Here is a 72,089-nt window from a genome sequence, read left to right as displayed (position 1 = left end):
GGTGGAAAGTAATAAACAGCGCAAGAATAGCAAAAACGCACAGCAGGAAGAGAAACCAGCACCAAAGGGCCCTAAGCCCAATCCAATACAAGGAACGGGTAGGGTTTGCTGCAACGGGTTAGGGTCCTGGGTTAAAGAACCCGACCGGTTTGTGAAGAGGGAGTATATAAGCCAAACCCCTTGTTTCTTTGTCATTCTTACCCCAACTCTCTCTCTCTAAACCTAAACCTGTCCTTCTCACTAGTTGCAGACCACGACGGAAGGAAAACGGAGAAGACGAACGGAGCCGCTCCGACGCGGTGGTCGGCCGGAGAGCCGCCGCGTCGGAGCTTTTTTTTATTATTTTTTCGAAAGTTTTACATCAAAACGCTCCTCTTCTCCTCCTCTTTCCAGATTTAAACTCGAAATTCTCAGATCAAACGAAATACGTCCTAGATCTAGCTATAACCGTATCAAAATTCGTAGGAACGCAGAGATTGAGGAATACCTCTCTTTCAATCAAAGAACGGTGAATATGAGGGAACAACTTCAGATAATCCTCTTCCTCTTTGCTTCTCTTCGATCTGGTCCTAATCCTCTTGCCTCTCTTCGATCTGGTCCTAATTTGCGTGATTCACGTGATTGTGCAGCGAATTCTGAACGAGATATTTGCTGCAATCGGTTGGAACTTGCAATCTGTGGCTGGAATCGAAAACGTAACTTGAATGATGGATTCGAGTTTTGTATGATTCAGTAGTATGAGTGATTTGGATGGTGGATTGTGATTCGGTGGTGAATCAGTGAGTTTGTGGTGGTTGTAGGCAGTTACAGTGGCCTTGGTGGCGGTTATGGTGGTTTCAGGTTGTTGAAGAAGGTAGTTATGGGTGATGGAGGTGGCGCGTGAGGAAAGGAGAGTGAGAGAAAGAGCTTTCTGATTTTCCTGATTTTTTTGGGAATGTGTGAAAAATGATTAATTGTTAATTCTTTGACTGTGATGACTGGGCTTTATAGCTGACAATTGTGACTGCTGGACCTGTTAAATGATGACATGTGTCATAACTAACTCTTGGACAAATGAAAAAAGGACACGTGGCACCTGGACTGTGACTTGGACAATTAAGGACTGAAATGCAATTTTTAGGAATTTTAGGACTAAAAATAAAAATAAAATGAATTAAAATTGGTAATTGGAAAATAACGTAAAGTGGAACGAATAAAATTGACAAAACGGACTAAAACGAACCAATGGCCTAAATGAGGTACTTTAAAGTAACCTCTCTCTGCCGAAATTTCGTGTGAAATGACCAAAATGCCCCTAGGGCTAAAAACGACTAAAAATGACTCAGATGCAAATTAAAATGGATTTTTAACAAGGAAAATGAAACAAAGACTTATACAAGCAAGATTAAAAGACTCAGAGACAACTTCTAGGATTTAAACAGTGACTTGACATTTGAAAAGACTAAAATGCCCTTTAGGGGCAAAATTGACTCAAAGATGACTTCAAATGCAAATTTTGAAATGGATTTTGACATAGAATGAAACAAAGACTTATTCACACTACTTGAAAGGACTTCAAACAAAATTTTGAAAGACTGAGAGACACTTGACATAGGAAATGACCAAAATACCCTTACATGTGAATTTTGCAAATAACAATTGAAATAAAATGCAGAGAAAGATGCAACTGATCAGAGATAGTTCAAATAGCTTGTAATGCAAGAAGAGAAAAATTGAGTTAGTATTTTTAGGTCCAAAATTAGGGTATAACAGCTGCCCCTATTTAAGTTTCTTTGTCCGGAGAGTCAAGAGACGAAGTCTTAGAGTTGACGGGACGAAGATACTTAAATATTAACATTTGCACTGTTTTTGGACGTAAAAATACGCTTTCAGATTTTCAAAAACATGAATGTTATGCAATATTTGATTATGAATGCAAGACAAACAACTGGAGTCCATGGAACCTATCATGTCACTGGGGATTCAGATAGACACTGACAGGGTAGACAAGCCAGGAAGTAGAAAATAGGGTACAAGTTGTTCTTTGGGTCGAACTAGTCACTTGACCAAGGAATACAAAAACAAGGGATAGGTGCAAGCTGTTCTAGGGATTGAACTTGGCACTTGACCGGAAACATAGACATATAGGCAGATACAAGCGGTTCTTTGGATCGAACTTGACACTTGGTTGAAGATACAAACAGATAGGCAGACACAAACTGTTCTTTTGGATTGAACTGGCCGTTTGGCTGGAGACATAGACAAAAGGGTTGATACAAGCTGTTTCTTTGGATCGAACTTGCTTGTTGGGTTATCACCACATCATGTGGGAGAGTACAGACTGTTCTCTTAGAACGAACTTGTCGTTTGACCGATAACAAAGCATAAGCTGGGTACAAACTGTTCTTCAGATTGAACTTGCCGTCTGACTGATAATAGAGCATGAGCTGGATACAAACTGTTCTATCGAACTTGCCGTTTGACCAATAACAAAGCATAAGCTGGGTACAAACTGTTCTATCGAACTTGCCGTTTGTCCGGAAGCACAGGCATACAAGCAGGTACAAGTGGTTCTTTTTTGGATTGAACCCGGCACTTGACCAGCAATGAGATACCAATTGAAAGTCTGGCTTAACAAGATACCAATTGAGGGTAAATTGTTATTGACTTGATTTGAAAAATAGACATGACCATTTTTGTTGGCCCAAGAGTAAATTGAGAGTAAATTGACATTGATTTGAGTTGAAAAATTGACATGACCATTTTTGTTGGCCCAAGAGTAAATTGACATTGATTTGAATTGAAAATTGACATTGGCAGAGACATAGGCATAGACATTGAAATTGGAATTGAAATTGACATTGACATGGAAATTGGAATTGAATTTGACATTGGATATTGGAAAGTTGCAATTGACATTGAGATTGGATTGAAATTAGAATTTGACATTGAAATTGGATTGAAAATTGACATTGACGTTGTCATTGGATGTCAACATTGGAATTGAAAGATTGACATTGACATTGTCATTGGATGTCAATACTGGAATTGAAAGATTGACATTGACATTGTCATTGGATGTCAATACTGGAATATGAGATTGACATTGACATAGTCATTGGAATTGAAATTGGAAATTGACATTGGAATTGGATTGAAATTGGAATTGAAGATTGACATTGACATTGTCATTGGATGTCAACATTGGAATTGGAGATTGACATTGACATTGTCATTGTATGTCAACACTGGAATTGTTATTGAAGTTGAGATTGCTTCGAATTTGACAATTGGAATTGAGTTGAATTTGACAGTTTGACATTGAAATTGAGATTGGAATTGACATTGGAGATTGGAAATTGCTTCGAATCCGACAGTTGACATGATTGGAATTGAAGCTGGAGAGTTGAAACTTGCATTGAATTTGGCAGTTGAAAGTTGGATATGCAACATGTATGTATGATATAGCAAGGTTATTGGATGTATGAGCACATAAAATGCATGATTATGCATGTATAAATGCATGATTGATTGGCAGTCTGACAGAGGAGTTTCACAAAGATAGACAAAACATTGGAAGATTGGGCACGTAGTGGCTCGTGCTGCAAGATATTCACAGGGGAAAAAACCTCTTTGGAGAGACCGTCGTTGAGAGACGTATCAAAAACCATGGCTGAGGGCAATAAAACTTGTAAAGGAGGGACCCTTGGAAAGTCCTTGGATACAGGTCGCCGTTGCTAGGCGTGTCAGTGCTGGGTAAACATTGGATGTTCGCATCTGTGGTCAATGCTTTTATATTCTTTTCATTTTTCCATTTTTCATTTTCAAACCCCACTTTTGCCTGAACCGCCCTTTCGGGTTTTCGGTTCACCGGGGAATAAATTCTTTTCATCGCCCCATTTTTGCCTGAATTGCCTTCATAGGTTGTCAATCAGCGGGGTGCTCATTTTTTGCCTAAGCCGCCCTTTCGGGTTTTCAACTTAGCGAGCTCTTTATTTGTGTTCTTTTCATTTTTCATTTTCATTCTGTTTTTTCATTCTTGCCATTGACCACAGATCACCCTGGGGAGTAACCTGCTTGTAACATGTATTGAAATAGACATTGACATTCATTCATTCATGCATGTTTCATTAAAATGTACCCTGTTGCTCAGGTTTGCTTTTCAAAATAGACATAAAAAGATTTTTCAATTTTCAAAAATGTTTGTTTCAGACATTAACATTATCAAAATAGAAAGAAAATGTTTTGTATATAGCATTGAAAGTGGAAAGAAAAATAGAGTTTCAAACAATAGAAAGGCTCAAATTGATGTAGAAGAGTGAAAGTCAGCCAAAGGCATGACTTCACGGATTTACAAAGCTTGGAAAATGGTAATTTTATTGGTTGGTGATACATTGAACACGATGACCGCTACATTTCATAGAAATTTTGAATTCATAAGTACAGAAGCCTCTGATGAAGACGATCATTGACAGTTGCAGATGTCCCAAGGGGTGATGGTGATTTGCCAGATGTAGTTACTTGTCTTTATTGTCAACCTCATTTTTGCATGAACCGCCCTTTCGGGTTTTCGGCTCATCGAGGCGCTCATTCTTGCCTGAGTTGCGTACAATCTCAGCGAGCTCTTTCATATTATTTTTTTTGTCCCTAACTTTTGCCTGGATCGCCCTTTCGGGTTTTCGATCCACCGGGAAGCGCATTTTTGCCTAGGCCGCCCTTTCGGGTTTTCGACCTACCACGCTGTTCTTTTCTTTCTAGACAAAGTATTTCTTGACTATATCGGCATTAACAGGATTTGGGAGTTCAACACCATCCATGTGTGTAAGAATCAAAGCACCACCAGAGAAAGCCTTCTTGACAACATAAGGACCTTCGTAGTTAGGTGTCCACTTGCCCCTTGGATCGGGTTGCTGACTTATCCTTCTTTTCAATACAAGTTCGCCTTCCTTGAATTCTCGAGGTCGGACTTTCTTGTCAAAAGCATTCTTCATTCGAACTTGATACAACTGTCCATGAGTCATAGCATCCATACGTTTCTCTTCAATCAGATTCAAATGATCATACCGACTTTGACACCATTCAGCCTCAGTTAATTTGGCTTCCATGATTACTCGAAGAGATGGAATCTCCACTTCCAGAGGGAGAACTGCTTCCATGCCATATACCAGAGAGAAGGGAGTTGCCCCGGTTGAACTGCGCACTGTAGTACGGTAACCATGCAAGGCAAAAGGTAGCATTTCATGCCAGTCTTTGTAAGTAGTGACCATCTTCTGAACAATCTTCTTGATGTTCTTGTTAGCGGCCTCAACTGCACCATTCATCTGAGGTCTGTAAGGAGAAGAGTTGTGATGTTCAATTTTGAATTCTTCACATAAAGCTTGCATCATGCTGTTGTTCAGATTGGAACCATTGTCAGTGATGATTTTGTTGGGAACACCATATCGACAGATGATGTTATTCTTGATAAACTTGACAACCACTTGCTTGGTCACATTAGCATAGGAAGCAGCTTCAACCCACTTGGTGAAGTAGTCAATTGCCACTAGAATGAAACGATGTCCATTGGAAGCCTTTGGTTCGATTCTTCCGATCATGTCAATGCCCCACATAGAGAAAGGCCATGGGGAAGAGATAACATTGAGAGCATGTGGAGGCACATGAATCTTATCAGCATAAACTTGACATTTGTGGCATCTTTTGGCATGTCTGTTGCAGTCACGTTCCATAGTGATCCAGTAATAGCCGGCTCTTAACAGCTTTCTTGACATGGTGTGACCCGAAGCATGGGTCCCAAAGGTACCATCATGTACATCATGCATCAATTTCTCGGCTTCTTGCTTATCAACACATCTCAGCAAGACCATGTCATAGTTCCTCTTGTATAGGATTTCTCCGTCCAGAAGGAATTTGCTAGCCCATCGTCTCAAAGTCTTTTTATCCCTGTTGGAAGCACCAAGTGGATATTCACGATTCTGCAAGAATTGTTTGATGTTGTGATACCAAGGCTTTTTGTCATTCACATCTTTATTAGCTTGATCTGGCATATTTTCAATGGTAAACACATGAGCGGGTCTATCAAGACGCTGCACTTTGATTACGGGCACATCATTCCAGTGATTGACACGAAACATGGAAGACAAGGTAGCAAGAGCGTCAGCCATTTGATTTTCATCCCGAGGGATATGGTGCAGCTCAACCTTGGTAAAGTATGTCAACAGACGTCTTGCATAGTCACGGTATGGGATCAGCTTCTCATGATGAGTCTCCCATTCACCCTTTATCTGATTAATAACAAGTGCAGAATCTCCATAGATGTCAAGGTGTTTAATTCTTAGATCAAGGGCTTCTTCAATGCCCAAGATGCATGCCTCATACTCAGCTATGTTGTTTGTGCAGTCAAAGGTTATTCGAGCGGTGAAAGGAATGTGGTGCCCCTGTGGAGTTACAATGATGGCCCCAATTCCTTTACCATAAGCATTAACAGCACCATCAAACACCAATCCCCACTTGCTATTGGGATCTGGCCCTTCATTGATCAGTGGCTCTTCACAGTCTTTTGCTTTCAGATACATAATCTCTTCATCAGGGAAATCAAACTTAATTGGCTGGTAATCATCAAGAGGCTGACAAGCAAGATGCTCAGCAAGAATACTTCCTTTGATTGCTTTCTGAGCTTTGTATACAATGTCATATTCAGACAACAACATCTGCCAACGTGCGATCTTTCCAGTAACAGCAGGCTTTTCAAAGATGTACTTGATTGGATCCATTCGGGATATCAACCAAGTTGTATGATTCACCATATAATGACGCAGGCGTTTGGCAGCCCAGGCTAAAGCACAACAAGTCTTTTCAAGCATCGTATACCGAGTCTCGCAGTCGGTGAACTTCTTGCTCAGATAGTAGATAGCATGCTCTTTCTTACCAGTCTCATCTTGCTGACCGAGAACACAGCCCACTGAATCATCTAACACTGACAGATACATAATCAAAGGCCTTCCTTCCACTGGCGGGACAAGGATAGGTGGCTCTAACAGGTATTCTTTGATGCTATCAAAAGCTGCTTGACATTCATCATTCCATACAACAGGCTGATTCTTTCTGAGCAATTTGAAAATTGGACCACAAGTAGTAGTCATGTGAGATATGAATCTTGAAATATAGTTTAGACGTCCGAGGAAACCTCTGACTTGCTTCTCAGTTTGAGGGGCCGGCATCTCTCTGATGGCTCGGACTTTGTCAGGATCAACTTCAATGCCTTTTTGACTGACAATGAAGCCTAGCAACTTTCCCGATCTTACACCAAATGTGCACTTATTAGGATTCAACCGCAGCTTGTACTTTCTCAATCTTTCAAACATCTTTTTCAGATACACAACATGCTGCTCTTCATCACTTGACTTCACAATCATATCATCAACATACACTTCAATCTCTTTGTGAATCATATCATGAAACAGAGTTGTCATACCTCTTTGATAGGTAGCACCAGCATTTATCAAGCCAAACGGCATTACTTTATAACAGAACGTTCCCCACGGAGTGATGAAGGACGTCTTTTCTCTATCCTCAGGAGACATTCGTATCTGATTATAACCAGAGAAACCATCCATGAAGGAGAACACTTTGGATTGAGCAGTACTGTCAACAAGCACATCAATATGAGGCAATGGGAAGTTATCCTTCGGACTGGCTTTATTCAGATCTCTGTAATCAACACACATTCGAACTTTCCCATCTTTCTTTGGTACTGGTACGATGTTGGCAATCCACTCAGGATACTCAGCTGTCATGAGGAATCCCGCATCAATTTGCTTCTGCACCTCAGCCTTGATCTTAAGAGCCATGTCTGGACGAGACCTTCTCAATTTCTGTTTGACAGGAGGACATTCAGGTCTGGTCGGTATCCGATGTTCCACAATCTTGGGATCTAGACCCGGCATATCTTCATAGGACCATGCAAAGACATCTGGATAATCATGGAGGAGTTGAATGATCTTCTTTTTCACTTCTGGCTCAAGTGCAGCACCGATCTTGATCTCTCGCTTGTTCTCTTCAGTACCCAGGTTGATAAGCTCAATCTCTTCCTGGTGAGGCTGAATGGCTCTTCTTTCTTGCTCAAGCAGTCGAGTGATCTCATACGGTATCTCTTCATAATCATTATCCTCATCTTCAGCTTCATATACAGGGAATTCAAAATTTGGAGGAACCATAGGGTCACTGTGTTCAACGGGTTTATTGTGGTTCAATATGCATAATATGATTGGGATGATTTTTTTAGAAAAAGTTTTTCATGCAGATTTTTAAAATTAATAAGAAAATAACAGATGTTTTGGTTTTTTCTGGCATTACCATTATTTCCAAGAAAAAGGCACTAAAAAGTAAAAAAACAAAGAGTCGTGAGAAAGACGACAACTTTTTATTGATTAACGGCAATGCCGAAACAAACGCGCCCTTACAAAGATATCACTTTCGCCTTGGGCAGAGCGAAAGGATTGTTATTTTGAAAACAAAAACATGAGCAACAAAACACATTACATGGAAGCATGCATGACTAAAGGAACATCAATGGCTTCCCAATTTCTCGCAGTGCCTCCTGGTATAACAAAGGTAGGCACGTAACCACCTCCAGCAGCATCTTCAGTAATAGCATTGATGAACCCAGCACTGTAGAAAGTTCCCTTTGAAACAGCAGATGTCGGGGAGAATCCAAGGCCTTCTTTACGCTTGTTTTCCAAGATCTGAATCACCTTGCCCCAGCCAGCAGCTTGCCCTGCTTGGACAGCCTTCTGGGCATCTTTCAGTGAGGCCATGCTAGCACCAGCCCTCCGGGGCTCTGCACCCTCAACAGTCAATCCTTGAAACGACGTCCCTTCAGCGGACCCTGCTTCAACACAAGAGAACGATGATATTTGGCTAACCAGAAATGCCTCCTCACCATATACAGTGACAACCTTACCATTCTTCATGAACTTGAGCTTCTGATGCAAAGTGGAAGTTACTGCTCCAGCGTCATGGATCCATGGTCTTCCGAGGAGACAGCTGTAAGAGACGTTGATATCCATGACTTGGAAAGTAATTTGAAAGGTCTCAGGACCAATGGTAATGGGCAAGTCCACTTCCCCGAGAACATCTTTGCGGGATCCATCAAAAGCTTTAACCAGATAGCTGCTACCCCTCAGAGAAATTCCATGATGGCTCAATTGCCTTAGCGTTGATTCGGGCATTACATTCAGAGATGATCCAGTGTCTACCAATACATTGGATATCGGGTCAGATCCACAATGTACTGAAATATGTAGAGCCAAGTTGTGGCGTTTCCCTGCTTCGGGGAGCTCATCGTCACCGAACCCCAAGTTGTTGCAGGCAGTAATATTACTCACTATCCCATCAAACTGATCCACAGAGACCTCGTGGTCAACATAAGCTTGCTCAAGTATCTTCATTAACACTTTCCTATGAGCCTCAGAGCTCATGAGCAGAGACAGGATGGATATCTTTGAAGGAGTTTGTAGCAGCTGGTCAACAATCTTATAGTCACTTTTCTTGATAAGCCTCAGGATTTCGTCCAGATTGGACTCTTCAATAGATTGGCCTGCTGGGCCGGTGTTCTTGTCAACAGGAGGAGCAACTGGTGGAGTTATCGTAGCAATAGGTGTGACCATCTGCCTTTGAAACAAGGGTGGACGGACTTTCCCACTTCTGAGAGCTGTAACTTCACTAGCAACATTATCAACTGTAGCTGGGGATACCAGAGGTACTTCCACCCCATTTTCAACCATGGTTGCATTGTATTTGTAGGGAATTGCTTTGGTAGAAGTATAAGATACCGGACCAGGTAGCCTGATCACCAAAGGCTCAACATTCTTTACCTGAGATACACTTCCAACAGGAGAGTCATGGAACACTGGCACAATCACACATACATCACTGGCAATCAAGTACTTGTCATCCATCAGACTCTGGATATCATTTTGCACCACACAACAGCCCATAGGATTCTGCAGACATTCTGAACAAGCAGCATGATCATGATTGAACAGAGAAGCCTGGCAAAGTTTGACATGTAATGGCACCAAGGGAGTAACAACATTGCGGACATCCAACACGGGATCCTCTTGAGGAACGAGAATCCTTTCAAAGGCCTCAATCATATTGACAGCAGCATGGTTTGGAAGCGGGTTGTCAAGAACATGAGGAACACTGTTCTCAAAAGTCAAGCGTCCCTTTTCTATCAGATCTTTCACAATATATTTCAGAGCAAAACAACCTTCAATATCATGGCCTTGAGCACCCTGATGGAATTCACATGTTAGGTCTTGACGGAACCTGGGAGGTAATGGATTAGGCGGAGGCTTGCCTGGTCTGGTGACACAGTGTCCCTTAGCAAGTAGAGTTGGGAGCAGCTCACCATAAAGCATTGGTATTGTTGGAAAAGAAGGTTTGGGTCGGGGACCCTGTTGTTGCTGCCGTTGCTGTTGAGCAGGAGGCTGTTGTTGTACTTGCTGGGGGATGGCATTGACGGGCATTGGTGGTTGACCCGGGGGTAGAGGATATTGCGGATAGAATGGTGGGAAGAAAGGATGTTGAGAGTATTGCATGTATTGATAGGGCAGAGGTAGTTGCATGGCCGCAGATGGGTTACCAGACACCATCCCTACGTCAGATTCTTTCCTTTTGTGATGTCCGTTACCGTACTTCTTTGGTGCACTGTTTGAAGATTCACCTTTCTCTAGGACAATAATACCATCGCGGACAGCCTCTTCTAGACGGGTTCCCATTGTAACCATATCAGAGAAGTTGTTCGGAGCAGAGACTATCATTCTCTCCTTGTATTCCTTCTTCAGAGTCTTCAGGAATGTCTGTGTCAACTCTTCCTCATCAAGTCGGGGAGAAACACGGGCAGCTGCCCCTCTCCACCTCTGAGCATATTCTCGGAAGGTTTCATCTGATTTCTGAGATAGGGCTTTAAGAGAGTCCCTGTTTGGCCTTAGACGGGTATTGAATTCATATTGACCTTCGAAAGCGGCAGCGAGTTCCTCAAAGGTATGGATGTTATCTTTGCTCAGACTAGTGTACCAATCTGCTGCATCATCTGTCAAGCTACTCTGGAAGCAGTGGATCATCAGTGCGTCATTGTCGGCATAGTTAGCCATCTTTCGGACATACCGGATAACATGGTTATGTGGGCAAGAAGTCCCATTGTACTTGTCAAATTCTGGCTCTTTGAATTTCTTCGGAACCTCAAATCGGGATACCAAGCACAGATCACGAGCTTTAGCAGGAGCACCATTGTTTCCTCGGCTAGCCTTGACCTCACGGAGTTCTCCAGCCAACTCCCTTAACTGTCTCTTCATAGCTTCCATTGCGGGATCCTGTCCACGCGGAGTATCAACATCAATCACCTGTTGCACAGTGTGCACAATAGGGTCGGTAACAACAGTGGTTACTTGAGGCATAGCAGTAGACACAGGAATCTGTCCTTGACCAGCAAAACCAGAGATACCAGCAGCAGTATTAGGAGAGTAGTAAGCTGAGAGGCCATAAGGACGGCCGTTGGGCATAACAAAACGAGCATCAGTAGCCACAGTAGATAGTGGGATAGAGGGAATCACCTCAGCAGTGACTGGAATAGAAGTGGCTGGCTGTTCTTGTGAAGCCATCATAGCGGACATAGCGTCATGGGCCTTGGCCAAGTCTTCTTTCATAGCGGCCAATTCGGCACGGAGCTGAGCATTTTCTTCTTCAAAGTTAGCCATTATCCTTCTCTTGTGAAATCTTGTCTGATGAATTCTATCTGGTTGGTAGACCTTGCGAACACGAGCCACCTTTCAGACTGCGGCGGACAAAACCAGGAGGCAATGAGCACGAGAGAAGTTCTTTGTAGCCAATGAATGCATATGATGCATGAGATGTGTTAATGCATATGCAAAAAAGACTCTTTTTTGTCAGAGGACTTTGTCAAAGTGGTTGTGAACATCACGGAGAAACACGGTTTTATTTGAAAATCTTGAGCAAAACTAAAAGTTTAGTTGAGATGGTATCACTTGGCGTTCACATCCGTGATGTTCAAAAGACGACTTGTCTAAGTCCTCCGATAAATGCATGGGAAAAAGTTTATGCATGTATGCATGTATGCATGATTATGTTCAAGTTCGGAGAAAACATGGTGGGTTTGAAGTTCAAAGTCGAGGAGTCATGGGTGGACACGGTGTCCGGTGAATCTATGGTTTTAGGAAATAGTAACCGGGTTCTAAAAAGGTTCCCAAGTTGCAACCTCTCCGACGTATCTCACGGTGTCACGAGACAACTCTCGCTCCATGATTATACGTGGAAGGTCTAACTTGAGTGTAGTATCGCGTGACGACTAAAACTCGAGACGACACTCGGTTTAGCCTCCGCACTACGTCCTAGAGAATGGCCATGGATGGGTTTGGTTATCTACGGTTCATAGCGTCATAGAACAATTAGAAGCAAAGTGCCTAAACGCGACAACCCGCGCCGACAACATCACCTCCAAAATGCCTCAGCTATGTGGGATTGATCGCATAATCCAAAACACGAGGCAACCCCCGGAATGAATTGTCGATTATATCCCCCCTAAATCCTAAGTTCACTCAGCCCGGGTGCAGGACTTTTGATATTCTCACCCCACACGTTTGCAAGAATTTAAACATTTATTCACATAGGAAAGCAAGTAAAGGAAGCAAGTAAAAATACAAGCGCAAGCGTGGAAATAAAGACTAGGCGTAACTCTCGAATCTCCCCAGTGAAGTCGCCAGCTGTTTTATCTTGGTTTTCGGGTGTCAAACATTGATTACGTTTGAACCTTTTAAACCGGTGATATCTTATTTTTTCTTGGGAAGGGAAAAAGTAAGCAAAACCCTTGAGAATCGAGGTCCGGGAGTTGTTTTCGCTACGGGAAGGTGTTAGGCACCCATAACGACTATAGTAACCTATAGGAACCGTCTTTAATTTCTACGCGCGCGCTTCATTTTTAAATGCTATTTTGAAAGTGTTTATTAAACCTAAAGGTAATCTAAGTGAAGAATTGGAGGGAGAAGAATGTTTTTGAATTTTTATTTTAGTTGAATTGAAGGAATTTTGTTCCTTGCCTACGTACCCGTTTAAGGGATCAAATCCACCGTAGTTCTCTCTCAAAAAATGTTTTTTTGTTTTTGTTGGTTGATTTTAAGTTTGAAAATGGATTTTGGAAGAATAGAAAGAGGCCTCAAGGGCATGAGATTAGGAAATAGTGAGGTTGGATTAGTGAATTGCAAAATATGGTCAAAGTTTGATTATTTTCATTGAAATTTGATTAAGAAAACAAAAGGAAAATTCAATGGGACATTGGATCCCAAGGTTTATTTGGAAAAGATTTGAGTGAAGTTGTTCACATTTGTTTGAAAAATTGGTTTTTTTCTAAGTATAAATCCTAGGCATACATCTAAACATACAATCCTAAACATACATCTAAACATGCATATTCTAGCTACTTAGTGATGTGTGTGCATGTGTCGGTGCTTGTGTCGGTGTACATCATTAGAGTCCATTGTCCTTTACATCATACCCTAAATACATTCTATGGCCTCTTTGCCAAGAAAATTAAAAGCATGAAAGAATATTACAAAAATTTCCTAAGTGTTTACATTCTAATTTTGGGTACAAATTAAGTTGCAAGAAAGAGAATAGAGATGAATATGAGAGGAAATGAAGATGCTTATGATGAATATGAAACAATGAACAAATGGTTAATAGCACAAGATATAAAGCAAGTCAAAGCTATCATAACAAAAGTAAGAAAATTAACATAAAAAACAAACAAAAACAATGCAAAATAGGCCTAAAGATTCATCAATGATGCAAGGCTTGAACAAGACCTATAATCCTCATATTTTAACAAGTTCTCAAAGAGTTTTATTTCAGTCCCAACACAAAGATTAATAGGACTTATCAAGCCATGCCTCCTAGCATATTTTTAGGCATATTTTCCACTTTATTTCCACAAACAATTATTTACATGACTTGTAAAACAAGAAACTAACAAACCAAACTCCAAAACAGTAAAGAACAGCACCAAATCATAGGCATACACATTGTAAATTCTCATATCAAGGGGCAATATACCATAGCAAGATTTTGGGATCAAGAACATGCAAGAATTTCACAAAAAAAATTATCAAAAAGCAACCTAAAATCACAAGAAAATTCCACATATGTTTTTATCAACTTCAACATGCAACAATTATTACCAAAATACCACAAAACTATCAAGAAACATGCATGAAAATCTTTAGGATTTTTAGAGAATTTTTAAACACAAAAACACATGAAATTTCACAATTTTTAAAAAATAGCAAACAATTTGTCAAGAAAATTAGCACTTCATTTTTTTAACCAATTTTAACATGTGAAAATTATTACAAAATGCTACAAAAATATCAAGAAGCCTACATGAATTTTTTGGAATTTTTTTAAAGGTTTTTTAAGCTAAAAATTACAAGAAAATTGCTAGTTTCAATCAAGAATGAAAAAAACCACACATATATTTTTTTTTTATCAATTCTCAAGTGCAAAGATATTACAAAAGAAATCACAAAGTCATCAAGAAGCATATATGAACCTTTTTTGGATTTTTTCATAAGGTTCTAAGCATAATGGGGGGTGGAAAGTAATAAACAGCGCAAGAATAGCAAAAACGCACAGCAGGAAGAGAAACCAGCACCAAAGGGCCCTAAGCCCAATCCAATACAAGGAACGGGTAGGGTTTGCTGCAACGGGTTAGGGTCCTGGGTTAAAGAACCCGACCGGTTTGTGAAGAGGGAGTATATAAGCCAAACCCCTTGTTTCTTTGTCATTCTTACCCCAACTCTCTCTCTCTAAACCTAAACCTGTCCTTCTCACTAGTTGCAGACCACGACGGAAGGAAAACGGAGAAGACGAACGGAGCCGCTCCGACGCGGTGGTCGGCCGGAGAGCCGCCGCGTCGGAGCTTTTTTTTATTATTTTTTCGAAAGTTTTACATCAAAACGCTCCTCTTCTCCTCCTCTTTCCAGATTTAAACTCGAAATTCTCAGATCAAACGAAATACGTCCTAGATCTAGCTATAACCGTATCAAAATTCGTAGGAACGCAGAGATTGAGGAATACCTCTCTTTCAATCAAAGAACGGTGAATATGAGGGAACAACTTCAGATAATCCTCTTCCTCTTTGCTTCTCTTCGATCTGGTCCTAATCCTCTTGCCTCTCTTCGATCTGGTCCTAATTTGCGTGATTCACGTGATTGTGCAGCGAATTCTGAACGAGATATTTGCTGCAATCGGTTGGAACTTGCAATCTGTGGCTGGAATCGAAAACGTAACTTGAATGATGGATTCGAGTTTTGTATGATTCAGTAGTATGAGTGATTTGGATGGTGGATTGTGATTCGGTGGTGAATCAGTGAGTTTGTGGTGGTTGTAGGCAGTTACAGTGGCCTTGGTGGCGGTTATGGTGGTTTCAGGTTGTTGAAGAAGGTAGTTATGGGTGATGGAGGTGGCGCGTGAGGAAAGGAGAGTGAGAGAAAGAGCTTTCTGATTTTCCTGATTTTTTTGGGAATGTGTGAAAAATGATTAATTGTTAATTCTTTGACTGTGATGACTGGGCTTTATAGCTGACAATTGTGACTGCTGGACCTGTTAAATGATGACATGTGTCATAACTAACTCTTGGACAAATGAAAAAAGGACACGTGGCACCTGGACTGTGACTTGGACAATTAAGGACTGAAATGCAATTTTTAGGAATTTTAGGACTAAAAATAAAAATAAAATGAATTAAAATTGGTAATTGGAAAATAACGTAAAGTGGAACGAATAAAATTGACAAAACGGACTAAAACGAACCAATGGCCTAAATGAGGTACTTTAAAGTAACCTCTCTCTGCCGAAATTTCGTGTGAAATGACCAAAATGCCCCTAGGGCTAAAAACGACTAAAAATGACTCAGATGCAAATTAAAATGGATTTTTAACAAGGAAAATGAAACAAAGACTTATACAAGCAAGATTAAAAGACTCAGAGACAACTTCTAGGATTTAAACAGTGACTTGACATTTGAAAAGACTAAAATGCCCTTTAGGGGCAAAATTGACTCAAAGATGACTTCAAATGCAAATTTTGAAATGGATTTTGACATAGAATGAAACAAAGACTTATTCACACTACTTGAAAGGACTTCAAACAAAATTTTGAAAGACTGAGAGACACTTGACATAGGAAATGACCAAAATACCCTTACATGTGAATTTTGCAAATAACAATTGAAATAAAATGCAGAGAAAGATGCAACTGATCAGAGATAGTTCAAATAGCTTGTAATGCAAGAAGAGAAAAATTGAGTTAGTATTTTTAGGTCCAAAATTAGGGTATAACAATAGTACTAGGTGCTTTCAGAACCGCTTCTGAAGCTTTAACAGCCACTTCCTTGACTTCTTCAGACTTCTTCTTGAAAAATTCATCACAATTCTCCAGACCTGAAGCCTTGAGCTTTTGATCCCTCTCCAAATTGTATTGAGCTTCTTTCCTTTTTAACTCAGCTAGCATCTGAACAGCTTGCCCATCAGCTTCTTTCTCCATATCAGAAGTTACTTCAACCATTGGAGTGAAGGTTAGTTCAGATGCCTTCTTCTTGTGCACATTTGCCTTTATCCCATCAAGAGCTTTATTCAGATGCTCTTCTGTGATGACTGACTCTGATCTGTCCTTGCTTCTTTTTATGGGAATAGAAGCAGCCCTAATTTTCTTCTTCTCCATTCTATCTGCTAACTTATCAGCAGCGTATTCCTTAGCCATCCTTTCCATGGCTGGAGTTACTTCAAACATAGAGTTTTTCAACTCAAGAGGAGCTTTCTTCTTCTTCAACTTGGGATCAGCTTCTTCTTTCTCTAACTCGTCCAGAGCTTCATCCAACTTCTCTTTATGGTAGACAGTTTCAGTCTTTCCTCTCTTTCTCTTAACACCTTTAAGTTGCTTGCCCTTGTCAGCAGCAGCTCCAGATGCAGTAGCACTCTTAACTTTCTTCACTTTAACAGGAGCAGCTTCATCCTGAGTGCTTGCATCTTCCTCCAAGATGTACTCAGCTACTAAATTGGCTAAGATTTCAGGGTTGCTTTCCTTAAAGATGGGAGGAAAGTCCCTGATTATCTCAGTCTCAGCAGTTGTCATCTCTAACCACTTTTCATCTTTAGGGGCTTCTTTGAAGAACTTCATAGAGTGTAAGCTCCTGCTACTGATAGTCCTTTCAGCAGTAGAGACTTCGAAACATTTATCAGAAGCACTCCTTGTCCTTTTTAAGAACTCCAGCACCCTTCCTTGATGAAAGATTTCAGACAGCAATCTTCCATAGGGTACTTGTTTTCTTCCTCTTGTAATGCTTTCGTTTATGGCCCAGCAGAGATGATCCATTACATATCTTGGGAAGTTTATCTTTTCCAGAATAGCCATGAAGTAAATTGCTAGCTTCTGTTGATTGTTGGGTTGGTCAGATCCTCCTGCTCTTTGAAAGAAGCAATCATTACTGAATTTCACCAACATCCTGTTGTGAATCTCCATTTCAGAAGGCTTTGCATCTTTCTTCCCACCCAAAAGAGTGTTGTAGTAACCTTGTAGCAGGACATCTTCCTTCCTGACTATTTCTTGGAATCTTCCCTCTGCATGCCTTCTACAAGCTTTAGCTATAACTTCCTCAGTGATGGTTATAGGAATGCCCATCACTTCAGACCTTATTTCTAAGCTGTCAAATGATGTAGGATTCATATCCATGACCATTTTCCCTTTCTTTGACCCAGCTTGTTTGCTTACGACTTTTGCAGGCTTTTCATTGTATACTTCAGCTTTTAACCAAAAGTCCTTGACCAAGTTCACATATGTTGGCCCATTTAGCATTCTGAAATACTCAGACAGCTCCTGTGTCTCTATTAAACCTTCCATGTTTACTTCGTACTTCTTGAGTGAAGTAAAATCCACTGGTGACTCTATTTGGACTATCAAGGATTCCCATGGAATATCCATAGTCTTTTCTTTGTAGATGGACCCAGATTCTGATACGCTTTGCTTGTTTGATGTAGATTCTGAAACTTTTGAGCTTGATGATGCCATTTGATGATTGACGAAGATTTGAAGAAGATGAAGATTTTAGGGTTCTAAGGTTGAGAGAATGCGCTTACTTCGCAAGAGGTTTGAGAGCAAATGTGTTTGTTGTGAGTGAGTAGTGTGTGAATTGACAAAGTGTTAAAAGTAAAACGATTGCAATTCAAAAGAGACAAACAAACATAACATTAATGACAAAATTGGGGGCGCGTGAAAAGTACTTTCAAAGCTTTTAAATCATCATTGCCCTTTTTAGTTATACACCAACACATACAGGCCACGTAGGAAGTTCACAGAGTAACTACCAAGTTAGTGGGCCAGAAGTTACTTTAAAAAGTAACTCCCAACGCTTCCACTAATTCAACTATTCAGAAGCAACAAATCCAGCTTCTGGACTTCAGATGCTGATGTCATCATTAGAAGCGAGTTTTCCTCAGAACCTCAATAAAGAGCTTCTGATGGACTACCGCTTCTGAACTAACTTCAGAACCTAAAACCCTATTCAGGAGCAAGCAAACATTTAATCAGACACGAAGTGCATGTTTAAATTTTTCTTTATAAAATCAAATCTTTCAACAGTTAAAGGCTTAGTAAATATATCAGCCCATTGATTTTCAGTATCAATGAATTGTATATCTAAAATTCCTTTTTGAACATAATCTCTGATAAAATGGTGTTTGATTTCAATGTGCTTAGCTCTTGAATGCAAAATTGGATTTTTAGACAAACAAATAGCAGCAGTATTATCACAATAAATGGGAATACTGTTAGCAGTTATCTGATAATCTTCCAACTGATGTTTCATCCAAAGTAGTTGTGTACAACAACTTGCAGCTGAAATGTATTCTGCTTCTGCTGTAGACATAGCAATAGTTGTTTGTCTTTTGCTAGCCCAGGATATAAGATTATCACCCAGAAGTTGACAATTGCCACTGGTTGATTTTCTTTCAATCCTATCACCAGCATAATCAGCATCACAGAATCCAATCAGCTTATAATCTAAGGATTTCCTATAAAGGAGTCCAAGATTAGTTGTTCCCTTCAAATACCTGAAGATTCTCTTGACAGCTGTCATATGAGATTCTCTAGGATCTGATTGGAATCTTGCACACAAGCATACACTGAATAAAATATCTGGCCTAGATGCAGTGAGGTATAACAAAGAACCAATCATACCTCTATACAGCTTCTGATCTACTTTAGCTCCTTCATCTTCTTTGCTTAAGGTGCACGTAGGGTGCATTGGAGTGTTCATCACTTTACAATCTTCAAGTTTGAACTTCTTCAGAAGCTCCTTTGTGTACTTTGATTGATGAACATAGACTCCATCTTTGCATTGATTGATTTGAATGCCCAGGAAGAACTTCAGCTCTCCCATCATGCTCATTTCAAATTCATCCTGCATTAACTTAGAAAATTCCTTGCAAAGAGATGCATTAGTAGAACCAAATATTATATCATCAACATATATTTGCACAACAAGAATATCTTTCCCAAGGGTCCTTCTGAAGAGTGTAGTGTCAACCTGTCCTCTCTTAAAATCATTTTTGATTAAGAAATTACTTAGTCTATCATACCAAGCTCTGGGAGCTTGTTTCAAGCCATATAGTGATTTCTTCAGTTTAAAAACATGGTCAGGATATTTAATATCCTCAAATCCAGGAGGTTGCTTAACATACACTTCTTCTTCTATGACACCATTGAGAAATGCACTCTTGACATCCATCTGATATAATATTATGCCATGATTAACTGCATAGGAAAGAAGTAACCTGATTGCTTCCAATCTTGCAACTGGAGCAAACGTTTCAGTGTAATCAATGCCTTCTTGTTGACTATACCCTTGTGCGACAAGTCTGGCTTTGTTTCTAGTTACTTCACCTTGCTCATTCAGCTTGTTTCTGAATACCCATTTTGTTCCAATAATGTTCTTGTGCTGAGGTTTGGGTACCAGATCCCACACATCATTTCTTTGAAATTGATTCAACTCTTCTTGCATAGCTAGGATCCATCCATCATCTGAAAGTGCTTCATCAACTGTTGTAGGTTCAATCATTGAGATTAGTCCAATCATTGACTCTTCTTGTCTGAAATGTGATCTTGTTCTTCTTGGACTATCTTTGTTTCCAATGATTAGCTCCTCAGGATGTGAAGACTTGTGTTTGAATGTGTTTCTGGGAGGATCTTCTTGATGTGAGCCATCTTGTGCTTCATCAGAAGCAGTTTCATCTTGCGCTTCTGATGTGGGTTCACCTTCTGGACTATCTTCAGATTCAGCTATCTGATCAGGTTCTGGAGTAGCTTCAGGAACCTGTATCTCTGCAAAACTTTCACCTTGCTTTGAAGTTTTATCTTCAAGCTCCTTGTCATCGAATTTAACGTGCATAGATTCTTCAACACAGAGTGTTTCTGAATTATACACTCTGTATGCCTTTGACCTTTCAGAATAACCTAAAAAGATTCCTCTTTGGGCCTTGGCATCAAATTTCTTTAGGTAGAGCTTGTTGTTCAGAATGTAACATGTACATCCAAATTGATGAAAGTAAGAGATATTGGGTTTTCTTCCTTTAAAGAGTTCATATGCTGTTTTCTCCAAAATAGGTCTAATATAGATCCTGTTTTGAACATAGCATGCTGTATTCACTGCTTCTGCCCAAAAATGTTTTGGTAAATTGTTTTCATGAATCATGGTTCTGGCCATTTCTTGTAAAGTTCTATTCTTTCTCTCTACAACTCCATTTTGTTGTGGTGTTCTAGGAGAAGAGAATTCATGGAAAATTCCATGTTTTTCACAAAAAGCTTCAAATGGCTCATTTTCAAATTCTCCACCATGATCACTTCTGACTTTCAAAATTTTTGATTCTTTTTCAGATTGAATTTGAGTGCAGAAGCTACTGAATACATCACACGCAACATCTTTACTCTTTATGAATTTCACCCAAGTCCATCTGCTGTAATCATCAACAATGACTAATCCATATCTACTTCCATATAAGGATGCAGTACTCACTGGTCCAAATAAATCAATATGGAGTAATTCTAAAGGTCTTGAGGTTGAAACAATGTCTTTGGTTTTAAAAGATGATTTCACAATTTTCCCTCTCTGACATGCACCACAGAGTGCATCTGAATGATAGTCAATGTCTGGTAGCCCTTTTACAAGTTGTAACTTACTAAGCTTAGAGATTAATCTCTAGTTAGCATGTCCCAACCTTCTGTGCCACATCCATTTCTTATCATTCACTGATAGTAGGCAAATCACCTTCTGATCAGCCAGTTCAGAAAAATTGATTTTATAGACATTGTCAACTCTCTTTCCCTTGAACACAATGGATTTGTCTTCCTTGTTGATTACTGTACAGTTGGGTTTTTCAAAAAGCACATCATAACCATTATCACAAAATTGACTAATGCTCAAAAGGTTATGTTCAAGACCATCTACCAACCATACATTATTAATTGAGGTAGAGGAATTACCAATAGTTCCTGTACCTATGATCTTGCCTGACTGGTTGCCTCCAAATTTCACATTTCCTCCCTCTTTCATTGTTAGGCTGAGGAACATGGACTTGTCTCCTGTCATGTGTCTTGAGCAACCACTGTCTAGGTACCATGATCTTTGCTTTGGCACTGCTCTTAGACATACCTGCATCATTGACATTTTTAGATTTAGGTACCCATTGTTCTATGGGTCCTGGAAGGTTAGTACTTAAGGCTTTACTCTTCACTTCTTGTACCTTGTGCTGTGAGTTGGGTTGCTTCTGATTAACCATCACCTTAGGTTTTGGTACTTCAGAAGCAGTAACTGTCTTCTTCTGAAACTTAGACTTCAGAACCCCAGATTTTGGTTTCACCAGACTCTGAGGAATAGGTTCTGATCTTTTCAGGATCCTAACCTTTGAAGTCTTGGAATCAGATTTGATCATAGCCTTTGACTTAGAGTTCTTTGGCTTTGAAGTAATCTTAGCCTTAGAACTAGAAGCTTCAGGTTCTGATTGAACAACAGTTTCCAACTCAGCCCCTTCTGGTACAAAGAATGTTTTCAGACCTTCCTTGATACATTCACAACAAGACTTTAGATTGGTTTTCTCCAGTTTTACCTCTGGACAACCAATTCCTCTGCCATTGTTCTTGTAAATGCTATAAATCATAGAAGCTACTCTGCTTCTGTCAATGCCAGATATAATGAAATCTTCAAGAGCAATTTCATGATTACTTAAAGGTTTTTCATTACACTTTTCTTGTAGCTTCTGACATAAGAACCTGAGCTGGTCTTCATATGTTTTACACATGAAGTCAAAGCCCCTAAGTCCTTGTTCAGAAGCTTTCAGATCCAATAGAGTTGATTTTTGCTGTTGTACCAAATCAGCATATTTTTCTTTTAAATCCTTCAACTCATTGGTTCTTACTTCAAAATGTGTAAGAAGTTCTTTAAGTGACTCAACAAGTTCATCTCTGGGAATTTTGGAATATACCTCATTTTCATCTTCTGAGTCTGAATCTGATCCAGCTTCTGAAGTTGCTGTTGCTACCAACCCAACAGCTACCTTTGCATCTTCATCAGCTTCCTCTTTATCAGATCCAGATTCACTACCCAAATCATCCCAGGTTGCCATTAAACTCTGCTTAATCTGCTTCTTGAATTTGCTTGGTTTGATTGTAGACCTCTTTGACTTGTCCTTTGACTTTTCTCTTTGAAGATCAGGGCACTCAGCAATGAAGTGTCCAGGCTTCTTACAGTTGAAGCATCCCTTCTGATCTTCTTTCTTTGAGCTTCTGGAGTTACTCCTTCTGGAGAGAAACTTTCTGTTCTTCTTGGCCAGATATTGAAGTCTGTTTGAGAGCATGGCCATTTCAGCAGCATCTGGTTCAGAGTCTGAACTTGACTGTTCTTCCTCTTCAGATTCAACCACTTTGAGAGCTTTTGATGACTTGCCTTTGGATGGAAGAGCTATTGATTTACTCTTCTTAGTAGACTCATGTTCATTAAGACTTAACTCATGAACTTTGAGAGAACTAACAAGATCTTCGACACTTAAAGTGTTTAAATCTTTAGCTTCCTCAATGGCAGTCACTTTTGGTCTCCATCTGGCAGGTAAGCTTCTGAGAATCTTGCTTACATGATCAGAAGCAACATAGCTCTTCTTTAGAATCTGTAGCCCAGAAACTAAGGTTTGAAACCTTGAGTACATCTCCTCAATAGTTTCATCATCCTTCATCTTGAATAACTCATACTGATGTACAAGCAGGAGAGCCTTTGCTTCTTTGACCTTCTTGCTCCCTTCATAATTTGAACAGAGAGAAGCAAACATAGCTTTAGCAGTGGATTTGTCACTCATCTTCATGTATTCTGCTTTGGGTATGGCAGTGACAAGAGCTCCTCTGATAATATGATGCTTCTTGTAAAGTTTCCTCAGTTCTGGAGTATGTTTCTTTCTATCCACAGCAGCTCCTTCTTCATCAAGGACCAAATCACCAACACCATCTTCCAGAATATCCCATAATTCTTCATCAAGGCTCATGATGTAACTGTAAAAGTTGGTCTTCCACCAAGAGAACTCTTCAGCATCTCCATTGAACTTTGGAACTTTTCCAACACTGGTTTTCTTACTATCACTATAATCATGTGAGACATTTTTATAGCTAGTATCACTAGAACCAGAACCATTAGGAGGAGGAGTAGTCATGTTTTTCTCAGATCTTTGACTGTTGCACGGTTAAGTGTTACACAACAGACCAAGGCTCTAGATACCAATTGAAGGTGAGAAAAACACAAGAAGGGGGGTTGAATTGTGTTTTGAAAAATTCTTCGTTTCTCTAAACAACTGAATACACTGATCAGAAGCTAAGTGAGACAGCTTCTGAAGTGATGATCAGAATCTAAATGCAGCGGAATAAAACAGAGAGAGAGAAGAAGAACGACACAAAGCAATTATACTGGTTCCTTCCACAATCCGGAAGTAGTCCAGTCCCCCTTGCACTTCCAAGGAGATTTCACTATGAGTAATATCTGATTACAAATGCTCAAGCACACAAGCAAGAGACTTCCAATGCTCAAGCACACAAGCAAGAGACTTCCTTTGCTCAAGAACACAATCAAGAGACTTCCTGCTCAAGCACAACTGCAAGAGACTTCCTAACTAAACAAAATTACACAGAAAATTGTTTAAGGTTGAACACTTGATATACAATCAGAGGTGCTCACAATACAAATCAGATACAGACTCAATGGACTTAAGAATTTCTAAGATATGACTTTGAGACACAGAAATTCTAAGTGAATGCAGAACAATTTCAGCAGAGGTTTGGTACTTGTGAAAATCTTGTGAGTCTTTCGTTCAGCGTTCTTGCATTACCAATTCTCTAGGTCTTCACTCCTTTATATAGAGGTGTGAAAGAGACGTTGTGAAATTGCCAGCACACCAAAGAGTCGTTGTTGAAGCTTGATCTTTCACCAATGATCTTTTGCCTGATTTGGTTGTTGTCCTATGAAGAACAAATTTGAAATCCATTCCTTATCCAAAGGAACATCTATGCAGGCGAGACCGTATTCTGGAGCTGTTTTCTTGTCTTGAAGCGCAGACACAAAACAGAGTAGTGGAGAACGTGGTTGTACAATTCGTACAAAGTACAATGTCAACGCTTTCGTCCAAATTGCAAACACACACCTTCAAACACCTTTGAAATGACCGTTGCAAACTCCACTAATCCTTTGTTTGTGTTTTCGAATCCAATAGACAGCTTTTGCATTGATAATTCTTCAATTCTTGATTCTTTGCAAATCCAGTTGATATTCAGCTTCTGGTGAAATGGCTTCTGATGAGGCAGCTTCTGATGATGCAGCTTCTGATGATGCAGCTTCTGATGATGCAGCTTCTGATGAGATGACTTCTGCAGCTTCTGATGATGCAGCTTCTGATGATGTGACTTCTGGACCTCTTGTCTTCAGGAGCACTATTCTTCAGGAGCAGCTTACTTCAGGAGCGCTATTTCTTCAGGAGCAGCCTGACTTCAGGAGCGCTTTTTCTTCAGGAGCAAGTTGCCTTCAGGAGCGTCCAAGCTTCAAATTTTTGTTGTTTCCATAGCTCTTTATTTGCTCATTCAGAACCAATGATGATGTAACTTTATAATTATGGTCCTGTACACTTGAACAAATATTAGCTAGTCCAATTTACAATTTTTAATACCTTGTTATCATCAAAACTCTTTAAGGTTTATTGTTAAACACATTTTGTTCCAACATACTATGCCTTTTATCACTAACCACTTTACTTCATGTTTCATGCATTCCATAAGGCATCCCATCCTCCATCTTATATTTTTAGTCTTTATCTTTCTTACACTTTAAAGTTCATGCAAAAATTAGAATGTAACACTTAGGAATTTTTTGTACTTTACCTTTATGCAATTTTAAATTCTTGCAAGACCATAGCATGTAATTAGGGCATGATGTAAAGGACAATGGACTCTAATGATGTACACCGACACGAGCACCGACACTAGCACACACCTCACATGGTTACTTTAGATATATGCTTAGGATATGCATGTTTAGATGTATGTTTAGGATTGCATGTTTAGAAGAATGTTTAGGATTTACACTTAGAAAAATCAATTTTCCAAAAAAACTTGAACAACATCACTTGAAAACCTTTTCCAAAAAATATGGGAGTCAAAACTCCTTTGCATTTCCCCTTTTATTTTCTTAATCAAACTTCAAATGAAAATTAATCATACTTGACTTTTTTTCCAAAATCACTAATCAAACCTCACAATTTTACAATCTTATGCCCTTGAGGCCTCTCCCTCTCATTCTTCAAAATTCCAATTTTCAAACTTAAAATCAACCAACAAAAACAAAAACATTTTTTGGAAGAGAACTACGGTGGATTTGATCCCTTAAAAGGGTACGTAGGCAAGGAATCAAAATTCCTTCAATTCAAATAAAACAAAAATTCAAACACTTTCTTCTCCCTCCAATTCTTCACTTAGTAAACTCTTAGGTGTAAATATCACTTTCAAATAGCATTTAAAAATAAAGCGCGCGCGTAGAAAATAAAGACGGTTCCTATAGGATACTATAGTCGTTATGGGTGTCTAACACCTTCCCGTAGCGAAAACAACTCCCGGACCTCGATTCTCAAGGGTTTTGCTTATTTTTTCCCTTCCCAAGAAAAAATATCAAAGGTTAAAAAGGTTCAAACGTAATCAATGTTTGACACCCGAAAACCAAGATAAAACAGTTGGCGACTTCACTGGGGAGATTCGAGAGTTACGCCTAGTCTTTATTTCCGCGCTTGCACTTTCGTTTTTACTTGCTTCTTTTTTGCTTTCTTATGTGAATAAATGTTTAAATTCTTGAAAACGTGTGGGGTGAGAATATCAAAAGTCATACACCCGGGCTGAGTGAACTTAGGATTTAGGGGGGATATAATCGACAATTCATTTCGAGGGTTGCCTCGTGTTTTGGATTATGCGATCAATCCCACATAGCTGAGGCATTTTGGGGGTGATGTTGTCGGCGCGTGTTGTCGCGTTTAGGCACTTTACTTCTAATTGTTCTATGACGCTATGAACCGTAGATAACCGAACCCATCCATGGCCATTTTCTAGGATGTAGTGCGGAGGCTAAATCGAGTGTTATCTCGAATTTTAGTCGTCACGCGGTACTACACTCAAGTTAGACCTTCTTACGGATAATCATGGAGCGAGTGTTTGTCTCGTGACACCATGATATACGTCGGAGAGGTTGCAACTTGGGAACTTTTTAGAACCCGGTTACTATTATCCAAAGCCCTAGTTTCACCAGACACCGTGTCCACCCATGACTCCTTGACCTTGAATCTCAACCCACCATGTTTCTCCGTACTTGAACATAATCATGCATACATGCATACATGCATACACGCATAAACTTTTTCCATGCATTTATCGAAGGGCTTTGACAAATCGAATTTGTAAACATTGTAGGAATGGGAAGGACTAAGTCATACAAGTTCATGAAGGTTGATTTGGCACTCAAGATCAAGGATCCGATTGGTTTCCAACACCGTTATGGGAACTTACTTACCATTCTCCGGACTAATGTGGATGAGAAGCTTGTGCACACTCTAGTGCAATTCTATGATCGGGAGTATCGGTGTTTCACCTTTCCTGACTTTCAGTTGATGCCTACCCTAGAGGCTTATTCTTCCTTGACCGGCTTACCCATAGCCAAAGAGACACCTTTTGCGGGACTTGAGTATGCTCCTACCCCATTGACTATTGCTAAGGATCTCCATCTCAAGACTACCGATGTCTCCAAGAATCTTGTCACTAAGGCTCACGTCCGAGGGTTCACTTCGAAGTATCTACTTGAGAAAGCCAACCTCAAAACCACTTGTCAAGACACCCTTGAGGTTATTCTTGCACTTCTCATCTATGGGATTATTCTCTTTCCAAATCTTGATGACTTCGTGGACATGAATGCTATTATCATCTTCCACTCCAAGAATCCGGTTCCTACTTTACTAGCTGACACATATCATGCTATTCATGATTGATCCGGAAAGGGTCGTGGATATATTCTCTGCTGTGTACCTCTCCTCTATAGGTGGTTTATTTCGCACCTTCCAAAGTTTTTCCATGATAATCCAGGGAATTGGACTATTTCACAGCAGATCATGGCTCTCACTCCTAATGACGTGGTTTGGCTCACTCCTACTGCTAGAGTCAAAGAGATTATCTTCGGTGGTGGGAAGTTTCTTAATGTACCTCTTCTTGGTACCTGGGGTGGAATCAACTACAATCCGGAACTTTTTTATTCCTAATAATGTTTACAAAAGCTCTAATTTGTCTAAAACCCTTCGATAACACAAAAAGAGTCTTTTGCATATGCATCTGTACATATCATGCATCATTTTACATTCATAGTTTCTCGTCCGTGTCTCACGTGTTCTCTTTCCTACAAAAGGGTCGTCTCTGCCGCCTAAAGTCAAGCTACAACTGCAAAACGCTCGGGCTAAACAAGAAATCAGAATGAGTCCATTTGAACAAGAAATCCAGGAGCTTCGCGAAGAAGTAACAACACTCCGTAGGGAGGTGGAGAGGTTAAGCGCCTTGGTGACAATATTGGTAGCCGCACAGGGTCAGCCGACACTCTCATCACCAGCCAGCTTTCAAGCTCAAATACCTGATATTACTGTTCTGATTCTGACGAAGGTTGCCAATACTCCCCAACATATGTCTGTGCTCTATGGTCTTGATGAAGTACCTCTTCCCCATGTCTCTGAGGTTCCAATGCCTAAGCACCTGGTCAGAAGAAGTGATCCCACTGATGGTCCTGAAGAGAAAGAACAGAGAGCGAGTATGGTGAACTTCAATGCTGCTACTGTTATACCTATTATCAAGGCTGCCCAAAACCTGGGTCATCAATCTACTGCAACTGTGATACCTGTCTTCCATGCTGCTCAGAAACATGTTGCTATTGTTACACCTGTAATCAAAGTTGCTCAAAGTCCCAGTTATCAGACTCAGTTTCAACTTTACCTGCGTCGAGGACAACAGAATCTCCAACAATCTCAACAGCCTCAACGGCAACATCAGGGTCCCCAACCTAAGCAAATCTTTCCCCTTGTACCAATGCAATATGCTACACTGCTCCCATTTCTTATTGCTAAAGGGCATTGTCAGACTAGGAAGGGCAAGCCTCCACCCAATCCTATGCATCCCGAATTCCGTACCGATCTCAGGTGTGTTTTTCACCAAGGTGATAGGGGCCATGATGTTGAGGGATGCTATGCTCTGAGGTATATTGTGAAGAAGCTGATAGACAAGGGAGAGTTAACTTTTGAAAATAATACTTCTAATGTCCGAGACAATTCTCTTTCAAATCATGCACCTGTTGTTGGCAAGACACGACCATTACTACACCTTGCACCAAGGGGCACGAAGCCTTGAGCTCGAGCATTGTTTTTTCTATGAAAATGGAAGTCCAGAAATTGATTGAGGATAACATCTTTCTGTCCATATGTGGAAGTCAATTTGGAACCAGGGGCATGGCGCCTACTGCTGATACATGGGATATTCAGCCGCAACTGAGATGTTTTGTTGATGTTTTCTACTGGTTGTTTGTTTGATAATTGTGTTTGTTTGCTGTTTTTCAAAAATAAAAAAACCTTTCGTCTCGCCCGAAGACGAAAGTGAACTTATTTAAGGCACTTACTTCATGTGTTTGCATCACTAATAAAAAGTCGTTTCTATCGCGGCTTTGTTTTTTTTTACTTTGTGCTTTCTTTGGAAAGAATGGTAATACCAAAAAACCGTAAAAAAATTTTTTACTTCACTTTGATCATTTCTAAATACCTGCATAATCATAATTTCTATTCAAAATCAAAGCATGCATTGATAAACCCGTTGAACACTGTAACACTGTGCTCTCTCTCGACTTTGAGTTCCTATGTTCGAAGCTGAAGGAGCTGGAGATGAGAAGTTTTCCAATAAGATCTCTCGTCCACTAGAACATTCTAGTCATCTGAGCTGCAAATATGAGCATCAAGAAGATTGTCCCGCAGGGACATTTGCTTACAAAAAACTGATTCAGGGAGCTATCACTAGTCTGGCATGGATATCGTACTTCAATACACATCAACAAGGGCAAAGGGATGCCTAGTTCCAAATGATAATGACAGGTTCGCATGTCTATGAACCCCAATGCAGTCAATGAATGCTTTGTCAAAAAAAAAAGAGAAAGAAAAATAAAAAAAAATTCAAAAAGCTCGACAAGTCACACACCTAAAAGGTAGCTTAGGCAAAAAAGAGCGTCTCGATGGACTAAAGCAGTCCATGCAAAAGTTAGAGACACAAAAAGTGTATCCTGATAGATCGAAGACCCGCAAGGGCGATCTATGCAAAAATTAAGGATTTATGACAAAGCAACTGCATCGGGTCCGACAAGACTCACCTGGGGCAATCCTTTTATCTCTGGTATATGGAATGGAATCAGTACTTCCGGTGGAAGTCATGATCATGTCCGTGAAAATTCTCATGGAAATCGAGTTTGTCTGTGTTTAAATGATGCTCAAACAAATGTGATCTGCTGGATTTGAATGTTAATGCTTTGTGCCATGGTCAACTATATCAAGAGGAGGATGGATCAAACTTTCGACAAGAAAGTCCATCCCGGTGCTTTTCAAGAAAGAGATCTCATGTTCAAGTATGGTCTTATATTTTCAAGCCCACTCCAGGGGCAAGTGGATGCTGAGCTATGAAGGCCCATGTATTGTCAAGATGTTTTTCTCCAGTGGTGCAATGATTCTTACAATCATGAATGATGTTGAACTTCCTCATCCTGTGAACACTGATGCAGTTAAGAAATACTTTGTCTAGATATATGAAAAGAACAACATGGTAGGTCGAAAACCCGAAAGGGCGGCCTAGGCAAAAATGCGCTTCCCGGTGGATCGAAAACCCGCAAGGGCGATCCAGGCAAAAACTAGGGACAAAAAATGAATATGAAAAATCTCGCTGAGTTTGTACGCAACTCAGGCAAGAATGAGCGTCTCGATGAGCCGAAAACCCGAAAGGGCGGTTCATGCAAAAATGAGATTGAAACGAAAAGACAAGTAACTGTATCAGTCAGTCACGACTCACTTGGGGCATCTCAGCTATCAAAGGACCCCAATTCAAAACGTCATCTATCAGAGGACTCCAGTTCGGAATACCTCTAATATAAAGTCTCTGCTATGCAAGGCATATCAAATTCAAGACATCTCCAATGCAAAGTCTCTGTGGTTCAATGTATCTGTAAATTCAAAGCATCTCCAGTTCAACGTACTTACAACTCCAAAACATCTGTGTTTCAAAGCATCTGCAATCCGGAAGTGTCTACCATTCAAGCGTTCGAACAAAGGAATTCAAAGTTGCCAGTGAGAATAATGTTATTGTGTTCAATGTATCCTTTCAAATATGATTACCATCTTCCAAACTTTTTAGATCTGTGGAGCTGCGCCCTCGGTCGGTTACCACTCTCCTACATCCATTTGAGCATGTGCCCATTTATTTGGAACTCTCATTTCTTCTACTCGCAAAATTTCTTCTATTTGTGATGCTAATACTTAAAGCAAAATTTCAAAAATCTTTTTTTCAAAAAAAAAAATCTTTTTATGCAAACAACAAACATGCACTATCTTTGAACTTTTGAACAGGTGAAACATGCATCAACATCCATCTCAACATGCAATATGTACATACAATCTCTCCAGGACAAACTGTGGTCAATGGCAAGAATGAAAAATGGAAAAATGAAAATGGAAAATTGCAAATGAAAAGCTCGCTAAGTCGAAAATCCGAAAGGGCGGCTTAGGCAAAAATGAGCACCCCGCTGATTGACAATCTATGAAGGCAATTCAGGCAAAAATGGGGCAATGAAAAGAATTTATTCCTGGTGAATCGAAAACCCGAAAGGGCGGTTCAGGCAAAAATGGGATTGAAAAATGAAAGAATAAAAAATGAAAATGAAAGCATTGACCACAGGTGCGACATTCAAAGTCTATCCAATGCTGGTTCTGGAGGACTGGCGACCTCTGCCAAAGCCTTATCTAAAGGACTTCCATGTGAAACATCCAATGTATATCCATTACTAATTCCTGAGAAATGGCGACTTCTGCCCGAGTTTGTTCGAAGAATTTTCAGGGGCAATTTTCAAAGTTTATCCAGCTTGCGACTTCCACCAAGGTTTTGATCAAATGGCTTCCCCCAAGAAGCATGTACTAGTGCAAGTATGATATGATCAGGTTCTCTTGGTTATGGTTTTGATACGTCTTTCAACGACGTCATCCCCTTTGAAGATAGCCGAGTGCGTATGTTGTAGCTCAAGTCACTACGTGCCCAATCTTCCAATGTTTTGTCTATCTCTGTGAAACTTTCTTGCCAAATTGTAAAACAATCATGCATTTCCAAGCATTCATACATGCATAAGCATGCATTTTATGTGCTCATACATTCAACGATGTTGTTATACCATACATACATGTTGCATTTCCAATCTCAACTTTCAATTTAACCCAATTTCAACTGTCAATTCAACTCAATCTCAAACGTTCAAATTCAACTCAATCCCCAGGTTCAATTCAATTCAATTTCAACTCCCAATTCAATTCAATTCCAACTCTCAAATCAAATATCAATGTCAATGTCTATGTCTATGTCTATGTCTATGGCTGTGTCTCTGTTAAACTCTCTATTCAATACCATGCCAATGCATTTGTTTCTGATTACTTTCGACTTTCAATACCTCTTTCAATGTCAACTTTCAATTCAATTCAAATCAATGTCAATTCACTCTCAATTTGATTTTGGGCCAACAATAATGGTCATGTCTATTTTCAAATCAGGTCAATGTCAATTTACCCTCAATTTGTATCTTGTTAAATCAAACTTCCAATTTGTATCTTGTTATCGGTCAAACGGCAAGTTCGATCCAAAGAACAGTTTGTACCCTGCTTATGTTTGGTTATCGGTCAAACGGCAAGTTCGATCCAAAGAACAGTTTGTCCCTACCTACATGTTGTGATACTGATCAAGCGGCAAGTTCGATCCAAAGAACAGCTTGTATCAGTCTTTTGTCTATATTTCTAGGTCAAACAGCAAGTTAGATCCAAAGAACAGTTTGTCCCTACCTACATGTTGTGATACTGATCAAGCGACAAGTTCGATCCAAAGAACAGCTTGTATCAGTCTTTTGTCTATATTTCTAGGTCAAACAGCAAGTTCGATCCAAAGAACAGTTTGCACCAACCTACATGTTGTGATACTGATCAAGCCGCAAGTTCGATCCAAAGAACAGCTTGTATCGGTCTTTTGTCTATATTTCTAGGTCAAACAGCAAGTTCGATCCAAAGAACAGCTGGTACCTACCTATCTGTTTGTGTTTTCAATCAAGTAGCAAGTTCGATCCAAAGAACAGCTTGTATCTACCTGTCTTTTGTTTGTATTCCCGGTCAAGTAGCAAGTTCGATCCAAAGAACAGCTTGTACCTGTCTATTTGTTGCCCGTTCTTTCTACCTTGATGTCTATAAATCCCTTGGTGGTGTGACACAGCCCGTAGATTTCGGTTCGATTGTCTTGCATTCATAAATGAAATGTTGCATGGCATTCATAGTGTTTGAAAATGTGAAAGCATATTTTTAGGTCCAAAATAGCGTCATGTCTGATATTTAAGTATCTTCGTCTCGTCAAACAAAGACTTCGTCTTGTGATTCTCCGGACAAAGAAACTTAAATAGGGGCAGCTGTTATACCCTAATTTTGGACCTAAAAATATTTTCTCAAGATGTTTTCTATCTCTGATATGTGTCTTTGGACCTTTGAAAGATTGCCTATTTGTTACTGTTTACTCTGATATTTTACTCTGCTGTATTTGCATATTTCTACTGTCTATGTATGAAAATCTTTTCAACTGTGTATTTGTCTATGTTTTCTTGCATTTCAAGTCATCCAAAAATATCTTTCTTGCATTCCAAGTCATTTGAATTTGTCCGTGATCAATTGCATGTTTCTTTGCATTTTATTTCAATATTATTTGCGAAATTCATGAAAAAGGGTATTTTAGTCATTTCCTGCATTCAAACTCATTTTAATCCTTGTAAAGTGTGTGAGTCTTTTCAATTGGTTTGTATAAGTCTTTGTTTCAATTCCATGTTAAAATCCATTTGAAAAAATTACATTTGAAGTCATTTTGAGTCAGTTTAGCCCCTAGGGGCATTTTAGTCATTTCCTATGTTAAAATTTCTTTCAATCTTTGAAAAATTGTCCCTGAGTCCTTTCAATTGGTTTGAATGAATTTTTGTTTAATTTCATGTTAAAATCCATTTCAAAAATCACATTTGAAGTCTTTGAGTCAGTTTAGCCCCTAGGGGCATTTTAGTCATTTCCTGTGTTAAAATTCCTTTTAATCCCTAAAAAAATTGTCTCTGAGTCTTTTAATTTGCTTATATAAACTCTTGCTTTATTTCCCTGTTAAAAAACCGTTTTAAAAATTGCATTTGGAGTCATTTTGAGTCGTTTTAGTCCCTAGGGGCATTTTGGTCATTTCACGCGAAATTTTGACAGAGAGAGGTTACTTTGAAGTACCTCATTTAAGTAGTTGGTTCATTTTAGTCCGTTTTGTCATTTTTAATCGTTTCACTTTACGTTATTTTCCGTTTACCAATTTTAATTCAATTTTATTTTTAATTTTTATTTTAGTCCTAAAGTTTCTAAAAATTGCACTTTTTAGTCCAGTTTGTTAAAATTGCAGTCCAGTCCTTGTATTTTTCCTTTTTTTGCAGAAAAGTCCCAAAAGTCAAAACAGTTAGAGATCAGTCAAAGTTTGTTACACTTGTAGTCCACATGGCACTTTCTCATTGGTTCAGAATCACTGCATGGCACCTATAAAAATAGGCCAACTCATCATTTACACTATTCATTCTGCCACATCACACACAAACACATTTTCACTTTTCTCTCTCTTCTCTTTTGGATCAAACACCCAAAATTCATCAACAATCCCCATGAACATCATGAACATCTCATGAATGTTCATCCACAAAAAAGTTCCAATAACTCTTCTCAAGAACACTAACCACAAAAATCATCATCAATCAACAATATTATCACAAAAAAATCATCCTAAGACCCATATATAGCAATTTTCGGTACTGTTCATCACCACCACAAGCCATTTTCGGACTCATCCTCTACAACAAGGACAAGGCCGATTTCGGCCAACACAAAGAGGGAGGAACTCGCGGCAATCACAAAGGAGGAGGGGAAAAACTCGCGGCCGGATTCGACTTGAGGTAAAGATTTAGAAGCTTTATTTCATCTTTTTTTGTTACTTTCTCTTTCAAAAAATTTCAAACTTCAAACTTAGATCTACGCTTCACCGTTGATTTTCTTGAAAAACTAAGCCCGGATTCGTGATTAGAACGAAAAAGGATTGTTAAAAAGCCAAAAAAAATTGAGTCGGGCAAAAAAAAAATTCCGACGCGGTGGTGCCGCCACCGCGCCGGACCGGTGAAGGTTAACCGGAGAAGAAGGCTGCACTTGCAGACCTTCTCTCACTAGAAGTTGTAGAGAGAGGAAGAAGAAGGAATTATGAAAGAAATAAACCGAAAATGGCTCTTATAGGTGTAAACGAACCGGTTCGGTTCGCTTGGACCGGACCGGTTCACCTTGGTTTCTTCTTCTTGTTCCTCAACCGTTAGATCTAGCTGGATCAATCCAACGCTCCTAATGCGTTTGGATGATCCATGATCCATTTCACCTTGGGCCTGAGCTTCTTTTCTACACAGACTTTATTTTCTTATGTTTTTCTTGCTGCTTACTACGCTACTTCCTGCTGAATACACCTTTGCATGCCTAAAATCTCTTTGAAAAATTCCAAGAAAATTCCTATAATTTTTCTAGTATATTTTGATCAATTTTGATATATTGCATGTCAAGATTGATCAAGAAATACTAGAAAATTATTTTGCCTTGGTTTAATGCTTTTTCTTTTACTTTTTGTTGAAAAATCTTGATGAAAAGCTTGTAAAATTTGGTGAGTTCTTTTTGCATTTGTGTTGATTGATTTAGGTTTATTTCTTGTTAATTTTGTATGCTGAAAATTGTTAGAGAAAATACATGGAGAAATTGTTTGAATTTTGTGTTGTTTTGTCCAATTTTGTGAAGTTTTTTTTGCATGTTTTAATTCTAATTGTTTGGTTCATAATAATTGTGGTTTGTTGAATAATTTTGGAGTATTGTTTGGTGATTGATTTGGTGTTTTGGTGCTGGTTTGTGATATGTGATAATTGATTCCTTATATGGCAAGTTACTTGATTCTTTAACGTGTGAATTAGTGCAAAATAGGCTTAATAAAATGCCATAGTCCTTGACTTGTGTTACTCATAACTCTCACATTGGGGCTGAACATAAAACCCTTTGAAAAATGTCAAAATGTGAGAGTTATGGGTCTCTTGCTTGCTTTGGAATTTTGGTATTCTATTAAGTGCATTTTTGCCACTTTTTCTTGCCATTTTACTATGTTATTATGCCTTATTTCTTTGCCAATTTTTTTTTACCATACTATGCCTTTTATCACTAACCACTTTACTTCATGTTTCATGCATTCCATAAGGCATCCCATCCTCCATCTTATATTCTTAGTCTTTATCTTTCTTACACTTTAAAGTTCATGCAAAAATTAGAATGTAACACTTAGGAATTTTTTGTACTTTACCTTTATGCAATTTTAAATTCTTGCAAGACCATAGCATGTAATTAAGGCATGATGTAAAGGACAATGGATTCTAATGATGTACACCGACACGAGCACCGACACTAGCACACACCTCACATGGTTACTTTAGATATATGCTTAGGATATGCATGTTTAGATGTATGTTTAGGATTGCATGTTTAGAAGAATGTTTAGGATTTACACTTAGAAAAATCAATTTTCCAAAAAAACTTGAACAACATCACTTGAAAACCTTTTCCAAAAAATATGGGAGTCAAAACTCCTTTGCATTTCCCCTTTTATTTTCTTAATCAAACTTCAAATGAAAATTAATCATACTTGAGTTTTTTTCCAAAATCACTAATCAAACCTCACAATTTTACAATCTTATGCCCTTGAGGCCTCTCCCTCTCATTCTTCAAAATTCCAATTTTCAAACTTAAAATCAACCAACAAAAACAAAAACATTTTTTGGAAGAGAACTATGGTGGATTTGATCCCTTAAAAGGGTACGTAGGCAAGGAATCAAAATTACTTCAATTCAAATAAAACAAAAATTCAAACACTTTCTTCTCCCTCCAATTCTTCACTTAGTAAACTCTTAGGTGTAAATATCACTTTCAAATAGCATTTAAAAATAAAGCGCGCGCGTAGAAAATAAAGACGGTTCCTATAGGATACTATAGTCGTTATGGGTGCCTAGCACCTTCCCGTAGCGAAAACAACTCCCGGACCTCGATTCTCAAGGGTTTTGCTTATTTTTTCCCTTCCCAAGAAAAAATATCAAAGGTTAAAAAGGTTCAAACGTAATCAATGTTTGACACCCGAAAACCAAGATAAAACAAACTTATCAGCGTAATCACCCCATAAAGAACAATGAACTCAACGATTTCTGTGGAATGTAAACAACATATCAGTAAATGAAGATGATTATGCTATATGGAATGAAACAGTTGTAAGGTAACTCACTCCAGATCCTCGAGAGTAAGATCAATGACCCTACTCTTCCTGCCATTTTTTCTGTCTCCCTCAGCGCCTCCTTTTCAACAATGTGACCAATCACATCTACACCAAAACAAATAGGTCATAAAATTGAAAACACAAAACAAAAATACAGTGGAAATTATTGCATTTACTGTAAAGTGCATTGCCAACTATCTTTTCCTCAACTGTTGAAGCCAGGATTGATTCAAAAGATTCAAAATCAAAACTGTTCAGTGGTATATTAGGCTCATTCTGGATTTTTGTCCACCTAAAGTTCTGCATCATGGTAATTTATATTTATGCCTTGTTAGCTTGAAAGGACCTTCATTGAAACCAATCATGATTTGTTCTAGCTCGTACAGTGATCCCTCACTTATCTTGGCCTGAAAACTTTTCACCAGAGACTTCCTTATGGTAGCATGAAACTTGTCAGGCTTTATGAAAATATAGAAATCTGCAATTTTTTTGAACGCAAATCTAAAAGAGTGAAATGGCTGAAAGCCTTATTTTAAGGCTATTAGCAAGGAAACACTATAATATAGAAATCTGCATTTTTTTTTAAACGCACAATCTAAAGGAGTAAAATGGCTGAAAGCCTAATTTTAAGGTTATTAGCAAGGGAATGTTAATAATGCATAAGGTTATAGTTAAGCTGTATATGGAGGGCCATGACATTTCAACGCCAGCTATCTTAATGCAGTACTGCAAGCAACGGAAATACATGGGTATAGATTGATCTGAGTTAGTTTATATCGTTTATTATTTATAAAAAAAAATAGGTTTTCATACCACTGATCATGTGTCATTTTGTTGGGAAGGTATGATGGGAGTTTCAAATTCCTTTTTTGGAACAAATTTGATCATTAACGGGGATTATCCTGAATTTTCTGATTATGAATCTAAGTAAGAACTTAAAACCTTGTCTTTAGATTTTCATATTTTTATAACAAATGAATCACATGTATTTTCCGATGGATGTTTTTCTATATTCTATTAGGATGGGAAATACAGAAATTTGTGTGACACAGGGTGTTAGTAGTATATCTGGACATAATTTTGTTCCTTTGAGCGATGATCTTCTCAACACTAGGAGGATGTCGATTGAGGACCTTATTGAAGCTAACGAGGTTTGTGTTGGAGGTTTTAGTCTTTTTGACAGTTTAGGTTTCGTCTGATTGCATATTGATAATAAAATTAAATTTGAAAGCATGACTAAGTCCAACTTTGTGTTTACAAGCCATCTGGTTTAACAATTGAGTTATGCTTCATGTTTGATTCAAAATTTCCAATTGGTTTTATTCCTTACCAATGTAGGTGTGAATCGGAGTAATGAAGCACAATATTAAGGTGAATAGTTTCCGCTAATGTTCAATGGCTTGGAGCAAGATAATAACACAATGAAGATGGTAGCTTAATGTTGGAGATGAAAAGAAGACTGAGTTTTGATGAAGTAAAAGCCTTACAAAAGAGCTTTAAGTTGAACAAGCTAGATCAAACGTGATATTAGAGATTTTGATGTTTTTAAGTTTGAGTATAGTAATATCAATCACTTTGATTGCACAAATAAATAACCCACTTGAAATCCTTTTTATTTTCTTTGAGGAAACCCACTTGAAATCCATTAGTAATGTGATAATCTGTAACTACATTTACTACATCAATATGGTATATACACAGCAGTATCATGATAACTAAAGTAATGAATTAATGATCACATTGAAGCTAGAATTCTGACATAGTTTTGTTATGTGATAATCTGTAACTACATTTACTACATCAATATGGTATATACACAGCGGTATCATGATAACTAAAGTAATGAATTAATGATCACATTGAAGCTAGAATTCTGACATAGTTTTTTTTGCATTTCATTATAATTAGATAGCAATGTAAAAAAAAAAATATAGATAGCTAAACAGTAAACACATTAATCCAATAGAACTAAATGCTAATGTGATTTAGCCCATGTTTTGTCCCTCTGCCTCTAATTATAAGCTTTTTTTATGATAAATTGCATTCTTAAATATAAGTCCCTATTTTTTTAAACGTAATATGTGTTTTGATTTTTTTCTCTTCAAACATACCCCTTGATAGTAATACAAATTTATCTTTGATGAAGGGAACAATTTGCAAGTTGGTCATGGTACCCATGTAAATGCTAGAATAAGGGTAATTGAAGCAATTATCCATATATTAATGCACTTACAGCAAATATGATCGATCAAGTCTCACAAGTTTTTTTTTTTTTTTTGTATTTGATTATTTCACACATTAAAAAAGAATGGTAAATTTTGTCAAAAAATTGAAAAATTAAAGAAAGTGAATGGTGATTTAACAAAATTGCTCTTAATTATTGATGTACTCACTCCGAATTTATATACAAGTAAAAAGTTAAATGTATTTGGTCCATATTTGGATCAAATAAATTTGACCTTTTGCTTATATATAAGTCCAAATAGAGTGTTTGTATTATCATCTATGGATTTGGTCAAATCTATATATTTGGTCAAAGTTATGTCTTTGAAGTAAAAGTTATGTCAATATGTAATATTGGTGACAATGTCTTTTATACTATTTGATGCCAGATTATATTTTAATTTATTGGTCTCTATTATAGCCGATGAGACCCGTTCGTCCTTGATTATTGAAATATTAATTGGGTTTTAAATATTTTTAAATCTACATTATAACTATCCTTCAAAATAAAAATCTACATTATAACTACACCACCAAAACAAAATACATTTTGAAATGATTTTAGCTCATAAGACCCGTGCGGCGCACGGGTCATCAATCTAGTGTTTTCTAAACATTGTAACTTTTTTTTCTTCTGATATATTTGAAGGTGAGAAAAACACAAGAAGGGGGGGTTGAATTGTGTTTTGAAAAATTCTTCGTTTCTCCAAAACAACTGAATACACTGATCAGAAGCTACGTGAGAAAGCTTCTGAAGTGATGATCAGAATCTAAATGCAGCGGAAAAAACAGAGAGAGAGAAGAAGAACGACACAAAGCAATTATACTGGTTCCTTCCACAATCCGGAAGTAGTCCAGTCCCCCTTGCACTTCCAAGGAGATTTCACTAAGAGTAATATCTGATTACAATTGCTCAAGCACACAAGCAAGAGACTTCCTTTGCTCAAGCACACAAGCAAGAGACTTCCTTTGCTCAAGAACACAATCAAGAGACTTCCTAACTAAACAAAATTACACAGAAAATTGTTTAAGGTTGAACACTTGATATACAATCAGAGGTGCTCACAATACAAATCAGATACAGACTCAATGGACTTAAGAATTTCTAAGATATGACTATAAGACACAGAAATTCTAAGTGAATGCAGAACAATTTCAGCAGAGGTTTGGCACTTGTGAAAATCTTATGAGTCTTTCGTTCAGCGTTCATGCATTACCAAAACTCTAAGTCTTCACTCCTTTATATAGAGGTGTGAAAGAGACGTTGTGAAATTACCAGCACACCAAAGAGTCGTTGTTGAAGCTTGATCTTTCACCAATGATATATTGCCTGATTTGGTTGTTGTCCTATGAAGAACAAATTTGAAATCCATTCCTTATCCAAAGGAACATATATGCAGGCGAAACCGTATTCTGGAGCTGTTTTCTTGTCTTGTAGCGTGGACACAAAACAGAGTAGTGGAGAACGTGGTTGTACAATTCGTACAAAGTACAATGTCAACGCTTTCGTCCAAATTGCAAGCACAAGCCTTCAAACACCTTTGAAATGACCGTTGCAAAATTCCACTAATCCTTTGTTTGTGTTTTCGAATTCAATAGACAGCTTTTGCATTGATAATTCTTCAATTCTTGAATCTTTTGCAAATCCAGTTGAGATTCAGCTTCTGGTGAAATAGCTTCTGATGAGGCTGCTTCTGATGATGCAGCTTCTGATGATATGACTTCTGCAGCTTCTGATGATGCAGCTTCTGATGATATGACTTCTGGACTTCTTGTCTTCAGGAGCACTATTCTTACTTCAGAAGCGTCTTAACTTCAGGAGCACTATCCTTACTTCAGAAGCGACTTAACTTCAGGAGCGCTTTTTCTCTTCAGTAACAAGTTGCCTTCAGGAGCGTCCAAGCTTCAAATTTTTGTTGTTTCCTTTGCTCTTTATTTGCTCATTCAGAACCAATGATGATGTAACTTTATAATTATGGTCCTGTACACTTGAACAAATATTAGCTAGTCCAATTTACAATTTTTAATACCTTGTTATCATCAAAACTCTTTAAGGTTCATTGTTAAACACATTTTGTTCCAACAATCTCCCCCTTTTTGATGATGACAAACAAAAGTATTTAAAATTGATCAATTGTTGTTAATCTAATTAACAAGTTGACTTTGGGGTTCTGAGGTTTGTAAGCTCAGAGTCTGAGGTTTGTAAGCTCAAACTCCCCCTGAGTCTGATAGTCTTTAAGGTGAGGTTTGTAAGCTCCCCCTAAGTTCTATCCAGGTTAATTAAATTCATTTTTCGCACAATAACATTATCAGAGCCTTTTAAAAAAAAATGAATCATTGAAAGAATTAACTTATAGATAAGAAGAATGGTTCAATTAATTTTACTTGAATTTTGATACTTCTTCGTTCGTTCATAGCTTATACCAATAAGGTAAAAAAAAAATGATAGAAGTTTTTCAAAAATTTCAAATGCCATTAATGGGGCTCAGAGCCTTTAAATACTTGTCACATATACTCCCCCTTTTGTCATTATCAAAAAAAATGAGATAAAAATAAGCACAAAAGACAAAAAGATTTGAGAAAAACTCAAACAAGAGAGAATATACTAAGAAATTAACTAAATAAATCAGACCAAAGTATATGAACATGAATATCCAATTATCAGAAGCAGCTAAGCAGTCAGAACCAGTAAGCATTCAGAAGCATAGAGAAATAAAACAAGATGGTTTTAGAAGCAAGGACTAAGAATTTAAAACAAACAACAAACAAAAATAACACAAAGGTGTGCAACTAAGGGTTGGTTTGTTGTTGTTTCTTCATCTTCTCCATTTCTTCAATTTTCTTCTGCAACAGTTCTTCAAGCTGTTGTTGCCTCTGGAGAAGAGCCTGTTCCCTTTCTCTAGCTTCTTGCTGCTGCTGTGCCATCTGTTTCTTTAGAAGTTTACACAACCTTGCTTCTCTGGTCAAGTAATCCTTTTCTGAAAAGAAAGGCTGGTTTGCCAGGAGCAGTGTAGAACTTCTTACTCTGAGACTCTGATTCAAATTTTTCATTAGCCTTCTGACTGAAGCTTGCTTGACTCTGATGCATTTAGCCTTGATATCTTCAATAAGCCCAGCTGCCCGGTTCTGAAGTGATGCCCATGAATCTTCATATGCACTTGTGAGATCAATTGTCCTTCTTTGATCCACCAGATTATGCATTTGACTCAGGATTGTGAGAAGCTCAACATTGATATATCCAGATTCCAGGATGTTTGTGGGTGGTTGTTCAAGGGTTTCAAGATCAGAATCACTGATTTCCAGATCTTGAACAGGGTTAGGAACTGGAATGGTAAAGTGTGTTTGTGTGTTTGAAGATGAAGGCTGGTCAGAAGCAATGTGTGTGGTAGAGGTTGAGACTTGAACATTGACTTGAGAGTTGTCAACATCCATAGGAGTTGGTTCTGGGGAGTGTTCAATTTCAGTTGGTGGTTGTTGTGGTGAAGTTGATGTTTGAGTGTTGAGTTGGGGGTCAATGGTAGCTATTGGTGATTGTGGGGGTGTTGTGGGTTTATGTGGTTCAGGTGTGTGTTGATGGGGGTTTTCTGAAACAACATTTTCAGAAGCAGCTGCTTCTGGAGTTGTTTCAGAAGCCTTTTCTGAGGTAAATTTGTCTTTGGGTAAGTCACCTGAATAGTGTAGAATAAGATTGTCTAAGACAGAAGTGTCTTCTATTGGTTCAGGTACTGATGGTGAAGAGGGTGAAATGGGGATAGAGGTGACTGGAATCTGGATTACCTGAACTGCAGGGCCAGCTTCAGAAGTGATCTTCTGTGGACCAGCAGCTTGAGGAACTACTTCTGAAGTTCCATCTTCTGGAGCATCCTCCATAATAATCATCATTTCTTCTTCCTCGTTGTCTTCAGTAGACTTACCAGCAATGGCTCTTACTTCGGCCAATTTATCTTTGAAGTACCTATCACAGTCTTCCATACCCAAGGCCTTGAGCTTTTCATCTCTTTGATGAATGTATTGTGCTTTTAGATCCTTTTTGTCTGATATAAGATCAGAAGCACGTTCATCTGCCATCCTTTTCCTTATTGGAGTCATCTCAACCATAGGACTCACAAGTTGAAGGGGAGCCTTCTTCTTCTTTAGCTTAGGATCAGCCTCTTCTTTCTCTATTTCTTGAAGAGCTTCCTGCAGCTGCTCTTCGGTGATTACCAAATCTGCCTTACCTTTTCTTCTTTTCTGAGGAATAGAAGCAGCACCAACCTTCTGCATCTTTCCTTTATCCTTGATAGAAACAGGTTTAGCTTCAGACTTAGCAACTTTTTACTTTTCAGATTTAGCAATAGCAGCTTCTGACTCAGTACTAGTTCTGGCCCTCTTTCCTTTAGTAGGAGCAGCATCAGATTCTGAACTAGTTCTGGCTCTCTTTCCTTTAGTAAGAGCAGCTTCCTCCTGAGAATTTGCAACTTCTTTCAAGACATACTCAGCTACTAATTTGGCTAAGATTTCAGGGTTGCTTTCCTTAAAAATGGAAGGAAAGTCCCTGATAATCTCAGTCTCTTCCGTGGTCATCTCCAACCACTTTTCATCTTTAGAGACTTCCTTGATGAACTTCATAGAGCACAAGCTCCTGCTACTGATAGTCCTTTCAGCAGTAGAGACTTCGAAACATTTATCAGAAGCACTCCTTGTCCTCTTTAAGAACTCCAGCACCCTTCCTTGATGAAAGATTTCAGACAGCAATCTTCCATAGGGTACTTGTTTTCTTCCTCTTGTAGTGCTTTCGTTTATGGCCCAGCAGAGATGATCCATTACATATCTGGGGAAGTTTATCTTTTCCAGAATAGCCATGAAGTAAATTGCTAGCTTCTGTTGGTTGTTGGGTTGGTCAGACCCTCTTGCTCTTTGAAAGAAGCAATCATTACTGAATTTCACCAACATTCTGTTGTGAATCTCCATTTCTGAAGGCTTGGCATCTTTCTTCCCACCCAGAAGAGAGTTGTAGTAACCTTTTAGCAGGACATCTTCCTTCCTGACTATTTCTTGGAATCTTCCCTCTGCATGCATTCTACAAGCTTTAGCTATAACTTCCTCAGTGATGGTTATAGAAATGCCCATCACTTCAGACCTTATTTCTAAGCTGTCAAAAGATGTAGGATTCATATCCATGGCCATTTTCCCTTTCTTTGACCCAGCTTGTTTGCTTACAACTTTTGCAGGCTTTTCATTGTACACTTCAGCTTTTAACCAAAAGTCCTTGACCAAGTTCACATATGTTGGCCCATTTAGCATCCTGAAATACTCAGACAGCTTCTGTGTCTCTATCAATCCTTCCATGTTTACTTCGTACTTCTTGAGTGAAGCAAAATCCACCGGTGACTCTACTTGAACTATTAAGGATTCCCATGGAATATCCATAGTCTTCTCTTTGTAGACGGACCCGGATTCTGGTACGCTTTGCATGTTTGATGTAGATTCTGAAACTTTTGAGCTTGATGATGCCATTTGATGATTGACGAAGATTTGAAGAAGATGAAGATTTTAGGGTTCTAAGGTTGAGAGAATGCGCTTACTTCGCAAGAGGTTTGAGAGCAAATGTGTTTGTTGTGAGTGAGTAGTGTGTGAATTGTCAAAGTGTTAAAAGTAAAACGATTGTAATTCAAAAGAGACAAACAAACATAACATTAATGACAAAATTGGGGGCGCGTGAAAAGTACTTTCAAAGCTATTAAATCATCATTGCCCTTTTAGTTATACACCAACACATACAGGCCACGTAAGAAGTTCACAGAGTAACTACCAAGTTAGTGGGCCAGAAGTTACTTTTTAAAAGGTAACTTCCAATGTTTCCACTAATTCAACTATTCAGAAGCAACAAATCCAGCTTCTGGACTTCAGATGCTGACGTCATCATCAGAAGCGAGTTTTCCTCAGAACCTCAATAAAGAGCTTCTGATGGACTACCGCTTCTGAACTAACTTCAGAACCTAAAACCCTATTCAGGAGCAAGCAAGCATTTAATCAGATACAAAGTGCATGTTCAAATTTTTCTTTATAAAATCAAATCTTTCAACAGTTAAAGGCTTAGTAAATATATCAGCCCATTGATTTTCAGTATCAATGAATTGTATATCTAATATTCCTTTTTGAACATAATCTCTGATAAAATGGTGTTTGATTTCAATGTGCTTAGCTCTTGAATGCAAAATTGGATTTTTAGACAAACAAATAGCAGCAGTATTATCACAAAAAAATGGGAATACTGTTAGCAGTTATCTGATAATTTTCCAACTGATGTTTCATCCAAAGTAGTTGTGTACAACAACTTGCAGCTGAAATGTATTCTGCTTCTGCTGTAGACATAGCAATAGTTGTTTGTCTTTTGCTAGCCCAGGATATAAGATTATCACCCAGAAATTGACAATTGCCACTGGTTGATTTTCTTTCAATCCTATCACCAGCACAGAATCCAATTAGCTTATAATCTAAGGATTTCCTATAAAGGAGTCCAAGATTAGTTGTTCCTTTCAAATACCTGAAGATTCTCTTGACATCAGTCATATGAGATTCTCTATGATCTGATTGGAATCTTGCACACAAGCATACACTGAATAAAATATCTGGCCTAGATGCAGTGAGGTATAACAAAGAACCAATCATACCTCTATACAACTTCTGATCTACTTTAGCTCCTTCATCTTCTTTGCTTAAGTTGCACGTAGGGTGCATTGGAGTGTTCATCACTTTACAATCTTCAAGTTTGAACTTCTTCAGAAGCTCCTTTGTGTACTTTGATTGATGAACATAGACTCCATCTTTGCATTGATTGATTTGAATGCCAAGAAAGAACTTCAGCTCTCCCATCATGCTCATTTCAAATTCATCCTGCATTAACTCAGAAAATTCCTTGCAAAGAGATGCATTAGTAGAACCAAATATTATATCATCAACATATATTTGCACAACAAGAATATCTTTCTCAAGGGTCCTTCTGAAGAGTGTAGTATCAACCTGTCCTCTTTTAAAATCATTTTTGATTAAGAAATTACTTAGTCTATCATACCAAGCTCTGGGAGCTTGTTTCAAGCCATATAGTGATTTCTTCAGTTTAAAAACATGGTCAGGATATTTAATATCCTCAAATCCAGGAGGTTGCTTGACATACACTTCTTCTTCTATGACACCATTTAGAAATGCACTCTTGACATCCATTTGATATAATATTATGCCATGATTAACTGCATAGGAAAGAAGTAACCTGATTGCTTCCAATCTTGCAACTGGAGCAAACATTTCAGTGTAATCAATGCCTTCTTGTTGACTATACCCTTGTGCAACAAGCCTGGCTTTGTTTCTTGTTACTTCACCTTGCTCATTCAGCTTGTTTCTGAATACCCATTTTGTTCCAATAATGTTCTTGTGCTGAGGTTTGGGTACCAGATCCCACACATCATTTCTTTGAAATTGATTCAACTCTTCTTGCATAGCTAGGATCCATCCATCATCTGAAAGTGCTTCATCAACTGTTGTAGGTTCAATCATTGAGATTAGTCCAATCATTGACTCTTCTTGTCTGAAATGTGATCTTGTTGTTCTTGGACTATCTTTGTTTCCAATGATTAGCTCCTCAGGATGTGAAGACTTGTGTTTGAATGTGTTTCTGGGAGGATCTTCTTGATGTGAGCCATCTTGTGCTTCATCAGAAGCAGTTTCATCTTGCGCTTCTGATGTGGGTTCAGCTTCTGGACTATCTTCAGATTCAGCTATCTGATCAGGTTCTGGAGTAGCTTCAGGAACCTGTATCTCTGCAGAACTTTCACCTTGCTTTGAAGTTTTATCTTCAAGCTCCTTGTCATCAAATTTAACGTGCATAGATTCTTCAACACAAAGTGTTTCTGAATTATACACTCTGTATGCCTTTGACCTTTCAGAGTAACCTAAAAAGATTCCTCTTTGGGCCTTGGCATCAAATTTCTTTAGGTAGAGCTTGTTGTTCAGAATGTAACATGTACATCCAAATTGATGAAAGTAAGAGATATTGGGTTTTCTTCCTTTAAAGAGTTCATATGCTGTTTTCTCCAAAATAGGTCTAATATAGATCCTGTTTTGAACATAGCATGCTGTATTCACTGCTTCTGCCCAAAAATGTTTTGGTAAATTGTTTTCATGAATCATGGTTCTGGCCATTTCTTGTAAAGTTCTATTCTTTCTCTCTACAACCCCATTTTGTTGTGGTGTTCTAGGAGAAGAGAATTCATGGAAAATTCCATGTTTTTCACAAAAAGCTTCAAATGGCTCATTTTCAAATTCTCCACCATGATCACTTCTGATTTTCAAAATTTTTGATTCTTTTTCAGATTGAATTTGAGTGCAGAAGCTACTGAATACATCACACGCAACATCTTTACTCTTTATGAATTTCACCCAAGTCCATCTGCTGTAATCATCAACAATGACTAATCCATATCTACTTCCATATAAGGATGCAGTACTCACTGGTCCAAATAAATCAATATGGAGTAATTCTAAAGGTCTTGAGGTTGAAACAATGTCTTTGGTTTTAAAAGATGATTTCACAATTTTCCCTCTCTGACATGCACCACAGAGTGCATCTGAATGATAGTCAATGTCTGGTAGCCCTTTCACAAGTTGTAACTTACTAAGCTTAGAGATTAACCTCCAGTTAGCATGTCCCAACCTTCTGTGCCACATCCATTTCTTATCATTCACTGATAGTAGGCAAATCACCTTCTGATCAGCCAGTTCAGAAAAATTGATTTTATAGACATTGTCAACTCTCTTTCCCTTGAACACAATGGATTTGTCTTCCTTGTTGATTACTGTACAGTTGGGTTTTTCAAAAAGCACATCATAACCATTATCACAAAATTGACTAATGCTCAAAAGGTTATGTTCAAGACCATCTACCAACCATACATTATTAATTGAGGTAGAGGAATTACCAATAGTTCCTGTACCTATGATCTTGCCTGACTGGTTGCCTCCAAATTTCACATTTCCTCCCTCTTTCATTGTTAGGCTGAGGAACATGGACTTGTCTCCTGTCATGTGTCTTGAGCAACCGCTGTCTAGGTACCATGATCTTTGCTTTGGCACTGCTCTTAGACATACCTGCATCATTGACATTTTTAGTTTTAGGTACCCATTGTTCTATGGGTCCTGGAAGGTTAGTACTTAAGGCTTTACTCTTCACTTCTTGTACCTTGTGCTGTGAGTTGGGTTGCTTCTGATTAACCATCACCTTAGGTTTTGGTACTTCAGAAGCAGTAACTGTCTTCTTCTGAAACTTAGACTTCAGAACCCCGGATTTTGGTTTCACCAGACTCTGAGGAATAGGTTCTGATCTTTTCAGGATCCTAACCTTTGAAGTCTTGGAATCAGATTTGATCATAGCCTTTGACTTAGAGTTCTTTGGCTTTGAAGTAATCTTAGCCTTAGAACTAGAAGCTTCAGGTTCTGATTGAACAACAGTTTCCAACTCAGCACCTTCTGGTACAAAGAATGTTTTCAGTCCTTCCTTGATGCATTCACAACAAGACTTTAGATTGGTTTTCTCAAGTTTCACCTCTGGAAAACCAATTCCTCTGCCATTGTTCTTGTAAATGCTATAAATCATAGAAGCTACTCTGCTTCTGTCAATGCCAGATATAATGAAATCTTCAAGAGCAATTTCATGATTACTTAAAGGTTTTTCATTACACTTTTCTTGTAGCTTCTGACATAAGAACCTGAGCTGATCTTCATATGTTTTACACATGAAGTCAAAGCCCCTAAGTCCTTGTTCAGAAGCTTTCAGATCCAATAGAGTTGATTTTTGCTGTTGTACCAAATCAGCATATTTTTCTTTTAAATCCTTCAACTCATTGGTTCTTACTTCAAAATGTGTAAGAAGTTCTTTAAGTGACTCAACAAGTTCATCTCTAGGAATTTTGGAGTATACCTCGTTTTCATCTTCTGAGTCTGAATCTGATCCAGCTTCTGAAGTTGTTGTTGCTACCAACCCAACAGCTACCTTTGCATCTTCATCAGCTTCCTCTTTATCAGATCCAGATTCACTACCCAAATCATCCCAGGTTGCCATTAAACTCTGCTTAATCTGCTTCTTGAATTTGCTTGGTTTGAATGTAGACCTCTTTGATTTGTCCTTTGACTTTTCTCTTTGAAGATCAGGGCATTCAGCAATGAAGTGTCCCGGCTTCTTACAGTTGAAGCATCCCTTCAGATCTTCTTTCCTTGAGCTTCTGGAGTTACCCCTTTTGGCGAGAAACTTTCTGTTCTTCTTGGCCAGATATTGAAGTCTGTTTGAGAGCATGGCCATTTCAACAGCATCTGGTTCAGAATCTGAACTTGACTGTTCTTCCTCTTCAGATTCAACCACTCTGAGAGCTTTTGATGACTTGCCTTTGGATGGAAGAGCTATTGATTTACTCTTCTTAGTAGACTCATGTTCATTAAGACTTAACTCATGAACTTTGAGAGAACTAACAAGATCTTCGACACTTAAAGTGTTTAAATCTTTAGCTTCCTCAATGGCAGTCACCTTCGGTCTCTATCTGGCAGGTAAGCTTCTGAGAATCTTGCTTACATGATCAGAAGCAACATAGCTCTTCTTTAGAATCTGTAGCCCAGAAACTAAGGTTTGAAACCTTGAGTACATCTCCTCAATAGTTTCATCATCCTTCATCTTGAATAACTCATACTGATGTACAAGCAGAAGAGCCTTTGCTTCTTTGACCTTCTTGCTCCCTTCATAATTTGAACAGAGAGAAGCAAACATAGCTTTAGCAGTGGATTTGTCACTCATTTTCATGTACTCTGCTTTGGGTATGGCAGTGACAAGAGCTCCTCTGATAATATGATGCTTCTTGTAGAGTTTCCTCTGTTCTGGAGTATGTTTCTTTCTATCCACAGCAGCTCCTTCTTCATCAAGGACTAAATCACCAACACCATCTTCCAGAATATCCCATAATTCTTCATCTAGGCTCATGATGTAACTGTAAAAATTGGTCTTCCACCAAGAGAACTCTTCAGCATCTCCATTGAACTTTGGAACTTTTCCAACACTGGTTTTCTTACTATCACTATAATCATGTGAGACATTTTTATAGCTAGTATCACTAGAACCATTAGGAGGAGGAGTAGTCATGTTTTTCTCAGATCTTTGACTGTTGCACGGTTAAGTGTTACACAACAGACCAAGGCTCTAGATACCAATTGAAGGTGAGAAAAACACAAGAAGGGGGGGTTGAATTGTGTTTTGAAAAATTCTTCGTTTCTCCAAAACAACTGAATACACTGATCAGAAGCTACGTGAGACAGCTTCTGAAGTGATGATCAGAATCTAAATGCAGCGGAAAAAACAGAGAGAGAAGAAGAACGACACAAAGCAATTATACTGGTTCCTTCCACAATCCGGAAGTAGTCCAGTCCCCCTTGCACTTCCAAGGAGATTTCACTAAGAGTAATATCTGATTACAATTGCTCAAGCACACAAGCAAGAGACTTCCTTTGCTCAAGCACACAAGCAAGAGACTTCCTTTGCTCAAGAACACAATCAAGAGACTTCCTAACTAAACAAAATTACACAGAAAATTGTTTAAGGTTGAACACTTGATATACAATCAGAGGTGCTCACAATACAAATCAGATGCAGACTCAATGGACTTAAGAATTTCTAAGATATGACTATAAGACACAGAAATTCTAAGTGAATGCAGAACAATTTCAGCAGAGGTTTGGCACTTGTGAAAATCTTATGAGTCTTTCGTTCAGCGTTCATGCATTACCAAAACTCTAAGTCTTCACTCCTTTATATAGAGGTGTGAAAGAGACGTTGTGAAATTGCCAGCACACCAAAGAGTCGTTGTTGAAGCTTGATCTTTCACCAATGATATATTGCCTGATTTGGTTGTTGTCCTATGAAGAACAAATTTGAAATCCATTCCTTATCCAAAGGAACATATATGCAGGCGAAACCGTATTCTGGAGCTGTTTTCTTGTCTTGTAGCGTGGACACAAAACAGAGTAGTGGAGAACGTGGTTGTACAATTCGTACAAAGTACAATGTCAACGCTTTCGTCCAAATTGCAAGCACAAGCCTTCAAACACCTTTGAAATGACCGTTGCAAAATTCCACTAATCCTTTGTTTGTGTTTTCGAATTCAATAGACAGCTTTTGCATTGATAATTCTTCAATTCTTGAATCTTTTGCAAATCCAGTTGAGATTCAGCTTCTGGTGAAATAGCTTCTGATGAGGCAGTTTCTGATGATGCAGCTTCTGATGATGCAGCTTCTGATGATATGACTTCTGGACTTCTTGTCTTCAGGAGCACTATTCTTACTTCAGAAGCGTCTTAACTTCAGGAGCACTATCCTTACTTCAGAAGCGACTTAACTTCAGGAGCGCTTTTTCTCTTCAGTAACACACTACTAGAAAAATTGAGAATAGAGACGGGCGAAATCTGTCTCTAAAACAAGAAAAATCTGTCTCTAAATAAGTCTGAGACGGAATCAGGGACGGAACTAGGCCTGTCTCTATTTTCGTGGTCGCTAAAGTCTTTAGAGACGGAATTATAGTTTCCGTCTCTGCTAGAGACGGAATAAATCTGTCTCTAATTTTTCAATTCCGTCGCCAAGTGTTCAATAAATTTTGAGGTATTTCCGTCGCAAATAGAGACGGAAATCACCGTCTCGAATAGGCAAAATTCCATCTCTAAATTCTGGCGCAAAATTAATGAATTCCGTCTCTGTTCAAATAAAATTCCGTCTCTACAGAGACGGATAAAAAGTCCGTCTCTAAAAATGATTTTTTTTTTTTTTTAATAAATTCAGCCTCAATATTTCTAATGTTTAGTGCTAAAATAATGTTTAAGATATTCATTATGTCTATCTAACTATCAAGAATGTCACAATTATATTTTGATAAACATCAAATTTGCAAAAGTGACGTGAAAGTACACTCATACAACAAAACATCACCACATGATATTATGTCATCAATTCATCATGTAATTTTACCAATATAAAATTATCTAAAATGTAAAATGATCATGATATATGTTTGATCTAACAAAAAATATATGAACAAAAGTAACCAAACTAAAGTTCATCCATCTCGTTGTTACCCTTATCACCCTCTCCTTCCTGTTGAATTGCAGAGTTTATAATTGGCATGAAATTCCCAAACATTTGCTCCTAGCGCTCCATAATAGCAATTTTCAACGCCAAAGACCACCTACTATTATATCTCTTTTTAATAATAGCTCCATCAATTTAGCCTACAAACAAAAAAAATCATGAAGTTGTGTATTTTGAAAAGAACAATCAACTTTCAACCTAAGTAACAATGAAGCTTGATGTTTCATATCATATAAAGAAAATAATGTATCCCCTAAATAACTATATCTCCCTGTTTATGTAACTGCCACTATTTGTAACAATTGTTTCAACCATTTGCCATTTCAACTTTTCAACCTAAGTAACAACAATATTGAAGGTTCATATTTCATATCATATAAAGAAAATAGGTTCAGAGAGAAACAATTGCAACTGGACCATATTTTACATGTAAATAACTATATTTTGCCATAGAAGGTAGGCGGCCAAAAACAACAAACTGGCCGCAACACAACAAACAACCATTAAACAAAGTCAAACAGTTCATAGAGATAAAACTGTCTAGCAACACAACTAAATCAACACTGCTGACTGCAAACAATAAAACCAACCAAAACTGAAACAAAAAGTGCTGCCACGCCCTTTAAACAACCGCACGAAACCTATGCTACCAGATAATAAATTTTAAGCACCTTATATCATAAAAATACCTTGAAATCCTTTGGGTTTGTTTGAGAAGATGTGATATGTTGATGAGTTGTAATTATTCTTTTATCTCTTCCGCTGCCTCTACCTCTACCTAACATTCGTGAACAATACAAAGTAAAAAAATCAAGTTGAGTTTAATTAAAATATAAATAACATAAGTCATCCAAGAATAAGAGGGTAGAAAATTCAATAAATTACCTAGTCAGAATATGTTTCATCATCATCATCATCTTCTTCGGCACTGTCTTCTACTTCTACTTCAATATCTTTATCCCATTCAAAGGTAACCTCATCCAAGAAAGGACCGTACGCTTCCTCAACTTCTCCAACTAAATTAACAAGACTTCCTTCAAGATTGTCATTTGCAATTGTCACGTGTGATTGTGTGATTGATTCATCTTGGTATGGAACTTCTTTCTCCGGCTTACTATCTTCTAAAATTTGACCTTGGTCTTAATCACAGCCAACCAATCTTTTTTTCCTTCAGGATACTGTGTGAAGTATACTTGTTTTTGGATCTTACAAAAATCATTAACCAAACTTTGCAGCACCATTAATGTAAAAATCCAGGGTTGGTATAAAATAAAACTTTATTCAATACGATATTAATAATAAAATCATTAACCCCAGAATCGTCAACCCTGCCAAGAAGCCTCGGTCCTAACTGCCTGATATGTATTCTCTAATCACATGTATATCTGATACATTCTGCTTAAAGTTTTCGTATGCTTTATAACATATTTATTTAGGTTCTGATCAAATACTAATCCCATACATGTCAGTTAGTGTAATACCCAAACATTAATAATTTGTAACATATCTATACACTCTTGCAATGCAATAGATATTAATCATATTTCTATCCTTGATTCACCCTTAAAAGGACTCATATGGTATTGGAGATAATAAGTTTGGGGAAGGGGTTTTTTTTTTTTTTTAACAATTCAAGAAACTAGATTAGTGATTTGCCATGCAAAATCTAAGCTTTTTGAATGCTGGTAATTAATTACCATGTGTGCAGATTCAGTTTTCAGCATGGCATAATCACTTATTTCTCTACGAAAATCACAAAAATGCTTAATCCAATACCAAAGAGTCAAAAGTCATTATTTTTAAGCATGTAAATCAAGCAAAAACACAATTAATATCATGCATCACGTGGGATTTTAGCTAAACATACGTATAATCAAAATCATAATGTTCTTCTCACAATCACACACAAAAGAACCCCAAGGTGGGAAAAACTATCTATTAGGAACTCACCAATACATCTCTGGCCACTTCAATCAGCTCAAGCATCAACAAAGCTCATGCCATGCTCCATAAGCACTTTTTTTTTTTCAAAAACATCTTATCCATAGCTTATTGCTTCTGCTTTCGGCTTTTTAACTCAAACATCAACTTATCCACAATCTCATCACTTCTGCCTTTGCTACAATTTCACAGAATCACTTTCCTGACAGTTTTCCCAAAACGGCTTATTTGCAACTTATGACTTACGAACGTTCCGATTTCGACTTAAGCTTCAACCCAAACTCTTACTAAGTCTATCAAGCAATTTATATTCAGTTCTGGAGCGATTCCACCAACTTAAATTCGCAATTCAACTTATTCCGCAAAATTATGCCAAAACCCGTAAGTGACTTTCAGCAGGATTTCCAAAGTTCAAACGTGTTTTCTGAGTTCATTTTTAATCCGAATCATATGAACTGTATATCCAAACTGAAGGGAATTGAATGTAAAATCCAGAAATCCAACAATTACCCAAGTCTGAGAAACACAGCAACAACTACGACAAAAAAATCCACTTATATGCCATACGAATTTTTACTTAAAAATCACGGAGTTCAAGCATAATCACTTCTTAACAACAACAGCTCAACCATAAACAGCTTCACCCTATCACACAAACCCAGCACCAATAATAGACAACATTAACTTAAACATCCAACTCTTAAAACAACTTATAGCTTCTACAAGTTTCAACATCATTCCCAGGTCTACCCCACTTATCCACACATGTAAAAACAGTTATTAATCCACTCATACAGCCCCTCAAGCATATAATTCCTGATATAACCATCACAAGAACATACATAACAACTTACTCACATACGGCCTTCAAATCCTTTACCCAAAGTTAAGTTTCTAATTCTTCTTTCAATCCCCACATCTGTATAACAAACCCAAATGTGCATAACATCTAAACATACCTGAAGGCCATCGATAGTCATCTGCAAGCTAAGACATTCATGGTGAAAGAAATTGATGTTGTGGGAGGAAGGCTAGGGTTCGGCCCAAAGGGAAAGAAAAGGGAAGAATTTTTGCTTGCAATAGAGTTAGATTGTATCAAGGTTTACAATGGAATAATTGTATGTTAAATCAAGGCTTGGAATTGATGGATTGAGTGAAGTAGGGAGAGTAACGTGAGAGATGGAGAGGGAACAGAGAATTGGTTCTCTGTATGTGAGAGAAAGGGGAGAAGAAAAATGAAAGAAGAAATGAGATTTGCCCCTTTTGTCTCATATAAAAATATCCATAAGTGGAAAGGACATTTTTGCCCCTTTTTTTTCTACACTCTTCCTCAAACCAAAATATTTGATAAAAATGCCGTAATAGTTTTAAGCGGCAAATTTCATTTCTCGTAGTTCATTGAAATAATATAATTTGGTCCTGTAAAGTCCTATGCACAATTACCATTTTGTCCTTCTCTTAAAATTTCCAAGGATAGAATAACTGATACTGAATTTTTATATGCGGGGTATTACAATATCCACCACTTAATAAAATAGATCTCAAAACTCATAACTTCAACAAGCATACAAATACAAACTTAATTTCTAGCTCTCATTATAAACCAGTTTATACCAAGGCTCTAATTAAGTCAATACTCATCCTTTTCATAACAAAATAACATGCCTAAACAAGCTCTCTACTTCCAATCCAAATTTCACACATTATTGTCGAACATAAACTTAATCAACATTTCTTCACACCGATTCAATACTTATTTTCAAAATAGTTTAGTTCCAACCTTACATCAACATAAACTATGATTTTTAAGCATATAATAGGATAAAATAAAGCTCAAACAACAACTAAGTCTCATATATCCATTGAAGCCTTACTAGGAAGCGTAAAATCATCAATTTAACAAAAACAACATGCTGAATTTGTGGCTTTCTTCAAAAATCCGAAAATATATGTAAAAATTCCAAAAATATAACTTTGAGAAGAAGTAGAAGATAGAACTCACCAAGAGGAAGGAAATGAAATGAAATGGTCAAAGATTTCATTTTCCAGCGCCGCGGACACAATTTCCGACGCGGTTGCAGCGGTTTCCGGCGCGGTGGTCGCCGGCGAAAGTTCTCCGATCATGAAATAAATTGAGGGGTTTGGTAGAGGTCATCATGGGGAAAAAGATGGTCGGTTTAGTTTTGTCAAAGGTGACTCACGGTGGCCGGAAATCGAGAGAGAAGGTGGTGATTGAGATTTTTGAAATTTCACCGATAAAGAAATAATAAAGTGGGTTTTGAAGAGGAATGAAAGAGGAGTTCAATGGTGGTGGTAGTGTGGTCACAGGACGTCGGACGGTGGAGTAATGGTGGCTGGAAGTTTTTGGTGGTGGTGGTTGGGAAGAGAAGAAGAAGCGTACGTGTTTCTACTTCTGTGTTGTTGTGGTGTTGTTTCAGGAAGAGAGAAAGGAAAGATGAATGAATGGTCCTCCTTTTACTTCTAATAATAATAATAATAATAATAATAATAATAATAATAATAATAATAATAATAATAATAATAATAATAATAACAACAAAATAAAATAGTTGCTTCATTATTCCTTTTAAAAAAAATAAAAAAATAGTTGCTTCATTAGGTGGGTACTCTCAATTAATAGTTGATATCCATTTCAAAATAAAATCAAACAAAATATTTTTGGATCAAAATGATTAAATTATTTAGAACTAAAACATGCTAAAAGTATTTGTTGAGATCCTATGACCACACTAAACACTAAAGAAGAAGAAGAAGCGGTGGATTAAATCTTGTTGCATGTTTGGATTAAATTAAAGGCACAACCATCCAAACATACAACAAGATATTGAATCCAATTAAAATAAATTAGATTTAGATATCAAAAGAAAAATATTGAATCCAATTAAATTCTGGGCGCGGACTCCTTTATGAAAAGTGGGCGGGCAATGAAATAATTTGGCGGAAAAATTAAAACTTTCAATTTCAGAGACGGAATTCAGAGACGAAAATAGTCAGAGACGGAAACTTTTCGTCTCTACCAGAAGTTTGACTATTTCAATAACTACTTGACCATTTAGAGACGGGCACAGAGACGGAATACCTTAGATACGGAAATAAATCGTCTCTAATTTCCGTCTCTGAATTACCTTTTATAGCACAAATCATAAATCTAGCTATGTCGAGACGGATTTAGAGACGGAAATATTTTGAGTAGTGGAGAACGTTAATTATAATTTCCGTCTCTAAATGATTTTTTCCGTCTCCAGTTCCGTGTCCATTAGAGACAAAAATAATTCCGTCTCTAAATTCCGTCGGTATTTCAGCTTTTTTTAGTAGTGACAAGTTGCCTTCAGGAGCGTCCAAGCTTCAAATTTTTGTTGTTTCCTTTGCTCTTTATTTGCTCATTCAGAACCAATGATGATGTAACTTTATAATTATGGTCCTGTACACTTGAACAAATATTAGCTAGTCCAATTTACAATTTTTAATACCTTGTTATCATCAAAACTCTTTAAGGTTCATTGTTAAACACATTTTGTTCCAACAATATTGAATATTGTATGTTCTATAAATTGTATTGAAAGTTTTATGTATTTTTTTGCTTAACGGTAAAACTTTGTCCACAGTATTAAACAACCAACTGTGTAAAAAAAGAATAATGTTGATATTATTAATCTCTATTTTTTAATTTAAAAAAAAGAACGCTATATTTTGACAAAAAATGTTAAATAAATATTGTCAAATAAGATAATAAATTAGGGATTTGAGATTTTCAATTTAAGGGATTTAGGGATGACATTTAGAGATTTAAGGATTTAGGAATTTGAGATTCAATTTAGGGATATTGATTTTTTATTCAGGGACCAAAGTGACCATTTTCTTCTTTCATTTTAGTCTCTATGACACCTTATATGTCGTGTCATCGTAAAACATATGTCACATCATCACTTAACATAATTATTTAACGTCAGGGTCTAAAGTGATAACGGAAGTATAGAGTCAAGGACTTCTTTGTATTTAATCATGAGTCAGTGACCTATGAGAGAGCGAGGTGCATAGTCAGGGACTAAACTGACTATTTGCCCAATAAAGATATATATTAATATTACTATGTGTTAGCTATTTTTTTTTTGTCAAAAGAAAAAGCTATGTTTTTGTTTTGACGTGATGTGTTAGCTATATTTTCTTTTTATTATTTTCTTTTTAATAATGATCAGAGGGAAAATTTGTTTTTTGTTCAATAAGTTTGGATGGAAGATTGCCTCCAAAAATTTGATATTGTTTAAATTTTTATGAAAAATTGAAATAATAGAGTAACAATCCAAAAACGTCCCCAAAAATATTTAAGGGGACAATTAATGATGGTTACCAAAGAAATAATAGAGTGACGCTCCAAAAATGTCCCCAGAAGTAATTAAGAGGACGTTTTTCAGGGATTGCAAATTTATTTCTGGCGACAGTCAAAAATCGTTGCCTTAGCCACTTTTAGGGGACAATTTTTACAGGTCCCCTAAAAAAGTGTTGCCAGAGACATAAAATGGTGTAGTGTGTCCTTCACAGAATCTGTGGAAATCACTCCCCAGCTTCTGTGAGGCATCCTTCTTCTAAGGACGTTGGCTTTTAGTTGACCGTCCAGTAGATCTTCCACCATAGTCTTATAAGCTTCCCAATCCCTTTATGATGCTCTTCATATGTTCCTTCTTCATGATAAGTAGATCCAGCACACTTGAGCGTATGTTAGTATACGAATTTTTCTTCAATACTTTGTTATCATCAAAACCCATGAGAAATTGTATGAACCCTTTTTATTCTAACATTCACCATTGTCCACTATAAGTTCTTCTACGTCATAGGGGGTTGTGTACCTACACATGATCTGGCGCTCAAATCAACGAGTGTTCAAGGAGAGTGAGGTAAATATATGAGAAAAGTGCGAGATACCTCACTCAATATTGTGCATTAGTATTTATACATAATTATAAGTGTTTTATCTTGGTTTTCGGGTGTCAAACATTGATTACGTTTGAACCTTTTAAACCGGTGATATCTCATTTTTTCTTGGGAAGGGAAAAAAGTAAGCAAAACCCTTGAGAATCAAGGTCCGGGAGTTGTTTTCGCTACGGGAAGGTGTTAGGCACCCATAACGACTATAGTATCCTATAGGAACCGTCTTTACTTTCTACGCGCGCGCTTTATTTTTAAGTGCTATTTGAAAGTGATATTTAAACCTAAGAGTCTCTCAGTGAAGAATTGGAGGGAGAAGAATGAATTTGGATTTTTATTTTATTTGAATTGAAGGAATTTTGATTCCTTGCCTACGTACCCGTTTAAGGGATCAAATCCACCGTAGTTCTCTTCAAAAAATGTTTTTGTTTTTGTTGGTTGATTTTAAGTTTGAAAATTGGAATTTTGAAGAATGGAGATTGAGAGGCCTTAAAGGCATGAGAGTTAAGAAAAAGGTGGGGTTTGATTAGTGATTTTGGAAAAGAAAGTCAAAGTATGATTAAAATTCATTGAAGTTTTGATTAAGAAAATAAAAGAGGAAATCAATGGGGTTTTGGACCCCAAGGTTTATTAAGAAAATGGTTTGGGTGATATTGTTCATATTTTTTTGGAAAATGATTTTTCTAAGTGTAAATCCTAAGCATTCATCTAAACATTCATATCCTAGCCATACATCTAAAAATATCTATGTGATGTATGTGCATGTGTCGGTGCTTGTGTCGGTGTACATTATTAGAGTCCATTGTCCTTTACATCATTGGCCTAGATACATGCTATGGTCTTGCAAGAATTTAAAAGCATAGGAAAAAAAAACATTACAAAATTCCTAAGTTTTACATTCTAATTTTTGGTAAAACTTAAAGTGCAAGAAATAAGATGAAGGAGGAGATGAAGTATGGAATGCTTATGAATGAATGAAACATGAAATGAAATAGTTAGTGGCATAAGGAATAATAGGAATTGAAAATTATAAGCAAAAGAAATGCTAAAAAACTTGGCAAAAGTTAATGAAATTTTTAACCTAAAAGTAACTAAAATCACCTAACATTTACCATAATATCAAGACAAGTATATGACCTATAATCCTCACATCATGACAAGGTTTCAAAGGCTTTATGAGGACACATAAGGTGAGAATTATGAGGACACATTCAAGTCAAGAATTATGAGGACACATTCAAGTCAAGAATTATGATGTATCTAGGCATATTGGCACCATTTATTCACAAACATAACTTGCAAACCAAGCAATCAAACCTAATTCACACACATGCAACAAAAAACACATACAAACAGTAGCTAAAACTTCACAAAATCATATGGTATAGGTCACAAATTTTCATCAAAAAAAATGGAATTAAAATCAAGCAATTGTCAAAAAAAATTTAATACCAAATATCACAAAATAACAAGAAAATTATCACATTATCTTTTATCAATTTTTTTAATATGCGAAAATCATCACAAGAATACCACAAAATTATCAAGACATGTGTGTGAAATTTTTAAGAAGTTTTAAGAATTTTTAGACACAAAAACATAGGAAACTTCACAAATTTTAACAAATATAGTAAAGAATTAAAGAGAAAATACTACATATTTTTTAATCCAGTTTCAACACATAACATCATCACAAAAACATCAAGAAAGTGGTCAAGAACTCATAGAAAATTTTTAGTAATTTTTAAAAGATTTTTAGTAAAAGCAGTGGTGTAAACAGCATTAAACAGTGGTGTAGTTAGCAAGAAAAATGCAAGGAAACCTGATCTGCGCAGAAAATAGGCCCAGGCCCAAGGGTGAATGGATCCTGGATCATCCAAACGCATCAGGGGCGTTGGATTGATCCAGATCCTACTAAACCTAAATCAAACGGTGGAAAGAGGAGTGAGAGAAAGTTTGTTAGACTTTCTGTGATGATGTGTCACTGAGTGAATGGTATCTTTTTTGTGCATTGATGAGTTGGCCTCTATTTATAGGCCATGTGTGATGTTCTGGACCAATGTGGGACTGCCACGTAATCTTGGACTTGTTTTGGACTGAACTTGGCTCAAGGACCTTTCTGCAATTCTGGAAGTTTAAAAGGACCAACCTGCAAAATAAAAAAACTAAAAATAAAATTGGACAAAATATGGACTATTCTGCAATTGACTTAAAAAAAACTAAAAAAAACAAAAAGTTTGACTTAAGGACTAAAATGTAAATTTGAAGATTTTGAGGACTTAAAAAAAATTAACTAAAATTGGTTTAAAAAACGTAAATTGAAAATAACGTAAAGTGAGACGATTAAAAATGACAAAACGGACTAAAATGAACCAACTACTTAAATGAGGTACTTTAAAGTAACCTCTCTCTGTCAAAATTTCGTGTGAAATGACCAAAATGCCCCTAGGGACTAAAACGACTCAAAATGACTCAGATGCAATTTTAAAATGGATTTTTAACAGGGAATTGAAGCAAGAGATTTATACAAGCAAATTAAAAGACTCAGAGACAAATTTTAGAATTTAAACAGAATTTTAACACATGAAAAGACTAAAATGCCCCTAAGGGCTAAACTGACTCAAAATGACTTCAAACGCAATCTTTGAAATTGATTTTGACATAGAATTGAACTAAGGACTTATTCAAACTATTTGAAAAGACTCAAACAATTTTCAAGGACTAAAATGAGTTTGGGTACAGGAAATGACTAAAATACCCTTTTTCATGAATTTTGCAAGTAATATTGAAATAAAATGCAGAGAAAGATGTAATTGATCAGAGACAGTTCAAATGACATGGGATGCAAGAAAAGAAGAATGGAGCTAGTATTTTTAGGTCCAAAATTAGGGTATAACGGCTGCCCCTATTTAAGTTTCTTTGTCCGGAGAGTCAAGAGACGGAGTCTTTGCTTTGACGGGACGAAGATACTTAAATATTAACATTTGCACAGTTTTTGGACATAAAAATACGTTTTCAGATTTTCAAAAATATGAATGCCATGCCACATTTTGATTATGAATGCAAGACAAACAACTGGAGTCTATGGAGCATGTCATGTCACTGGGGATCCAGGTGGACATTGACAGGGTAGACAAACCAGGGGATAGAAAACAGGGTACAAGTTGTTCTTTGGATCGAACTAGCCACTTGACCAAGGAATACAAAACAAGAAATAAGTACAAGCTGCTCTTGGGATCGAACTTGGCACTTGACCGGAAACATAGACATATAGGCAGATACAAGCTGTTCTTTGGATCGAACTTGTCACTCGATTGAAGATACAAACAGATAGACAGGTACAAACTGTTCTTTGGATCGAACTGGCTGTTTGGCTGGAGATATAGACAAAAGGGTAGATACAAACTGTTCTTTGGATCGAACTCGCCGCTGGATCATCACCACATCATGTGGGTAGGTGCAAACTGTTCTTTGGATCGAACTTGTCGTTTGACTGATAACAAAGCATAAGCTGGGTACAAACTGTTCTTGGATCGAACTTGTTGTTTGTCCGGAAGTATAGGTATATAAGCAGGTACAAGTTGTTCTTCGGATTGAACTAGTCACTTGACCAGTAACAAGATACAAATTGGAAATTTGATTTGGGAAAGATACAAATTGAGAGTAAGTTGACATTGACTTGACTTGAAGATAGACTGACCATTATTGTTGGCCCAAGAGCAAATTGAGAGTGGACTAATATTTGACAAAGACATTGAATTGAAAGTTTGAGATTAAAAGAGAGATTGAAAATTGGGATTGATCAGAGACATAGACGTAGGCATTGAATTGAGAGTTGAAATTGAATTGAATTGGAGATTGGAATTGAATTGAGTTAAATTGACATTGAAATTGAAATTGAATTGAATTTGACAGTTGAAATTGAAATTGTGATTGGATTGAAATTGGAATTTGAGTTGAGTTTTGAAAGTGAAGATTAAGTTGAGTAGGAAATTGAATGTTGAGTTAAATTGACAGTGGAGATTGAACTGAATTGAAAGTGGAAACTGAGTTGGATTGAAAGTTGAAATTGGAAATGCAATATGTATGTATGGTATAACAAGATTATTGAACGTATGAGCACTTAAAATGCGTGATTATGCATGTATGAATGCTTGAAATGCATGATTGGTTTGTAATTTGACGAGAATGTTTCACAGAGATAGACAAAAAATTGGAAGATTGGGCACGTAGTGGCTCGTGCTGCGACATATTCACATAGAAATCCTCTTTGGAGAGACCGTTGTTGAAAGACGTATCAAAACCATGGCTGAGGGCAATATAAACTTGTAGAGGAGGGACCCCTGGAAGATTCTTGGATACAGGTCGCCGTTGTTAGGCGTGTCAGTGCTGGGCAAACATTGGATGTTCGCATCTGTGGTCAATGCTTTTCATATTATTTCATTCTTTCATTCTTTCATTTTTCAATCCCATTTTGCCTGAACCGCCCCTTCGGGTTTTCGATTCACCGGGGAGTAAAATTCTTTTCATTGCCCCATTTTTGCCTGAATTGCCTTCATAGGTTGTCAATCAGCGGGGTGCTCATTTTTGCCTAAGCCGCCCTTTCGGGTTTTCAACTTAGCGAGCTTTTATTTGCATTTTTCCAATTTTTCATTCTGTTTTTTTTCATTCTTGCCATTGACCACAGATCATCCTAGGGAGTAACCTGCTTGTAACATGTATTGAAATAGACATTAACACTCATTTATTCATGCATGTTTCATTGAAATGTACCCTATTGCTCGGGTTTGCTTTCAAAATAGACAGGAAAAGGTTTTTCAACTTTCAAAAATGTTTGTTTTAGACATTGACATCATCAAATAGAAAGAAAATATTTTGTATATAGAATTGAAAATAGAAAGAAAAATAGAGTGACAGTCAGCCAAAGGCATAACCCCACGGATTTACAAGGCTTGGAAAATGGTAATTTTATTGGTTGGTGATACATTGAACACGATGACCGCTACATTTCATAGAAATTTTGAATTCACAAGTACAGATGCTTCGGATGAAGACGATCATTGACAGTTGCAGATGCCCCAAATATAGTTACTTGTCTTTTATTATCAACCTCATTTTTGCAAGAACCGCCCTTTCGGGTTTTCGGCTCATCGAGGCGCTCATTCTTGCCTGAGTTGCGTACAATCTCAGCGAGCTTTTTCATATACATTTTTTGTCCCTAACTTTTGCCTGGATCGCCCTTTCGGGTTTTCGATCCACCGGGAAGCGCATTTTTGCCTAGGCCGCCCTTTCGGGTTTTCAACCTACCACGCTGTTCTTTTCTTTTTAGACAAAGTATTTCTTGACTATATCGGCATTAACAGGATTTGGGAGTTCAACACCATCCATGTGTGTAAGGATCAAAGCACCACCAGAGAAGGCCTTTTTGACAACATAAGGACCTTCACAGTTAGGTGTCCACTTGCCCCTTGGGTCGGGTTGTTGGCTTATCCTCCTTTTCAATACAAGTTCGCCTTCCTTGAATTCTCGAGGTCGGACTTTCTTGTCAAAAGCATTCTTCATTCGCACTTGATACAACTGTCCATGAGCCATAGCATCCATACGTTTCTCTTCAATCAGATTCAATTGATCGTACCGACTTTGACACCATTCAGCCTCAGTTAATTTTGCTTCCATGATCACTCGAAGAGATGGAATCTCCACTTCCAGAGGGAGAACTGCTTCCATACCATATACCAGAGAGAAAGGAGTTGCCCCGGTTGAACTACGTACCGTAGTACGGTAACCATACATGGCAAAAGGTAGCATCTCATGCCAGTCTTTGTAAGTAGTGACCATCTTCTGAACAATCTTCTTGATATTCTTGTTAGCGGCCTCAACTGCACCATTCATCTGAGGTCTATAAGGAGAGGAGTTGTGATGTTCAATTTTGAATTCTTCACATAAAGCTTGCATCATGCTGTTGTTCAAATTGGAACCATTGTCGGTGATGATCTTGTTAGGAACACCATATCGACAGATGATGTTATTCTTGATAAACTTTACCACCACTTGCTTGGTCACATTGGCATAGGAAGCAGCTTCAACCCACTTGGTGAAATAGTCAATTGCCACTAGAATGAAACGGTGTCCGTTGGAAGCCTTTGGTTCAATTCTTCCGATCATGTCAATGCCCCACATAGAGAAAGGCCATGGGGAGGATATAACATTGAGAGCATGTGGAGGCACATGAATCTTATCAGCATAAATTTGACATTTGTGGCATCTCTTAGCAAGTTTGTGACAGTCACGCTCCATAGTTATCCAGTAATAGCCGGCTCTTAACAGTTTTCTTGACATGGTGTGACCCGAAGCATGGGTCCCAAAAGTACCATCATGTACATCATGCGTCAATTTCTCAGCTTCTTGTTTGTCAACACATCTCAACAAGACCATGTCATAGTTCCTCTTGTATAGGATTTCTCCGTCCAGAAGAAATTTGCTAGCCCATCGTCTCAAAGTCTTTTTATCCCTGTTGGAAGCACCAAGTGGATATTCATGATTCTGCAAGAATTGTTTGATGTTGTAATACCAAGGCTTTTTATCATTCACATCTTCATCAGCCCGATCTGGTATATTTTCAATAGTAAACACATGAGCGGGTCTATCAAGACGCTGCACTTTAATTACGGGTACATCATTCCAGTGATTCACACGAAACATGGAAGACAGAGTAGCGAGAGCGTCAGCCATCTGGTTTTCATCCCGAGGGATATGGTGCAGCTCGACCTTTGTAAAGTATGTCAACAGACGTCTTGCATAGTCACGGTATTGGATCAGCTTCTCGTGATGAGTCTCCCATTCATCCTTTATCTGATTAATAACAAGTGCAGAATCTCCATAGATGTCAAGGTGCTTAATTCTCAGATCAATGGCTTCTTCAACGCCCAATATGCATGCTTCATATTCGGCTATGTTGTTCGTGCATTCAAAGGTTATTCGAGCAGTGAAAGGAATATGGTGCCCATGCGGAGTTACAATGATAGTCCCAATTCCTTTACCATAAGCATTAACAGCACCATCAAACACCAATCCCATTTGCTGTTGGGATCTGGTCCTTCATTGATCAGTGGTTCTTCACAGTCTTTCGCTTTCAAATACATAATCTCTTCATCAGGGAAATCAAACTTAATTGGCTGGTAATCATCAAGAGGTTGATAAGCAAAGTGCTCAGCAAGGACACTTCCTTTGATTGCTTTCTGAGCTTTGTACACAATGTCATATTCAGACAATAACATTTGCCAACGTGCAATCTTCCCAGTAACAGCAGGCTTCTCAAAGATGTACTTGATTGGGTCCATTCGGGATATCAACCAAGTTGTATGATTCACCATATAATGGCGCAGGCGTTTGGCAGCCCAAGCTAAAGCACAACAAGTCTTTTCAAGCATTGTATACCGAGTCTCACAGTCGGTGAATTTCTTGCTCAGATAGTAGATAGCATGTTCTTTCTTACCAGTCTTATCTTGTTGACCGAGAACACAACCCACTGAATCCTCTAACACTGACAGATACATAATCAAAGGCCTTCCTTCCACTGGCGGGACAAGGATAGGTGGTTCCAACAGGTATTCTTTAATGCTATCAAAAGCTTCTTGACACTCATCATTCCATACAACAGGCTCATTCTTTCTGAGCAACTTGAAAATTGGGCCACATGTAGTAGTCATGTGAGATATAAATCTTGAAATGTAATTCAGACGTCCGAGGAAACCTCTGGCTTCTCAGTTTGAGGGGCTGGCATCTCTCTGATGGCTCGGACTTTATCAGGATCAACTTCAATGCCTCTTTGACTGACAATGAAGCCTAGCAACTTTCCAGATCTTACACCAAATGTGCACTTGTTAGGATTCAACCGCAGCTTGTACTTTCTCAATCTTTCAAACATCTTTTTCAAATACACAACATGCTGCTCTTCATCACTTGACTTCACAATCATGTCATCAACATATACTTCAATCTCTTTGTGAATCATATCATGGAACAGAGTGGTCATACCCCTTTGATAGGTAGCACCAGCATTTATCAAGCCAAACAGCATCACTTTATAACAGAACGTTCCCCATGGGGTAATGAAGGACATCTTTTCTCTATCTTCAGGTGACATTCGTATCTGATTATAACCAGAGAAACCGTCCATAAAGGAGAACACTTTGGATTGAGCAGTACTGTCAACAAGCACATCAATATGAGGCAATGGGAAGTTATCTTTTGGACTGACTTTATTCAAATCTTTGTAATCAACACACATTCGAACTTTCCCATCTTTCTTTGGTACTGGTACGATGTTGGCAATCCACTCAGGATATTCAGCTGTCATGAGGAAACCCGCATCAATCTGCTTCTGCACCTCAGCCTTGATCTTAAGAGCCATGTCTGGATGAGACCTTCTCAATTTCTGTTTGACAAGAGGACATTCAGGTCTTGCCGGTATCCGATGTTCCACAATCTTGGGATCTAGACCCGGCATATCTTCATAGGACCACGCAAAGACATCTGGATAATCACGGAGAAGCTGAGTAATCTTCTTTTTCACTTCTGGCTCGAGTGCAGCACCAATCTTGATCTCTCGCTTGTTTTCTTCAGTACCCAAGTTGATAAGCTCAATCTCTTCCTGGTGAGGCTGAATGGCTCTTCTTTCTTGTTCAAGTAGTCGAGTGATCTCATACGGTATCTCTTCATTATCTTCCTCATCTTCAGCTTCATATACAGGGAATTCAAAATTTGGAGGAACCATAGGGTCACTGTGTTCAACGGGTTTATTGTGGTTCAATCTGCATAATATGATTGGGATGATTTTAGAAAAACGTTTTCCATGCAGATTTTTGAAATTAATAAGAAAATAACAAATGTTTTGGTTTTTTCTGGCATTACCATTATTTCCAAGAAAAAGGCACTAAAAAGTAAAAAAAAACAAAGAGTCGTAAGAAAGACGACAACTTTTATTGATAACGGCAATGCCGAAACAAACATGCCCTTACAATGATATCACTTTCGCCTTGGGCAGAGCGAAAGGATTGTTATTTTGAAAACAGAGAAAAACATGAGCAACAAGACACATTACATGGAAGCATGCATGACTAACGGAACATCAATGGCCTCCCAATTTCTCACAGTGCCTCCTGGTACAACAAATGTAGGCACATAACTACTTTCAGCAGCATTTTTAGCAATAGCATTGATAAACCCAGCACTGTAGAAAGTTCCTGTTGAAATGCCTGAGGTCGGGGAGAACCCAAGGCCCTCTTTACGCTTGTTTTCCAAGATCTGTATCACTTTGCCCCAGCCGGCAGCTTGCCCTTCTTGAACAGCTTTCTGGGCGTCTTTCAGTGAAGCCATACTATCACTAGCTCTTCGGGGTTCTGTACCTTCAACAGTCAAGCCTTGAAATGACGTCCCTTCAGCGAACCCTGCTTCAACACAAGAGAAAGATGACACTTGGCTAACCAGATACGCTTCTTCACCATGTACAGTGACAATCTTACCATTCCTCACAAACTTGAGTTTCTGATGCAAAGTAGAAGTTACTGCCCCAGCATCGTGAATCCACGGTCTTCCGAGGAGACAACTGTAAGAAGCATTGATGTCCATGACCTGAAAAGTGATCTGAAATGTCTCGGGACAAATGGTAATTGGCAAGTCTACTTCCCCAAGCACATCTTTGCGAGATCCGTCGAAAGCCTTAACCAAATAGCTGCTTCCCCTCAGAGAAATTCCATGATGACTCAACTGTCTTAGTGTAGACTCGGGCATTACATTTAAAGACGATCCAGTGTCCACCAACACATTGGATATCATGTCAGACTTGCAGTGTACTGAGATATGCAGAGCCAAGTTGTGGTGTTTCCCTGCTTCGGGGAGTTCATCATCACCAAACCCCAAGTTATTGCAAGCAGTAATGTTACCCACTATTCCATCAAACTGATCCACAGAGACCTCATGATCAACATAGGCCTGTTCCAGTACCTTCATCAACACTTTCCTGTGAGCTTCTGAGCTCAAGAGCAGAGACAAGATGGATATCTTTGACGGAGTTTGCAGCAGCTGGTCAACAATTTTATAATCGCTCTTTTTAATAAGCCTCAGAATTTCGTCCAGATTAGACTCTTCAATAGATTGGCCTGATGGGCCGGTATTCTTGTCAATAGGAGGAGCCACCGGTGGAGTTATTGTAGCAACAGGTGTAACCACCTTCTTTTGGAACAAGGGTGGACGGACTTTTCCGCTTCTCAGAGCTGTAATTTCTCCTGCAACATTATCAACCGTAGCTGGGGATACCAGAGGCACTTCCACCCCATTCTCAATCATAGTTGCATCATACTTGTAAGGGATTGCCTTGGTAGAGGCATAAGATACTGGACCAGGTAACCTGATCACTAAGGGCTCAACATTCCTTGTCTAGGATGCACCTCCAGCAGGGGAATCATGAAACACTGGCAAAATCACACAAACATCACTGGCAATCAAGTGCTTGTCATCCATCAAGCTCTGTATATCATCTTGCACCACACAACAACCCATAGGATTTTGAAGACATTCTGAACAAGCAGCATGGTCGTGATTGAACAAAGAAGCTTGGCAAAGTTTGACATGTAGCGGTACCAAGGGAGTAGCAACATTACGGACATCCAACATGGGAGCTTCCCTAGGAACAGGAGCTCTTTCAAAAGCCTCGATCATGTTAACTGCGGCATGATTTGGAAGTGGGTTGTCAAGATCATGAGGAACACTATTTTCAAAAGTCAACCGTCCTCTGTCCATCAGGTCTTTTACAATGTACTTTAGAGCATAGCAACCTTCAACATCAAGGCCTTGAGCGCCCTGATGGAATTCACATGTAAGATCTTGTTAGAACCTAGGAGGCAAAGGATTAGGCGGAGGCTTGCCTGGCCTCGTGACACAATGTCCCTTAGCAAGTAAAGTTGGGAGCAGCTCAGCATACCGCATTGGTATTGGTGGAAAATAAGTCTTGGGCCGAGGACCCTATTGTTGCTGCTGTGGCTGTTGAGCAGGAGGCTGGTGTTGTACTTGTTGAGCAATGGCATTAACGGGCACTGGTGGTTGACCCGGTGGCAGAGGATATTGCTGATAGAATGGCGGGAAGAAGGGATGCTGAGAGTACTGCATGTATTGGTAGGGTAAAGGTAATTGAGTAGCATTAGCAGGTGTAGACTGATTGCCAGATACCATCCCTACTTCGGACTCTTTCCTCTTATGGTGGCCATTACCATACTTCTTTGGTGCACTGGCTGAAGATCCACCCTTTTCAAGAACAATGATACCCTCTCTGACAGCCTCTTCTAGACGAGTTCCTATGGTAACCATGTCAGAGAAGTTGTTTGGAGCAGAGACTATCATTCTTTCCTTATATTCCTTCTTCAGAGTTTTCAAGAATGTCTGTGTTAATTCTTCCTCATCAAGCCGAGGAGAAACACGGGCAGCTGCCCCTCTCCACCTCTGAGCATATTCACAGAAGGTTTCATCTGACTTCTGAGACAAGGACTTAAGAGAGTCCCTATTTTGCTTCAAGCGGGTATTGAACTCATAATGACTTTCAAAAGCAGCAGCAAGTTCCTCAAAAGTATGAATATTGTCTTTGCTCAAACCAGTGTACCAATTTGCCGCATCTTCCATCAAGCTATCCTGGAAGCAGTGTATCATCAGTGCATCATTATCTGCGTAGTTGGCCATCTTTCGAACGTACCGAATGACATGGCTATGGGGACAAGAAGACCCGTTGTATTTGTCAAAATCTGGCACTTTGAACTTCTTAGGAACCTCAAATCGGGATACCAAGCATAGATCACGAGCCTTAGCAGAGACATTGTTCCCACGACTAGCTTTGACCTCACGGAGTTCTCCAGCCAACTCTCTTAACTGTTGTTTCATAGCCTCCATTACAGGGTCTTGTCCACGCGGAGTATCAACATCAATTACCTATTACACAGTGTGGACAATAGGATCGGTAACAACAGCAGTCACTTGAGGCATAGAGGTGGATACGGGAATCTGTCCTTGACCAGCAAAACCAGAGATACCAGCAGCAGTATTAGGAGAGTAGAAAGCTGAGAGCCCATAAGGACGCCCATTGGGCATAACAAACCGAGCATCAGACACCACAGTAGATAGTGGGATAGAGGGAATCCCTTCAGTAGAAACTGGAACAAATGTGGCTGGTTGTTCTTGTGCAGCCATCATAGTTGACATAGCGTCATGAGCCTTAGCCAAGTCTTCTTTCATAGCAGCCAATTCGGCACGGAGCTGAGCATTTTCTTCTTCAAAGTTAGCCATGATTCTTCTCTTGTAAAATCTTGTTTGATGAACTCTATCTGGTTGGTAAACTTTGCGAGCACGAGCCACTTTTCAGACTGCGGCGGACAAAACCAGGAGGCAATGAGCACGAGAGAAGTCTTTTGTGACCAATGAATGCATATGATGCATGAAATGTGTTAATGCATATGCAAAAAGACTTTTTTTTGTGTTA

At 38.2% G+C, this 72,089-nt stretch overlaps 2 long non-coding RNA genes across 3 annotated transcripts; one reads left to right on the top strand and one right to left on the bottom strand.

The window, feature by feature from the left end:
* The first annotated feature begins 38,333 nt into the window (after positions 1-38,333).
* Positions 38,334-39,070, top strand: LOC146945734 (uncharacterized). The gene is made up of 2 exons (XR_015028200.1): positions 38,334-38,459; positions 38,647-39,070. It is a non-coding gene; the product is annotated as an uncharacterized LOC146945734 (long non-coding RNA).
* A 13,377-nt stretch (positions 39,071-52,447) lies between these two features.
* LOC146945733 (uncharacterized) lies at positions 52,448-57,078 on the bottom strand. 2 transcript variants are annotated; one of them, XR_015026470.1, is made up of 4 exons: positions 54,632-57,070; positions 53,567-54,131; positions 53,371-53,459; positions 52,448-52,821 (listed from the first exon to the last, which is right to left on the bottom strand). It is a non-coding gene; the product is annotated as an uncharacterized LOC146945733 (long non-coding RNA). The 2 variants fall into 2 exon arrangements; XR_015026469.1 differs by having other exon boundaries at positions 53,567-57,078.
* Between the last annotated feature and the right edge of the window lie 15,011 nt (positions 57,079-72,089).

The sequence above is a fragment of the Medicago sativa genome, chromosome 2 (assembly GCF_051527215.1).
Source record: "Medicago sativa cultivar Bolivia chromosome 2, Bolivia_mono, whole genome shotgun sequence".
Classification (NCBI taxonomy): Eukaryota; Viridiplantae; Streptophyta; class Magnoliopsida; order Fabales; family Fabaceae; genus Medicago; species Medicago sativa.
The sequence above is the reverse complement of the archived record's forward strand: the minus strand, read 5'-3'. Positions and strand labels throughout refer to the sequence as shown.